Consider the following 68986-nt stretch of genomic DNA (forward strand, 5'->3'; position numbering starts at 1 on the left):
CCTTAACATCCCTGGAGCTGCCCCGCTTTGCAACACGCAGGACCCTGCTTCTCCTCCCCTCCCGTGGGACGTGCTGCTGGGCAGGGGGTTTGAGCATCCCAGGCAGACGGGAAACCATCTGCGTGTCCCCCCCGCCCTGAGCAGCCGCCGGGTGTTTTGCAGCCTCTAAAGCCCCGCTCTAGAGGGGGACGGCCAGGGTGGAACAAACTTAACCAGAGCTTTTTAAAGCTCTCCCACCTTCGCCTCCTCTCTTCCTCCGGGTAGGTGTCCCGGCGGCGGCAGAACAAGACGGCTACAGAGGGCTGCTGGAAGCCGTCAGCGCGAAATACACTGGGAGGCCTTTTTTTGCTTGGAAAATATTTCCTCGCCGCAGGCTGCGGTGACAGCAAACATTCCTGCCGGGCTGGCGTGGGGAGGCATCACCCAGCGGCGTGGCTGGGGCGCCCGGGGCTGGCTCCGGGGCTGCCACCACCCACCGGCCCTTCGCCGGGCTGCAGCAGCACCCGCCTGCTCATGGTCGCTGGCTGCCTCTCCCAAGGGAGCAGGGACCTCTGCAGACAAAGGTCTTTTATGCTTATAGGATTTGGGTTCGGTTTTTTGAAAGGGGAGATGAGAGCAGCTCGCGTGTACCCCAGCACGCAGGGCGAACCCTCGCCTCCCCACACGCCCTTGGTGCGAGGAGCTAATGGCTCACACGCAGGGAAAAAGAGAGGCTTGTTAAAAAAAAAAAAGACCGAATCCGTAGCTGTCGGGGAGCAAAAACAGCCCATTAAAGTCAGGGCTGTGGTTGTAAATCAACAGAGCTGCTGCTATTTCCATCTGCTGCTAGCAGCACCCGTTTGGGAGCGGGGACAGAGGCAGCGGTCCCCCCCGCCCCAGGTGTGCACCGGGAGGGGGGGTCAGCAGCTGCCAGGCGGCAGCACATGGCACACACGTGGGCCGGTGAGCAGGCAGCTCCTCGCAGGGTCTGGTAGCTTCTGCGAGCCTCCGCAGGCAAGACCAGTCCTACAGAGGTGAAGCCATGGGTCAGGACCTCAGGGCTGGTCCTAAAGGCACCTGAGCATCCCCACCTTCTTCTTAGTTTTTCTTTTTTTTGGGAGTAACCAAATGATTATAGCTTGGAAAAGAGATATCAAAAGAAAAAAAAAAAAAAAGACATCTGAGGCATTTGTGGCTATTTTCCTCCAAATATTTGCAGATGCAAAGCTGCAGGAATGAGTGCAAACTGCCTTGTCCATTTGGGAGTGAGCCAGCCCCGTCGAGCCATGTTGGTGACGGTCCGAGGGGCTGGATGTGCTCGCACGCAGCAGGAGGGAGCGAGCAGCAGGACTGCTGGTTTCCCTTCTCTTCCCAAGCTAGGAAGACCCACTCATTCTCTGGGGACACACAATGATCCAGTCCCACCCAGTCCTCAGCCCGGCTGGGAGGCGAGGGCACTGCTTATCTCTGGCAGCAGCCTCCCAGTCTCCATACCTCAGCCTTTTCCTGGGGCTGCAGCAGCCAGCCCCATCGCCCAGCTAATTCAATCTCCGCACAGGAGACAGAACTCCCCGAGGTCTCTGGCCGGGAGTTAAATCCACTCTTGGGTGGACACAGGACCACTACATACCTCATCAGCAGTGGCTCCATATGCAAACGGCAAGGCTTGCCCTTATCTCTGCAGATACCTATCTGTAGAAGTGCTGCGTGTACATCCTTATCCATCAGCATTTGCTGAATCAAGTACATGGATTATGGTTAACATGTCGAGCTTTATACTTCGTGTATGTTTTTATACACTAAAGCGGTAGGAAGGGGTGTCTGGACATGTCAAATGTTTATTTGAATACCAAAAGATGCCCCAGAGAACATGTTTGTTCCTTAATCAGAAAACAAAAGTCAGAGCGCGTAGTGATGAGCGAGCAACAAAAGAAAAGACCAGACCGCAAAAGCCTGAAAAAGATAAAAAAGAAAGAAAGAGCCATGATTTCTCCTTAGCTCTTCTAATTGGGATCTCTTTTGCTCTTGTGCCTGCGTGGGGAAGGGAAAGGAGAGAGCCCACAGACCCTCCTGGGCCAGACCTCTGGCCACCAGTACGTGGGACTGCCGAGGGCTGGCTGTGCTGGTCCCAGCGGGCCCTCGTAGGCGCCTGCGCTCCGGTCCCCGTCCTCACCGACGGGCTCTGCGCGCCCCGTCGGAGGGGACCTGGCTTTCGGCCTTCAGAGCTGTCCCCTTCCCAGGCTCCCTCAGCAAAGCCGTGCGGAAGGCGGCGGGCGGGTACCCCAGCATCCCAACTTTCATCCCAACTTTCACCGCAGCGCACAACTTTCACTAACACCCCCCCCACCACCACCACCACCACTTCCCTTCCATTACAAAAAGACCCACTTAGGGGACAGCTTTCCCAATCCACGGAGACCACTCCCGGTCCGTCCCCCTCGCCCCCCCCCCCCCCCGCCCCGGCCGTTCGTAGGCTGAAAAGCCGCTGGCAATGCTCCCATTAGCACCTCATCAACTCCCCGGGGACCCCGGCAAACACAGCCCGCCCGGCCGAGGAAATACCCCGGGCCTTGTGATGCAGAGCCCCCGGGGCGGGAGGAGGAGGAGGAAGAGGAGGAAGATGCTTCCTGGCCCCGGGGACACAGCTGCCTCCAGCCCCGGCCTCTCGGGTGGGCAAACAGCACCTGGGAGGGCAGGGATGCCAGGATGTGGATTCAGGAAGGACCCCTGCACCCCGCTGCTCCCCGAGCCCCCGCACATAGAGATGCTAATGGGCTCCCCATTCTCCCCGTCCCCCCGCCGCAGAAGGGGACGCTTCTTCCCCTCCTCTCCCTCTGCCACGGGATTAGGCCCAGCGCGGGGGGCTTCGCCGCTGGCCCCCACCCGACGGCCTTGGGAGGAAGGTTCCCCGCTGCTGGCGAAGCGGGGGGACAGGATTTATTCGCCGGTGGCAGCTCGCAGCCATGAACGCCGCGGTGAAAAACGGCAGCCGCTGGCGCGTCCTTTGTTCGGGATGCTGCAAAAAGCAGCCCCGTGGTTGCGGAGGAGATAAAGCAGCGTGTCAGTGCTGCAGAGGTCAGGGCTGGAAATTCAGCATGCTGATACCTCCCCTGCCCGCTTCGCCGGGGCCAGCAAAGGTAAACAGACGCTCTCGGAGGGAGCAGGGGAAGGTTCAGGAATTGCACGCTTTCTGCGCGGGCAGAAAGATCAGCCAGGGCCCAGATCACAGCACCCGCAGCCCTCCCCGCTGCTGCTTGTTCGGCTCCTTCAATCCCCGCGAGCATTAAAGCCCTCTGGTCCTTTCAAGCCCCTCCGACTCGCCTACGCGTGGTCCTGAGCCACCTGCAATCGCCTTCAGACTCTCCAGGTGTTACAGGGGTGACGTGACACGGTTTGCCTACGGCAGACCTTTCTCCCAGCTTTTGGTGACCCTGTGTGCAAAGGAGGGTGTAAGAGTGTGCCCAAGTCGCACGCCAACACGCTCACCAGGCACCCTTGGTTCTCGGCCATAAAACTTCCCTGTGTGTTTGCTCGCTTCCCATAGCGGGGAGCCCGGTGTGCTGGTGCCTGTCCTGTTTGGAAAAGCAGTCCTTTGGGTGGGCAGGAGAGCGGGGGAAGCGCCTTCCACAGCAAACTGCAGGCCAGCTGGAGCGGGATGCTCGGGAAGCCCTCTGGTACGGACGGGTCCCTGCACGAAGCTCCTCGTTAGGGCGGGTGAGAGCCGGTGCTCATCCTCCCACAGGGATGCGATTATTATTACTATTGCTCCCTTGTAAAGGTAAAAGGAGAGCTTTCTTTACAAATAAATAGAGGCTGGCTGGCAATCTGAACTTATCAAGAAGGAGAGATGGTAGACTCAGAAAGGGGAAAATAAACAAATTTGGAAGCAAACTAACTGAGCAATCCTCCACTTATCTCCGAGTCACAAGTCCTGCTTTGCCTGGTGCCAGCCGATAACATCGCTAAGGCAATACAAGGCATACAGCTCTCCGCAGCGCTTTAGCTGAGTGATGCAATCAGAAACAATCCTGAACTCGGCTCCGGGCAGATAAAACCTTTTCTCGTCCCTCAGACAGCTGAAATCAGCTCCTGCTGCCGCATCTGTCCGATACTCCACACTGGCATTTCGACAGAGACGGGGGGGGCCGTTTCCAAAGCCGGGTGCCTCATATCGAGAGCAGGCACCCCTTTGGAGAAGAGCTGATTTGGGGAGCTCATGGGCTGCCCATGGAACAGCATGGATGGGAGTCCCGCAGGGATCGGTGCTTGCTCCAAGCTCACGGCCGCCCCGCGCTATCTCCTCCCTCCTCCGAGCAAAGGTGTTGCTTAAATCAAGGCGCTGACCTCGTCAGAGGGCCTCTGCCCTGCCGGCTTGCCAAATCCAGGGCAAGGCATGCCCCGAGGGCAAACCCCTCTGCCCGGCACAGGCTGTGTCTGGGGTGGTCCATCGGTGGCCAGTCCAGTTGCCGCTCCATGAGGCACCTTGGCTACCTGCAGCATATCGGGGCGATGTGCCGGGCATGGCAGGCGTGCTCCTGTCTGATCCCCCGCCACTTCTGGAGCACTTCCACTTTTGCAAGAGCTGCGCCCAGCGCTGCTCTGCCTGCAGGCAGGAGCCTCCAGGTTTGTAAAATACATGTTACATCCACACCAAAATCCTTTTTGACTTCCAAGGTGATGAGCAGACCCCAAATACCATCTCAAGTTGGGCACCCAGGACTCCCAGCTGCTTCGAAAAGCACACAGCAAAGAATCATTTTCAAGAAGCCGTTCAGGTTTCAGCATGATGCATAAAACACCTGAAAATACACCGCAGCTTAGGTGCAGTCACATAACCCGATGTTTCTGGGAACAGACCCCTGTTAAGCATCGCATTTTCCCCAGGCTGCAAGGAGAAGGCTAACGAGGCTGTGCCACATCCCTCACACAGATGTGGCCACATGTTCACAGTCACACCCCTGTTCCCAGCATCACCACCCAGGGATTTGTCCCAGAGAGACCCTCGCCGATGTCACCGTGGTCCCAAATCGTGGCAGACACCTTACGTCGTATGACGGGGGATCCCTGCACGCAGCTCCCGGCACAGGCACTCACTGAGACACCCGAGGCATCAGCAGGTGAGAGCTCCTCGCAGCCTTGTTTGACTGAAATAATTTTATTTGAATACAGTATGCTATTTCAACAATTTTAAGTTGCATGGGGTTATTTAAGATGGATTCAGTTTTAATCAGTTTAATGGGATTTTATGTTTTTAGATATAGCCCCTCCAAATTGTCTGATTAACTTTTCAGAATCAATACACTTAACAGCAAAGCATACAATTACACAGGCAAATGATCTCCTCCGTGGCTTCTGCATGAGCAATCGCCCGGCTTCAGCTTGGGCCGGGGGGGTGCAGCTCTGCCCCTGCCCCCCTTACTCTGGTTCTGTGTGGCAGCCCGGTCCCCCTCCCCAGCTGACATTCCCCGAGGAAGAGGGTCTCCGGGGCAGCACAGCTGATGGGATGCCAGTGGAAGGCCACCGGCCGGTCGGTTTTGCTTTCACACACCAATTTTTAATTGCAATGTGTTAAAGACCCAAAGCATCCCTCGAAAAGCTGGGCTGGGACGGCATCCACTGCACTGCCACCAGCAAACGGCCCTGGTTTGCCTGGCACTGGCGCACAGGGATAGCCCCAAGCCGTCCCATCCCCTCACCTCACCCCTTTATACCTCCCTGTCCCCCCAGATGTGGGTGCAGGAGCCGGCCCCATCCAGCCTAGCTCGCACCAGCATCACTCCCCACACGGGCCATGGGTCACGTACTGCCTCCAGCTCCCAATTTATTCCACCAGCCTCAAATATCCCCCTTGCTTTTGTCAAGTTGCATAATTTTTGAACTTACATACTTGAAAAATTCTTTTAGAAATGTCAAGGTGACTGGCGTATTAAAAATGAGCCAGAGCAAACAGGAATGACATTATTTTAATTCTTTCAGTGCCAGGTCATTTTCTCTGTAATAACATAGCTTAGATACCAGCCTCCTGCCCCTTGCATCATCCTTCCCGTTACTTTCTCTTGTTGTTTTTATTTGTTCATCTGCTAGATAAAAGTGAGGGGGAGAAAGCAAAGCCACTGCTGTTGTGGAAACCCCTTTCACTGGGATTTAAGAGATTTGGTTCCCAAATCCCACTGAAATTTCACAGGATTTGGGCAAATTCAAACTCCCTTGAAATCTCTGACCTAACACAGTAAAATCCCCTGTTTTCTTTTAGTATCTGGGTGATTTTCTTCAGAGAAGCGTACCGAATTTACACACCGGACCACACATTATTATAATAATCTGTATTAGTAATACCTGGTGCACTCCCAGCCGCAGGGTACAAGGCGCATGGTGTTCGTTTGTGGACGAAGGAGGAGAAGTCAGGTCTGTTAGTGGAGCCAGGACCAGCCGATGCTCAAAATTCTGCCCTTTCCACTGGGCTATGCTGCTCCTGGAGGTGGCCAGCAAAAATACACACCTGTGTCACTCCAATTGTAGATGGTGCCCTTCCCCTGGGGCTAAAAACACCTTGCAATTTGCAGAACATTTATAATTAATGCACCACAGAGCAAAGGAAATCCTGTGATGGCTCAAGGCACAGCAGCACTGTGATTCAGCTGAAGCCATTTGGTTAAAAAAAAAAATAAAAGTCACATATCTGTTACTTTGGCTCACAGGCATCAAGCCCTGCAGCAGCTTGCAGCAGGGCATAGGGGGATGCTCCTGGCTCTGCTTTCGGCCACAGGGTTTTACCCCTCTCCTCACACACCTCTCTCCAACTGCGAGCGCAGCTGCTCCAACTATTAAACCAGCAGAAGATCCACCTTTTGCTGGCAGAGTTTTTCTGCTGGATCAGAGAGTTGAACCGGCTCCTGGAGGAGCACGGGAGCAGGAGCAGCAGTAGGAGCGTGCCGCAGGGACCGGAGGGGGACCTTCCCCTGCCAAGCAGAGCTGCATTGCATGCATTCACCTTCTGCAGCACAGGTGGCTGGGCTGCTGGGCTCAGAAGGGCTTGTGGCTTGGAGGTACCACATTGCAGGGCTCAACGAGGTGGAAAAAAAAAAAAAAAAAAAGCGCTATTTTGGGAGTCGCCCGCCCTCCCAAACCCCTGGCAAAGGATGCTGTGCAGGGACAGCAGGAGGGCAGGTGTCCCTGGACCACAGCATCCCCACTTCGGAGATGCTGAATGCCATGTAAAACGCTGAATATCAACTAGGGAGGAGAGGGCACCTTCCCTGCCTTCCTGACCGGCACAGGGATGCTGAAAAGAGACTGGGAGAGCTGGTAACATCCGACACTGCCACAGCTGTTTGCTTGAGCAAACAGCAGCCGAGCCTTAAGGCCTCTTTCTGCTCTCCCAGCTGCCAGACCTCGCTCCGACTTCAGGCAGGAAAAAACATTTCCTCAGGTAGGGCATTAACTATGCGATTGAACTAGGGAGTTATTTTTTTCTCCAGCTGTGCATACAGTAAGTAAAGCCCGTGAGTCAATGGGCGCTAAGCTCGCACTTCAACACTAAGCCTGTGCTGCGGTGGATTTAAACGTGTTCCCGGGCTCTCCCTGGAGCACGCAACCGGACCGGGCAGCGGGGCTTGCAGATGCACTGACATCCCACCCGCTGCCCCCGGGAAGGCGAGGGGCATGGATGCCCTCTCCAGCCCAGTTTGCATCGTCTTAATACGGATGGCTCTTCTCCAACCCGCTCTCCCCACTGCTGCGGGTGGGTAGGAGGCAGAGTCGAACGCAGAAAAGCCAGGTTTAAGGACAGCGTTTACACTGCTCGGAGAAAATCGCTCATGAAAAACTGCTGAAACTGTGGCCAGCTTGAAAGCAGACAATTAGAAACAGTGCTCAGCAGCGCTCGGGGCTAAGCCTGTGCTTTAGCGCAGAGGGCAATAAACACGCTGCTGCGAGAAAAAAAAAATTATATATTTTTTCCAGTGTTTGTCTGAGCAAACAGAAGCTATTTGCAAATGGTTTTGAGGTGGTAGCGGCCTTCCTCTGCGAGTGCCAGAGACTCGAGAAAGCACAGGGGGTGTTTCCTCACCCAGTGCAAACAGGGAGATGCGCAGCCGGCCCGTGCTCTGGGCACGCCGGCAAGAGCGCGGCAGCTTCTCTGCCCCTCGGCAGGCGATCCGGGCCGCACCGCCTGCGGGGAAGGATGGAAGAGGGGACAGTCCTTCAGTCCAACCATGCAAAAAAAAAAAAAAAAGAAAAAAAAAAAAAGGAGAAGCAGCAGTAGGTGGGTGCACAGCCCCTCAGGACCCCGCAGCCCCAGCTTTCCAGCCAGGGCGCATCTCAGCAGCCAGGAGACCCGCAGGCCAGCCGGGGACATTTCTGGGCGTCAAAGCCCATCCCCGTGGCCAGCAGCCACCTTCCCCGCAGAGCTGGCCCGCCCCGATGGGGGGACCACGGGCAGGGCGAGATGCTTTCCGGCTCTCTGGTTTCCTCCAGCCGGAGCGTGCCTGGGCAGAGTCGCTCTGCAAGGGGAGCTGCTCCAGGTTTTCTATTTATGGGGCTCTATTCATCCCCAGCTGGGTTTCAGCGGTGCCCTGCCATAAAAGTTGCCTGCTTCTCTGTCTTGGCAGCCAGGAAACCTCAGCTGGCTTGAGGAGACCATAGGAAATGGCAAAGCCTCAAGCTCCAGCTCTCCAAAATAAGGTGCAGCTAAATTAATATGGTGTGAGTGACTGGCGAAGTGATGTCACCTCAGCCTTACAGCGAGCGGCGGGGGGAGATAAATGCATCCCTCTGTCCTGGCTTCATCCCACTCTTCCCAGAAATGCCCCGGTTGGGCTGGAGGAAAGGCACCGCAAAAAGCTGTGGCCAGAGGTGGAGAACACACATGCCCAGGGAAAAATTGGGGACTATTAAGGGATTTAACATGAAGCCGTCATTGCCTGCCTTTCACACCAGGAAGGGAAATCCTCCTTCTCTTTCTTTTTTTGTACTAACAAAAGAAACCTTCACACTATGACCAGGGGCTCTAAGAAACACCCCCATCATTTCCAATGAGGCCCTTAAGAGAATTGTGAGATTTGGGGACCACAAGCACCTTTTGAGTTTCACTTATTTTAGTGCTTTCCCCTTTCTATTGGTTTTGTCCATAGCTAAAGGGATAAACTACAAACATAACTTCCGTCAGGAAGAAAAGCACCATATCCCTTGTACATCAGCATTTGGACCAAATAGTGAAGGCGCTGTAGCTTCTGAGCGCCCATTTGGCTGCTGTATTTCTGTATGGCATGGAATTCTGTATGGCTGCAATTCCCATCAGAAATTCAAGCTCATCCATTACCATGCCTGCATTTAATCTAGCAGGATTTAGACAAATTCCACCACGCTATTTAAATATTAATTAAAATTTCTCACCCAGCGCATCCTGCACATCCTTTCAAACAGCTTTCATTCCTCCAAATCCGGGAGACGTTTCACGTAGGTTTATGGCAAACAGGCAAGGGCTGGCTGGCACCGGGGGATGAATGGGAGCCTGGCTGCCTTGCCACCCCCCAGACCCCTGGAGAGCTGAGGAGCCTGGCAAAGCCCTCGCCATGAGGATTGGACCAGACCAGAGCCATGGGTAATTAGCTGAACTACTCCCTTCTCCGTCCTCAGCTCCCTAGGTTAAAAGGTTGGTCTGGTCTTGGGCGATCTGGGATTAAGGGGTTCCTTCCTATTGCTGGAGCTGAGCTAAATCCAGCTCTTCGCTTTTGCTGCTCTGCTGTCTTGCGTAGCCAAGCAGGCATACTCACTTAGCCACACGCTTGCTGGGCTACTCCTCTTGCTTTAAGGTTGTAAAATACACCTGTAGGCGTAAGCCCTGCAAATCCACAGGGTTCAAGCGACAGAAGGGTCCCCTTCTGCTCAATGCCATGCCTCTGCCCCTTCCCCGCTTTGTCAGGGTAGTTTTTCTGTAAGCTTTATTCAGCATCAGCAGTTCAGACCAACCTGAATATTTATGCCAATAAAGCCAAGGTTTGGGCACACAGAGGGAACTTGTGCACAAAAACCTGCACTTTGACGCATGCAAATGAAAACATAACTTATTAATGGGTAAGAGCAAGGGCTGAACTCGACAGCCTTGAGCGACCAGAGCTCGGGGAAGGGAAAGAGGAGACGCAGACAGGGTATCCCACTGCCCAGCCAGCAGCTGTGCCCCGGAGCCAGGCTGTGTCTCCTGTAGCCGGTGCCACGTCTCTCAGGCCTTGGGGAGGACGTGAGAGGCATTCGGATGGAGCAGCGGGCTGAAAAGCTGGGTCAGACAGGGCGCAGCGAGCCGACCCTGGCCGGTGCTCGCTCCGAGACGTGTCCTGTGTACCTTGGCCACGGCCCCAGCCCAAACCGGCGGCCGGACCCGTGCTGTGTCCCCCCGCTGCGACAGCTTGCAAGGGGGTTGTCCAGGATCATCGAGGTTTGGGGACACCCCTGCAGTTGTCCCCCATCCCGTGCACCCCACACCAGCAGCTCCCCCATCCGCAGGCTCCCGTGGAGGTGTGAATATTTGGAGGAGCAGACACAGGGGCATTGAGCGGGGCTGTGAAACGCAGCAGTGTCTGCCGTGCTCCCGGCCGGCACCGCCGAGCTTCCAGCGTCCAGGAGCTGCCGGGACACCAGCCAGGGCAGGAATAAGTAACACCACTGTGGTTCCCCAGACCGTGTAAACAAATACCTGCTCAACCCAGCTCCCTGCCTGAGCTCTGCTGGCTGGCATCGGGGCGGACACGCAGAGCCCCCACCTCCGTCTCTCCCTACGAGCAGAGGTAATGCCACCTCCTCACCCACTGGGGAGGAGAAAGGTATTCATATATAATCCAGGTATTCTGGGGATAAAACAGCAGCAAAACACCCTGGAAGGTGTCAGCAACCTGCCTGTGAGTGGGGCTAAGGAGCGGGCAGCTCTATCCATCCCTCCCGTGGTCCAAGCAGGACCCACATAGGTACTGCACTGCACACCGGTGGCAGGAGCAGGGGTCTCGGCATGCACACATGACCAGAAACACTACCAACCTTCCAAGCTTCACCCAGTCTTCTCCCCTGACTTTTTTTTTTTTTAAGATACTCGCTTTATTAATGCACAAACTGCAATAAAGGCCTTTTTCCCTTATCATTTGTATGGGGATGCACACATTGAGGATCCTCCTGAAACACGTGTTCAGTAGCAAGGTGGCTTTTAAACTACATGGAGTTTCTTTTTATTAATGCCTTTATTCACCAAAAATGGTCATTTACCCAAAAACTGTTTTTCCCACCATGAGGTAGCAGAAACCCCAAAGTTAGAGAGGCAAAAGTTCAGAGAGTTTAAAGGTAGTATTTTCTGGAAAGCAAAAAGGCAGCAGCTGTGCTGAAGATGTACTGGCCATTACCTGAGCCAGTCAAAAACCTCCAGCCAGTCACGTTTTGGCCAGAAAACTGTTCTAATCAAAGATGCAGTTTTACCACATCTCCCAATAACATAGTATTTTAGGAAGGGAAGAGAAGTTTTAAAATTGGTCAGTACCTGCTTGTTTGGCATTTTGGAAGGATCCTACCCTGACACTTCTTAAATAAGCTTTCTTTACTAGAAATGACTTTCTGCTTTGAGATTGCAAGTGATGTCAAAACCCCCTAGAGCATAAAAATAAAGCAACTGGAAAGCACCAAACCCAACCCTTGCCGGGCTGCCTTTCTTCTTGCAGGTGCTGCTGGGTTTCAGCCCCACAGCAGCCATAATAATTCTCCTTATGGCATATGGGAAATTCCCTTTACAAGTCTCGATAACGCCTCCACCTAGCTTCCCTTGCTTTGGTTTGCCAGGCAGGGCTACAAACACCGCTATACCCAGCCCAAATCCCGGAGTAGCAGCCGGGGAGGCTGGGGGTGGGGGCTGGCTCCCAGGCAGAGCTAACAGGAGAGGGCAGCAGAGATTCACATTTCGGGCTCCTTGCAGGCAGCGGGCCGGGGCTGCGAAGCCGGGGCAGCACAGGCAGGAGAGGCTGGCAGGCAGGGAAATGGGGGGGGCAGCTTTGCAAAAATACCAGAAAGGCACGGATAAACGGGGTTCCGTCACCCCCAGCCCCTCCCGGTTGCGCGCCGGCTGCTCTGCAAGCGTGGGGACACGGACAGACAGACGGCCTCGCAGGTCGGTCCTGGGGTGCGGACCCCCACAGCCAGGTTGCAGGGCAGGCAGCTGCCCCTCAAAACCTGGCACTGCTACCGAAGGGGGGCTTGAATGCACGGGGCTGCTCCTTGCAGGGCCAGCCGCTTAGTCACTGGGAGACCACAAAGCTTTCCCTGATTCAGGCTGTCCCCAGGAGGTGACACGAGGTCCAGGGAAGTCCCAGGCTCTGGAAAAGCCCCATTTGAAGCGATTGCAGCCGCCTGGCACAGGGGGTTTACTGGAAGAGGGGAGCAGCACCACGCTTATTTTGCAAACATGCTCATTTTGCAAACAGTTGGTGCTAACTAAAGTGTCACCTCCTCCGGCTGTTTGTCACCAGCCCTTGAGACCATGCAAAGGTCAGTTAGCTGCATTAGCAAAATCTGGCTTTGCAAAGCCAGCTGGCAGAATCTGGGCAGGATTTTGCAGCAGCAGTCCATGCCTGGCAGGCAGTGGCAGCAGCTCCCCTGCCAGCATTTCAATGTGATAAGATGCAGGAGCAGCAGTTGCTGCGTGTCTCCCCTCACTTCATCAGCCATGTGGCTCCACTCAGCACCCTCTTCATTTGGCATGGCCACAGGGAACACAGCAGGTTTTGGGGAGAAAACACAGAATCCTAGCATGGCAGCTAATAAAAGTAGGCAGTAGTTGTCTGTAGGAGACCTACATTTTCATAACGATCCCGAAAGCACATTTTGCTTTTCTCTGCCCATGAAATACCACGTCAGCAACAAAAGAAGTACCACAGTAAGGTGAAGCCAGCCTCGCTTGTGCCCTGCGCTCCCCAGCTGCCACAGAGGAAGGGAGGGCACAGTCACAGCCTCAGTGTTTATCAGGGTGGAAAAGCAGCTTTGGGAGACTCTCAACTCTGCCAAGGAGAGGTATGAAACGAAAGCAAGAGCTGCAGCTGGCAGAAAGCAAAGGGGCTTCTCTGCAGTGGCAGCACTGCACCAGTCTGCAACAGCTTTCGCAGCAGTATACCTAGAGATGCAAAACAAAGGCCAAATCATCCTGTTGGGAAACAAGTCCTTAGCCTGAAGGCAAAAGGAGAAGGGATTTCTCCAAGGTCACATAGGATTTCTCTCCAGCAAAGCAGAGCCCCCAAGGCCCAGGCCAGCACTTCATAGCACAGGCAACACAGCTCTCCAGAGCTCTTTAGCAGAAAACACCAGGGCAACAAACACAGAACAAAGCCAGCCAGCACCGCAAATGCACTTCAGCAAGCAGAGGACAGAAGCACCCAGCAGCTTTTCCCCACAGCACCCACCATGCTCCCAGCGCGCCATACCCACACAACCCACCAGGTCCCTGCTCTCACCATTTAAACCAGCCTGAGTTTCAAGCCACGGAGCAATGCGCTAACCCTTATTTGTTGGAGCGGCTCCCTGGGGGCACTTAAGAGTCCAGTCAGCTGAGATTTATAACAGCAAAAGAGGACAGCCAGCTTCCTGCTCCCCTCAGCCCAGCCAAGCAATCACTCCCAGGGCACCGCAAGCCTCTCCCAACACTTCCCCCACCAAGAGCACCCTCATCCCACAGAGGAGAGAGGGGCCCTTCGCACCCTTTAAATGAGTTCCCCCTGACAAAAACCACCTGAGGAGTCCTCGTTTAGTCATCAATTAATCCCCCAGCTGTGCCCTCTGCTATGCCCTCAGCATCTCCAGGCTCTCCTGCTCTTTTCCCACCTGGGGTTGACCCCTTGGCTGTGAATTTGGGGTCCAGCCGTGGTGGCAGAGCAGGGCAGGTCTGCTGCCAGCAAGCACCGGGGGGGGGTCCACTGCACACAGGGCAAACGCAGGCTAAGGAGAGCTAAACCAGCCTCTTTCCTAATGCTGGGGCAGAGGGAAAACCATATACCAGTTAAACCCAGGACTGTTTCCTTGCAATTTGTTGACTTAAAGGTTTCCTACAACCACCAGATGCTGCAGCTCTTAAAAACCCCAAATGGGTGATCCGAAGGTCCGTGGCTCCCCCGGGACAGACAGCATCCCCGAGCTCACAGGGATGCACGCAACCCCTGCAAGCAAATCCAGCTTTTCCCTTTGCACCAAAGAGGGTTCTAAGAGCTGCTCGGGGCGGTCTGTGTGCAGCAGGGCAGCTCCCCAATCATGGTGTTTGGGGGGAATTTAAAGATTAAGCTCAAGGATGTTTCTATGAAGCACGTAGAAAGGAAAAGTTTTCAGAGCACTCCAAAATGGGGACAGATTTTCTTCTCCCTGCCAAATCCTGATTCTAATAATATCATTATTATGCTGTAATATCTCAGATAAAAAACCTCAACCCTTAATTCTTGTGAATTAGGGACAACTGGGGCAATTCCTCAGTCTTGCTAGAGGCAGCAGCACAGTATAGAGGGAGACCCTATACAAGGTTATTCCACTCATTGATGGACTAAAAAAAATGAGGGGGGGGCCGGGAAGGGTGTCGGTGACAGTGAGCCACCCCTGCAAGGGGCTCAGCATCCCTGTCCCACAGCAGCATGTTCCCCAGAGGGGACAGAAAGGAGGAGGGGACACGACGGGGGGGGTTGTGTCTCGGTCCCATGAACTGCGCTGGCAGCAGAGCCGATGCGACGTGTTTGCATCGGGATGTTTTACTTATGAGAAACATCTTACTGACTGCCAGGAACTGTTCTGATTCAGCTGAAATTTTTCAGGCTTTTTGATAACTCCAAGTATTTGGGAGGGAGGGCTGCCCTGGGTCCCATCCAGTTTCCCCCCCGTCCCTCCAGCAAGAGGAAGGTACTGTACCCTGTTTAGCAAATCAAGCATTTTTTCAGTCATTGAACCCTGGGTTTGTTTTCTTTCCAGTTTGGCTGGAAAGGTTAAATGCTGTCAGAAATCTGAAATACAAGCAGGGTTTTTTTTTCTTCTTCTTCTTTTTTTTGACACAAAATAACTCCTGCTGCTTTTCCACTACCATTAGGTTCAAATCCTCCTCCCACAAACATGGCTATGGGGCTGATCTGGGGTTTGTTCTGGGAGGGAGAGAATGGTTTGCAGCCCCCGCAGAGTCCCCTCAGAGAGCCCTGTGTGGTGTGGCAGGCTGGGGGTTTGCTGCGATCCCCCCCCGAAAGGAGGGATGTGATTTTCTGTGGTCCCTCCAGCTCTGATGGACGGGTTCACTTCCTTCTCCCAAGCTGGAGGGGTGTTAAAATGAACTCAAACCGTCTGTCCGCATTAGCGTTTCAGGATTAGGTCATACAAATCACTAGGGCTTATTTATTTCTTTGTAATTCTGAGCAAGCTCAGCATGAAAAGACAGGAATTGGATCCACCGCTGAGGAAAATACAGGAGGGGCCAGGACACGGCCATGACAGGGACAGCTCTAGGAAATGCTTTTGCAAACAGTTTATTCACTTAAAACCGTGTGAGTTGGCCAACAGTAAATGATTAGTGAACTTTGGATCCTGGTGGTACTTAGGTACCAAGGAAGACATTATGACCTGGACTTTGAGGCTCTTATCAGGGCACATTGTTAGCCAGGGCACTGCCAGGTCTGGCAGACCCTCCCTGGGTTCTCTTTGCAGCCATGAAAGCAAGAGCCTCATGTTTTATTACCACGCTATCACAGCAAAGCTGGGGTGCTGGTGTGTGGCTGGAAGGAGAGGAGCAGCTCCTGTCTCCTGTCCTCAGGCACAAGTCCCACAGGTTGAGACATGCTGCTCCGTGGGGAGGAGGAGAGGCTGCCCAGGCTTGGGAACCTGCTGAAAGATGCCCGTAGCAGAGACTGGTACCAAAGCAGTTATTCTGGGGTCATTTCCCTGGCTACTAATTTCAGGGAATTTTCCCTATGTCAGAAAACATCTTCCGGGCTGCCCAGACAAACTCATTCCCAACCGACTCAGGGAAAAGACAAATGTTCCCTCAGCTCTATCAGAAAGGGATGAATGAACCCACAGCTCCAGTTCCCCACAGGCAGCAGTGCTCCAGATGGGGATGGAGGCCACAGCTCCGGCTGTGCCCTGTTTGATTCTCCAACGCTGCTTCACAGCACAAAACTCATGGTGAGCATCCTTCCCCCTTAATATACCACCCAGATGCGGAGCATCGCTTCAGAGAGGTCTCAAGGTGGTACCAAGATGCTCTGAACCAGCTGCAGCATCTGACGGTGCCTGCGGGGAAGATCAGACTCCGTTTGGGACAGCAAGGGAAGCAGAGCTCGGGGGGAGGGAATTCCCAGCTCTCTCAGCAAAAGTGGGTCGTTATCTTTGTCGGCTGCTGTCATTTGTAAAATGACAGGGAGGAAACATGGCTCCGCCGAGTCAGGATGATGGGGATTTTTGGTCCGGGGCTGGTGGAGGAGACGCCCAGATTATGCTAGAAGTAGTCTTCAGTGGAAAGGATAACAAAAAGCAATCCGGAGTTTGTATGGAAAAAGCGAGGGCTCAATCTAGCTCTGCAGGTCACAGAAGGGACCAAACCCGCGATGTCATTGCTTGGGAGAAATCTTCATCGCTGGGCCAGGATGAGGGCTGGGGAGATGCTCTAGCACTGGAGGCGTGCATCCCGGCCTGCCAAAGCTTACCTGGCCCTGAGAAAGAGAAAAAGGAGGGACCACGTGGCGTATTTCTGACCCCAAACACCCCATCTCTCTGGTGAAGCGCGACGGCACTGCTGCTGTCAGCTGGACAAAGTGATGGTGCTCGTGCTGCTATCGCAATATTCCGGCGGTTCAGATAAGAGCTGGGGCCACATCGGCTGGAAGTGCAGGACTCGGCCAGCCGCCTGCGCAGCCCCTGGGACACACGAGCGCGGCGATGCAGGGGGGATGCGCACCAGGCTGCGGCTCTGGGGAGCAAATTGGCCTGGTCCTCTGTAAACATGAAAGAAAAAAGTAATGGAATTATTTTAAAATATATTTAGCCCACTTTTCCACATTTTTTACGTTCATTTTTCCTACCAGCAAGTCCTCGGTGTTTCCTAAAGCACGCTGCTTTGCAGCACAAAGCAGGGAATAAAACAGCTACTGTTGGATGGACCCAGCATCAATGGAGAATGGGGCACCCGGAATCCCAGTGCCTCCCTGCACCCTCCGTCTTGCTGCCCTTTCCTTCATGCAGAAAGATGCCAGAGGGGAAGAAGGAAGCCAGCGGGCTGGGGTTTAGCTGGCTCCAGCGCTCGGTGCAAATTAATAGCAGACCAACTGCAGGGAGGCACAATTTTGTAGTGATTTATTTTGTTTTAAGGGCCTAATAACTTCCAGCTGGTGATTTGTAAATGAACTGGCTCCTCAAAAAAACCTGAAATGAAGCATTTGACACTGAACCCTGTTTTGCTAAGCCGGGAATTTAACACTCTCATCACAGCAGAGGGAAGGCAAACGCAGCGGGGAGACCAGAGGAAGGGAGAAACGTCTTTCCAACACGTATTAACAAACCTCTTAAGGATGATGAGTAGGTGGTCACGTCTGCATCCAGCCCATGGACCTCAGTGCCGCAGGACCCAATGTCATTAACCAATGCGTCACCTGTGGCCACCAAGGTGAAGACCTCTGCATACCAGCAGACACCTCCACGGTGCTAAATTACCGCGGCTGCTGCAACCAAAGCACTTAAATCCCCTGCAAAACGCAGCAGCCCCCCATTTGTGTGGTGGGATGCCATCAACATGTCATGGGAGAGGGGAGCTGCAGGATCTGATGGGAACTCCATCTTGCTCAGGTCACTAGGGCTCAGCACGCTGTTGCTTTTCTCCAGCGATACCATCAGTTGTCTGGGCTGAAGCATCACTAAGGAAGCACGGCCCCATCTGCAGGGATGCAGGCTGCGGCTGATGCTAAGAGAGGGGAGAGCTGTGCTCCCCAGGAAACTTATAGCACTGAAAATAAAAGCCACCTTTGTTATTTCAGGGAAGGAGCAGAGAGAAATAATAATTTTCTCCTAAAACTAGTGTCTCAGTAAGAAGTGCAGTGATATGGATGTGCTCAGTTAACCCTTGCAGCAGAAACACTTGCAGTGAGGCTGAAATATTGGCGCCTCTGAAAAAAAGAGACTTCTCTGCATGAAACGCCGGGGAGCATCCCAACATGTCATACTTGCTGTGGAATTTGGGTGTTCTTCTGAAAAAGCAAGGTTGCAGGAAATTGCGAAGCAAAAAACAAACCCTGCATCCAGTGTGGGTTGCAGGCAGCGGGATGCCAGCAGCGGGGTGCCGGCAGCGGGGCTCTTGTGCAGCCACTCCTTCTCCACCCGCAGTAGGGTGGGGGCCCTGGCAGAGGCCCTGACCATGTCCAAAAGGGCTGGGGTGGGGGTGTGGGGACCTGCCCCGGCTGCAGAAGGACCACGCCAACCTGGGGCAGCCCACCTTCGGCCCCAGCCCCGCTCATTGTTTCCCTGAAGGTTCCCAGTCCTGGAATTTCCTTTAGAGGTGCAAAACAATATCAGGAAAATCAGGTTTTCTTTTTCTTTTTTTTTTTTTTCCTAAAAAGCTGATGGAGGGCCCCCTCCCCTATGTGGAATAACATCCTCTGCGATCCAAGCTCCCTGTCCCTCTCCACTTGCCCTCGTCAGACCGTCAGATCCCTTATGGCCAGAGTGACACTGGTTTCCTCCCCACTCCCCATGCCAAACTCAGGGGCATCAATAGGCAAAGATACTTTGGGCGCTTTTCTTTCCAGAGGCCCCACCTCATATAAAAGTGAAGGCTTTTTCAGAGCAAAAGGCTGTCTTTTTTCTGCAGAAGAGACTTCTCCACATTTTCGCTCAGAGTGGTTAACAGTCGTCATTAGAAAGTTCTGGATTTCCTTTTGGTACCTCACTCAAGCAGTTATTTAAATCAGAAGTGGCATTGAAACAAGATTCGGGGTTCCCCACCGCCACAACCACGATTAAGATCCTATCTTGCCAACGTTTTCAGTGCAGGCGCCGAAGCAGGCAAGCAGGGGCACACAGACCGTGCGGCCCTGGGGCAGGGACCCCCCCCCAGCACCCACCTCCCAGCCTGCGCTGCCTGCACGGACAAGGCAAAACCTCCCTTTCACGCTTGTGTGCTTGGGATAAACCTCCGACCTGTGTCCCCAGCCCGATTTCCTGAGATAACCCAGAGAAAAAAAAAGTAAAGATGCTTTCCTCGTTGCAGAGGCCAGCTCTTCCAGGGCGGGGGGAGCTGGGGCGATGCTATCGGCCCCTCCCGGCCCCTCCGCCCACCGCCAACAAAGGCAGGATGCGGCATCTGTCATCTCGCAGCTTTCGGGATGAGGGGAACCCTGCCCGGGCGCTCCCCCAGTGTTTACGCACCAGCAGCCACCCACCACGCATCTCCCTGTCCGGCCGCTCCCATAGCATCGCCCGCTCGGCCGTCAGCCCAGCTGCAAGTGGCTGCAAGGGAGGGGAAGGAAGGCTGCCTTTGGTGCTGCCCAAACAATTAGGCAGGACCTGGTCTGCCTTTCCCAGCCCTCCCCACCCCAAAAACTTGTCCCCACCTCAAAGAGATGCCCCAGGCTCAGCGTCACTCCAGTTGCCTCCTTCTCCCATCTTTCCCCTCTCAGTTATTCTGGCAGACAATTTGGAGCCAGCCGGCTTTCTGGGAAGGCCACAGCTAAAGCTCTGCCTGCTGCCCGCCTCTGTCCCTTTTTGCGACTCCCTGGTTGGGCTGCAGACCCTGGGGGATAAGACCCGGCTCCATCCATAAAAGCCAAAGCCTTATTTAAGAGCCTAAGTTTTTCCCGCGGTGCTGCGGGATGCTGCGGCACGTCAAGGGCGGGAAGGGGCTGGGAGGAGCATCCCATCCGGCGGCTCAGCCCGGCACCCAAAGGGAAGGGTGGGGGTGACATCGTCCCGGGAGGGGGACAGCCGTAACTCGCCCGCTGCCCATCTATCAGACTTCTGTGAACAAACACTTCCAAAAAGCTCTTGCAGCACCACCTACCCTCCCCGGGGTTTGACCTTTCCCCGCTCGACAGACCTAAGCACTGCAGCCACCTTGGGACGCGATGGAAAGCATGGCAGGGAAATCATCCCGTCCCTGGGGGTACCAAAATGTGGTGTCAAGAATCCGTTTTATCTGCTGTACCTGGGAAATTAAGCAGGTTTTTGGGGACCCCAATAACGCTTCCTCCCCTGGTTTTGCCTAAGACATATTATTCCACACAGCATCTTTTTGGGGCACTCAGATCCGCCTTTGCAACCAAGCGGGTCCCTGCCTGGGGATGTAACACAGCCCCAAGGCCAGAAAGAAAACCAGCGGAGTATGGTCAGCAAATAACCCAGCAAGGGCTGGGGGGATCTCACAGAGCGGGCGGTTTTCATGCACAGGGGAGGTTTTTGCTTACTTTGAAAACGCTGCTTTTGCAATGCGATCGCTGGAAACAAAGGATTTTTTTATGAAAATGCAAGAGCTGTCACTGGACGCGCAAGACGTTTGCTTTTGTGCGCCTTACGAAGGAGAAGGCAGGCGAGAGGCAGTACCCTGTCGGCCCCAGCCACCCCTTGCTCAGCTCTACCCGGGGCACGGATGGGGGTCCCAAAGGGCACGGGCTGTTCCCGGTGTCGGTACAGCTCGCCGAGCCCCCTCAAAGGTGTGGCATTCCTGCTGATGTCTGCTTTCCGTAACAAAGGATATGTGTGCTCTGCCAGGAAATCCCGAGCCCTGCAGAAACTGGCCGCATCTCCACAAACTCTATTGTCATTTGTGCGGAACGGGATTGGTTTTTTTTTTTAACAAAGACAATTCGTAGGAACGGCCCGTGTGCTTCAGGAGAGCAAAATACTCCTACCAGGTTGTGTAACGCCCTGTCCTCTGGCAGCGGAGCTGGGCTGAATTTTTTCAGCAAACATTTTTTGAGTGTGAGAAAGAGAGCCACAAAGGCCTTCAGGGCAGAGCCCGGTGCAAATTCCTGGTTTATTTTCATTGGTTTTACTTTGTTAGAGGAAAGCGGGCGCAAAAAAATTCACAGACAGCAGCCACAGTTCACCTCTTCCCATTACGACTGCTCACCAGGCACAGATGTGTTGGCAGACATCCGAATCCAGCCCGATGCCGGGCGCATCCTCCCCTCCTTGCTCTCTGGTACCCAGAGGCTCGCTCTCTGCCGCGCAGCAGACGGAGCCGGGCATTGCGGCTGCCGGGGTGTCCCCAGCCGCGGTCAGCAGTGGCGAGGGGCTGCCCAGCTGTCAGGTCGTTTTTTTGGCGTGCCTCCCTCCACAGTGGGCACTTGCTTTTTCATTTAGCTGATTGCAAGAGAGAGCTTTCTGGGAAACATGGAACAATAATACCACTTAAAATGCCAATTTTCAAATGCCTGGGTGGGGATGAAGCCTCTCCCCTGGCTTCAAAGGGCAGTGGGGGATGCTCCTACTACAGACTTTGAAGTTGGGGAAAAGCTTGGTTCTTTCTGACGCTGTTCTTTGCCTTCAGCTGCTGGTTCTCACAACACGGCCGTGAAGCATCTCACGTCTTTTCTGTAAGAGCCAGAGATTTTCAGGAGGAGCCCTGTGTTCCTCCGTACCATTGCGCAACCAGAAGCCCAGAACCTGTATTTGAATTTCATTGGTTTCAACTCATTTTCTGTCAACTCATTTCGAAAGCAGTAATTGAAGAAGGCACCCATTTTCCTGGGGGAAGGGTGGGATATGCAGTGCAACGGCTGCTCCCACATGAAACTAGAAGCAGCAAAACCCAACCGCCCTGTAACATGATTTAACGCATTTTAAATCTCTTTTCCTCCTGTGCTTGACTATTCTGCTCCAGTGGTAATGATATTAACTCATTTTGTGATTTATTTTTTTTAATTGAAGTTGTGAAATTAACCAAAAATTTTCTAATTGAAACTTCATTGAAATCCCTTAAACAGTAGGGTATTTTAGACCTATTTTTCCTTCTGATCAGAAAGGTGCACGAACCAAAGTTGGACAACCGCTGCTTGCCAGACCCCGCGGCGGTCACTGCCACCTGCCAGGATGCTGCTATGGCATTCGGGTGCCACCGGCCCTCGGAGGACCACGTGCTGAGAGGCAACTGCCACCCGCGAAGGTGACGTGGGGTCTTCTGCTGAGCAGTCTTCTTCTTTAGCGTTAATTTCGTAACGCTAAAATTAAAGGTGGGCGAGCAGGGTCAGGCATTTGAGTCTGATTTCCTTCTCCTCCTTCGCAACTGCACAATATTCCAGCAGAGGATTTGGTATGCAAAGGGTTTCGGCTTCCGCATAACTAAAACCAGAGGGGAATGTATATACAGGCTGCAAAGCGAAGATGTTCAGGTTTTATATCCAAGCTTGAAAGGCTAAGAATGGAGAAAAATGCGCATTTGGCAGTGTCATTTTTACATTAATTCAGCTCTCACTGCAGGGATTAGCCTATTTTTAGCCCAGAAAGCAGCTCCTGGATGCTGACAAAGTGGTTGCGCTTTGGAACAGCAAAGCGACCCCCAGATCTCAAGCACACGCCTTCAGCCCCGGCAGCCTCCAGGGTCCAGCCCGGCAGAGAGGAGCCTTCCTGGGGCGGGTTTAGCCCCGCCAAAGCCCTCGGCGTGTCTTTGCTTCTAATCAGATTAGAAACCAGATGCAAGTTGGTAATAATGAGATAATCAGCCGTGGGGACCGTTAGCTGAAGGAAATTATATGTTCCTCATCATGAGGAGTGTTTACATCAACACTGAGGTATGGAAATGGGGCTAATTCGACACAGTCTCATGTTATCGCCCGTGTATATGTTCCCGCTGGGAGCATCTATATGCAGCTCCTCCAGACCAGCATCCCTGGTGCGAGCTTTACCAGCCATGCCATGGAGCCCCGCATGGGCTGGAAACCCCCTTTATACTGTGAGGTGATAGCTGGGTGCCATTTTAAAGTATATCTTTCAGACATTTTCAGATTGGAATATTTCATGTGTTCCATTTCAAAACTATGTTTCTTTTTTTTAGGAAAAGATTTTTAAAAAAACCCAGCCTAAAAGGGAAAAAAAACTCCACAGTCTGTTCTGCCCAACACTATTTTTAATTGGATTTTCATTTTGATCAGAGAAGAACAAGACATTTTCATTGGCCATTTTTAACTCTTTTGGCTGTATTTCAAGGTGGATTTTTTTGTTGCAGCCAGAAAAAAAAAAAAAAAAGAAAAAAAAAAATCCAGCACTGGCTGCCTTTTGCTGGAAGACCCAGCAGGGCAGGGTGAGGCTCGGGTTTACAAATATTGAGCTGGTGGCGATTGCAGGTCGCTGTTAGAGGGAAAGCTGCCCGCGCAAGCACGTGCATGCACGCAGCCCCCGTTACACACCGTTCACATCAGGTGGGCCTGGAAAAGGGCACACTTGCACACCTGGGTTTACATGGCTGCAAGGCAATAGGGTGCAGGCTCTGGTGGGTGGACGCTTGGCATCCAAAAAGCATATCCATGTGCCAGCTTGTCGTGTGTTTCCAATAAACTGATGAGGGAAGGCTTCCGATTGCACCTGGCAAAGCCAATTTTTATTATTGCAGGCTGTGAGTGTTGAGGTTAGGGTTTTTTTAACCTATTTAAATACCACTTGATGCTATCTTGGTGGGGGAATGACTTGTGTTTTATTTTAAAATTAACCATCTGGAGAGCTTCACTCAAGGGAAGAGGGAAGATTTTGCTTCTTAGGCGATTCAATTAAAATAACTTGGCGAAGAGTCTCTCATCTCAAATCTCTGAGCTCCATGAGGTTTGGAAGGAAGGAGGCAGGGAGGGTAAAGGCTGGTTAGCTTGGCATGGAGGGCAGCACCAGGACAGGGCTTAAAGCCATCACTGCCGGTCATCCTTCCAGACATGAGGAGCACTTTGGCTTAGAAAAACGCATCTTTTGCAAGCACTAGTAATCACTTGAAATCACCCCAAGCAGGTGAGCTGCTGCAGTGGTACTTCCCAGGGTACTAAAAAACCGCCCCGTGTCAGGGCACCCTCAGCCACCTACAAGGAGGCTCTCGTGGCACCAGCCACCACAAAATGTTTCCCTGCAGCCAACGCAGCTGCTATTCACCCCTGGTTCTCCCCCCTGCCCAAAGCTTTTCCAGGGCAGGACTAGTACCCGCAGTACAATGTGGGCAAAAGTCCTGCTCACTGCGAAGGAGTTTCCTCCTTTACAGTAAAAGAGCATTTAAAAGTTTCCTGTTCCTCCTGGGAGGTGGAGGGGGTCGATGTAATCTGCAGGCAGTTTCATTGTTTTATTACACATTTTCCGGTCGCCGGCTGCAACAGGAACCCCTGGAGCAGGGTGCCCCTCCTGGGCCTCCGTGCCCAGCCCAGCAGCCACTGACGCTGGGAACTTTTGTGTCATCGTGGCCGCCCAGAGCGTCATTTTCCCCCTGGTAGAACACCCCATGGAGATAAGGAGGGGAGCGGCATGCGGAGACGGGGTGCTCCACTCCTGGTGCCGTGGTCCCTGCAGCTCCAGATACCAGCACTTTCTGTGCTTCTCCACATCCACAATTTTTAAGCTGGGATGTCATAGCCAAAACATCTTTGCCAGCTGCACAATTAACTATGGTCATATATTTAAGCACCAAGAGGAAAAATGCACCTGCTTTCCCATGCACATCGAGCCTGTTCTCAGTAATATAATATATGTGTTTATCTATATTCCCGTCCCTGCGGTCAGAACCTCCTCCTCACACGAATTAGCTCATTCAGCCAGCTCGCTGCCAGCTCACGGCTCTACCCTGACTTCCCCAAACCTCTGTGACCCACAGGCACCCACACAATGCCATGACCTAGGAACATGAGAAGCGGACAACTGCGAAAAAGGACCTCTGCTCCATCACTTGATGGCCCAGATGGGGAGGGTGGGGTTAGGGCTGCCCCATCAGGAAGTCCCCAGCCCCACAGACGATGACAAGCGGTCCTCCCTGCCCCAGACCTGGGCTGTCACTGAGCTGAGCCGCTGCCGGTGATTTTTTGGCACAAAGATGTCCTCGGTCCCACTCATAAAAAAACCAACAAACCCCAAACACAACAGTTGCTTAAAAAAAAACCCAAAAACCAAAACCAACCAAACAAAAGAAAAGATGCAATCTCTGCCCCTTTTCACTCATTGCACCAAAAATCCAGGGCAGGCTTCGATTTGGGGTGGGATTTTTGGTGCATAAGCGGTTTCGGGGCTGGTGCTCCCCCCCGCCACCTCGCCGTCCCCAGGCTTTGGAGGCCCGGTGCTGCGGGATGCTCCCCTCCTACCAACGAAGGGGGAGAGGCGGGGGGGGGGCAACCAGCCGGGGGGCCCTGCCTGCGTCCCCCCGCCTTGCACCGGTTTTGGGGGGGTGGGGGATTGGCGGGGAAGGGCTGGGCAGGGGGAAAGCGGGGATGCGCGGGAGGGATGCAGGAGCGAGCGCGGGGGGGGGGGGAGCCGGGGGGGCGGGCTGCCGGCAGTCGCCAGGGCAACCTGCCTCCATCTCCTGCCTCGCCCGGGCGGGGACACCCCGCCGGCCCCCGGAGGGAGCCGCCGGTGCGAGGGGGGATGCGAAGGCGGGGTGCGCAGGGGGTGGGGGGCCCGTCCCTCCCGCCCCTCCGCGGCGCCCGGACTGCAGCAGCCCGCCCGCCCGCCCGCCCGCCGCAGTGCCCGCAGCACCGGGAACGGGCCGGGCCGGCCGGAGGGCTCCGGAGGACGGTGCGTCCCCTCGCCGTGGTGCCAGCCAGCGGAACGCCGCGCAGCTAAGGGAGGAGGGGGAAGGGTACGTCTGCTGCTTGATTTTCAATCGGAAAGCGGAGAGCGTAAACCAGAAACTTGGATTTATTTTTAACGGGGAAGCTGGTTTTGGTGGCATAGGTGATGGGGGCGAGGGCGAACGGCCCGGATTCCCGTCCGGCGAGCGCGGTCTGTCTTTCGCTTTAAAAGGTCCGGATCCTTCTGGTCATCCGATTCGGGTCAAGCAGGACTTTGCATTGCCCACAGCCTGCGGATCCCACCGGAGCGGCTCCCGCGCCTGCCGCCGCCCCCCGGGAGGGAGGTGGGATGCTCTTTCAGTCCCTGGAGGATTGAGAGGTAAAATAGCTCCAGCTCGGTTTCTCCTTCCGTTTGCTTTCCCGGCAGGGGTTAATGAAACCACTGAGATTCGTGGAGGTTCGTTAAGGCGCATGGCGACATTGATTCCCAGGCCGCCCCGTGGGTTCGCCGCCGTGGCCCCGCGCACGGTTAATGCGCGCCCCGCGCCTACGGCCCCCGCCACCCCGAAAGGCCGGGGTGCTCCCGCCTGGAGAGCGATGCTGCTGCCCTGAGGAGTGACGTGAAGGTGCCCGGGCAGGGAGGGGGGTGGGTGCAGGGAGCAGGGGGCCCACGGCCCGAGCTGCCCGACACATGGCCGTGATCCAAGGGGAAAGGCAGGGGAGCGTGCTTTGCGTCTGCTGCGCGCCGCAGCTCTCACCCCCTTCTCTCTCTGCCCGCGCCCTGCCCGCAGGCTGGCCCCTGTCCCCGGCGGCGTCCCGTCCATGGACCACCTCCCAGCATGAGCGCCGACGCTGAGCAGGTCCCGGCAGGGGCCCAGGTGGCCAGCGTGCCCCTCTGGACAGTATCCAGCTGGGCCGCCTCCGAGGTGCCCCCCAACACCAGCGCGGCTGCGGGGGAGGCCGGCCGGCAGCAGGGGCAGGCGGAGTGGGGCGGCAAGGCGGGCGAGATCGCGGGCATGGTGGTGATCCAGTGCATCTACGCCCTGGTGTGCCTGCTGGGGCTGCTGGGCAACTCCCTGGTGATCTTCGTCATCCTGCGCTACGCCAAGATGAAGACGGCCACCAACATCTACCTGCTCAACCTGGCCATCGCCGACGAACTCTTCATGCTCAGCATCCCCTTCGTGGCCACGTCGGCCGCCCTGCACCACTGGCCCTTCGGCCGGGCCCTGTGCCGCACCGTGCTGGGCGTCGACGGGCTCAACATGTTCACCAGCGTCTTCTGCTTGACCGTCCTCAGCCTGGACCGCTACATCGCGGTGGTGCACCCGCTGCGGGCAGCCACCTACCGCCGTCCTCGGGTGGCCAAGATGGTCAACGGGGGGGTGTGGCTCCTCTCCTTGCTGGTGGCTTCGCCCATCCCCATCTTCGCCGGCACGGCAACCACCCGCGATGGCCAAGCGGTGGCCTGCAACCTCCTGTGGCCGAGCCCGGCCTGGTCGGCCGCTTTTGTGGTCTACACCACCTTGCTGGGCTTCTTGCTGCCGGTGTTGGCCATGGGGCTGTGCTACCTGCTGATCGTGGGCAAGATGCGGGCGGTGGCACAGCGGGTGGGCTGGCAGCAGCGCCGGCGCTCCGAGGGCAAGTTGACGCGCCTGGTGCTGATGGTGGTCGCCATGTTCGTGGTCTGCTGGATGCCCTTCTACGTGGTGCAGCTGGTCAACCTCCTGCTGCCCGGCCGCCTGGATGCCACCGTCAACAACGCCTCCCTCATCCTCAGCTACTCCAACAGCTGCGCCAACCCCATCCTCTACGGCTTCCTCTCCGAAAATTTCCGGCACTCCTTCCACGGCGTGCTGCGCCGCTGCCTCGACGCCAGCCTGTGCTGCTGCCACGCCGGGGAGGGGGCTGCCGAGGAGGAGGAGGAGGAGGAAGAGCCCCTCGACTACTGCACCGCTCCCCGGGGGGACGACAAGGGCAAGGGCTGCATGTGTCCACCCCTGCCCTGCCAGCAGGAGCCTGTGCACCCTGAGCCCTGCTGCAAGTCCGGACCCCTCCTCACAAAGACCACTGCCTTCTAGGGTGCCCCCGGACGGGCGTCTCTACCAGGCACGGGCAAAGGGGACAAACCACCATGCCCCGGGCTGCCGGTCCTCGCTTGTGCTGTGCAGTTCAACAAAATAAAAAGCCATAAGACTGGCCTGTGATACAGTTAATTACATCAACTGAGTAATTATTGCCGTTACCTTCGGCAGCGAGGAGCCTCCGCTGGGATCAGGGACGGTGAGGATTTCAAAATGCATTAGTGAACAGCGACTAGCCGCAGGGCAGGTGCCCCTCCGGAATAATAAAACACAACCTTTCCCATTCCCTCCCAAGATGTGCTCTGAAAGACGGAGAAAAGTCCTAAAACCCATCAGCCCCGCTACGCCTATAGCGGAGTGAGGGGTTAGGACCAGACTGGACTTCTGCATCAGCTCTACGAGGCGTTGAGAGCATAGAATCAACGTGACCCCCTTTGGGTTCCTCTTACGTAAAAACCAAAGGGGGTTCTGAACGACTGAGATCAGAGCTCGAGACTACGCAAACTGAACCTCGGCAGGTGCCAGGGAGTCCCAGACCTCCCTTCAGCTAATGGGAAAAGGAAAAAAAACATAGGTCCCGCCAATAAACTCCCCCCCCCCCCCCCCGAAATTCCCAGGCAGAGGGATTTTAGCACACACAGGACCAAAATCGTATTTTCCACAAGAAAACCCAGGAGAACCGAATCCCACTCTCCTTGCCACAGGAAAACATCACCTCTAAATGGTACTTGAAACACATACCCACAGCAACTTCAGCTGAGGAACAGCACTGGGGCTACACCGCCTTGGCCGCACTGAGGTAGCATTAAACTAGCCATTTCCAGCTTATTTGGTTTTAACTTTGTCCTTTTAATGTTATTCTTGTTCTCCATTATTTATGGCTCATTCCTTCTATTTTAATCACACTGGTGAAATAACCGGCAGGGCAATGTTTTCAGCCTGATGCTCCGCTAAGAGCCCACAGCTCCTTGGGGTTTTTTTTGCTCCAGTGGGGTTTGTGACTTCTGGAGCTCTGGCTGCGAGACGGGCCGGTGCTCAGTGAGGAAAAACTGTCCTTTTAGGGAAGGGGAGAAAGAATATTTCATTAGCAGCTTTCTATAAACCAGACTGTAAAAGCTTTATTGGTCTACACACAAAATCACCATGTGATTGTGCATTGCGTAGGGTATATTTCCAATAAATAAATAAGTATTTACAAATGTGCCGGGTGTATAAAACAGCGGGTTGAACCATTTACATTAGGAAAGCTACGGTTCATACAACGCATATCTTTTTATTTTCCTTGGAGGCTGCAACGTAGCTCTATCGTATCGGGGCGGGGAGGGGGGAAATGCCGCGTGACAGCAAGCTCACTTAGCACGTAAGGGGGGGGATGTGGGGGGACACAAGCCCCCGAGTTCTGCAGCCCCTCTGCAGCATCCAGCCCTCCCAACTTCTGACCCCAGGCTTGCAAAACTTCCCACGGGAAAGCCAAGCGCTGCTGCAGGCTGATATTTCACGGGCATAAAGCTGTCAGCACCCGCTCCGCCGCTCACCCCGTGCCCGCACCAACAGCCGCCGGCTTCATCCCACCACGGCTGCCGGAGCAGGACCCCCTGGCCCCGCCAGCTCTGCCCGGCAGCGTGCTGTTTTTGCAGAGCTGCCCCTTGTCTCCCCGCCGAGGGATTGAGCTGGAAAAACACATAAAATACTTTTCCAGATCTCTCCCCCCAATCCATGGCTGGAAAGTAAGCTGCGGGCTGGATCGTGCCCCCCCCCCGGGAAAGTTTTGCCGCAAGCTTCAACATGGATTAGACTCAGCCCTGGACAAGATTAAAGGAAAAACAGGAAAAAACCCTATGGACAGGAGGGGTCGGTTAGGCGGGTTTGAGAAAAAAAAAAAGACCCAAAGATTTTAACCCAACAATGGCAGAAAATCGCGGAAGAAATTGTGTGAGGAACACAAGGCTCCCCGGCGCTGCAAACGACCTTTCCTACCATGGACAAAATTACCCTGGCCTTCTCGGTATCCCCATTTAACCTCTCCGCCCCCGAAAAAGCCCTGAAATGGTACAAGGGAATAGAAATTGGGCATTTTAGCCCACACATGGTGATGCTTCAGCGGGGTCCCCACTGTTGCTAGTGATTTTAGGTGAAAAGTGCTCAGCTGTCAGAGGTGAGAGGCAAAAGATGGGGTGGGAGGGGGGAACAAAAACTGAGATTTCTGCTGCTGAGGCAGAGGGGGGTAGAGGAGTGAGGCAAAGTGCTGACTGTGAGATCTTTGCTCCTTCTTCCATCACCCATCAGTTTAAAAAAACCCTAAACTGAACCCAGACAAAGGCAGGAGCATCCCAGCTTGTCGCCACCCCGGGAAAACCATCATCTCCAGCCCAGCGACACACTTCCCAGACGACAGGAGGGGTACTTTTTGGGGCCAGGCGACCTTCCACAGTCTGCGACAACTCAGCCAGCTGCGGCAGGTGTGCTCCTGTCCTGTGGTCGATGAGGATTTAAACAGTCAGTGCCAGACAGAGACATCCCTCCTGTAACACACACACACGTTTTTCCTTGAAGCCCCCCCCCCCCCCGATCGCTGGCTCGGGAAAAGGAAAGCCGAACGCCTGCCGCTGCCTGTGAAGGGAGCTGAAAGGGAGCAGCACTCCATGTCTTCCACTTTCCTCGCTCTCTGGCGTGAGTATTGCAAGAGCCGGTTGGAAAGCAGTGAGTATTTTTGGAAGGGGGGTGATCACAGCTTTTCCCGAATTTTCTTCATCATTAAAAAATTGTGGGGGCAAGGCAGGGGAGGGGGGGAGTAAATGTTACCCAGCTCCGTCCACCTCCGTCTCTCCATCCTGCCCGGTCTCCCTACAGTTTCTGGCCGGAGGCAGCACACCCCGAGGCGACCGGCTGAAGTCCCATCTCCTTTTCGTGGGGGCCGCCGCACTTGTAATCCATGGTGGCGGGGGTCCTGCAGCGCTTCTTCGTCAGGTGGTACCCCAGGGCCAGCAGGCTGAGGGCCGCGGAGAGGGCACCCACGGCGATGCCCACCAGCACGCCGGGGTGGAGGTGCTCTGCCTTCGGTGGGGTCTGGCTGGGGATGGGCACCTGGGTAGAGGGCCCAAAATCCCCCGAGTAGGCTCCCTCCCCGTCCTCCTCCAGGATTTTCACGCAGTGGTTCTTGTCGAGGAGCCGGTAGCCGGCGTGGCAGCGGCACTCGTAGCCGCCGGGGTGGTTGGTGCAGTTGTGTGGGCAGTAGTTCATGTCGCACTCATCCACGTCCACGCAGACCCGCCTGCCGTCGGTATCGTCGTCCAGCAAGAAGCCGTCGGGGCACTCGCAGGACAGGGTGTGCGGGTCGCACTCGGCCGGGCACTGGCTGCGGTTGCAGTAGAGCTGGCAGCGGGTGGGCGCCTGCGGGTCGACGGTGTAGCCGGGGTAGCAGCTGCAGCGGTACCCGCCGGCCGTGTCCTCGCATCGCTGCTCGCAGGGCGCCTCGTAGCAGCGGGAGACGGGCCGGCAGCGCCCTTGCAGCATCTCGTAGCCCTGGTGGCAGTGGCACTCGAAGCCGCCCTCGGTGTTGACGCAGACCTGTTCGCACAGCCTCGGCACCACGGCGCAGTCGTCGTCGTCCTCGCAGCTGCTGCCGTCGGCGGCCAGCCGGTAGCCCGAATCGCACATGCAGACGAAGGTGGTACCGGTGACGACGCAGTGATGCTGGCAGGGCGCGCGGGCGCAGGGCGAGCCGCAGGCGCGGCCGTCGGGGGCCAGCGCCTTGCCGTCGGGGCAGGAGCAGGCCGGCCGGCCGCCCTCCTCGCCGCAAGCCCCCTCGCAGCCCCCGTTAGCCAGGCGGCAGGGCCAGGCTCCCGGCGCGGCGCGGCCCCAGCGCGGCCCCCCGCCTTCCCCGTCCTCGTCGCAGCGCAGCTCCAGCCCCGCGGCCGGGACGACGGCGGAGCTGCGGGGCGGCAGAGCCAGAAAGTCCCCGCCGCGGGCTCCGAAGGGGGTGGCGTAGGTGACGGGCAGCCCCTCGGCGGCCGGCAGGCGCGGGCAGCTGCCCGCGTAGTTGTACTCGCAGAGGAAGCCGTCGGCCGGCGCGTCGCAGCGCCGCTCCTCCCAGCGCAGCTCCCGCGACACGGTCACGCAGAGCTCCCCGCACCGCCGCCTCGACGGCGCCCAGTTGGCGTAGTCGGTGCGGCGGTCGCCCGTCACCCACTGGAAGCCGCGGAGGCGCTGGGCCGGGTCGGTGCAGGAGAGGGGCAGGCGCAGCCCCAGCCACAGCCGCCCGGCGCGGTTCTGGAGCAGCAGGGCGATGGCGTCCTCCGCCACCGTGGAGCGGACGGTCATCAGGTGCCCGCCGCCCCGCTCGCACGCCGCGCTGGCCTCCGCGAAGGACCGCGGCGCCCAGAAGATGCCGAAGCAGTCGTGCTCCAGGCACTGCGCTCCCGAGGGGGCGGCCGGCTCCGGGTCCCGCTCCGGCTCCCCCCCGAGCCCCAGCCCCAGCCCGGCCAGCAGCAGCGGCAGCGGCAGCGGGAGCCGCCGCATGGCGGGCGGCGGAGGGGCCGGCCGGCGCCGCAAATCTCTGGCATACCGTCTGCCCGCCCGCCCGCCGGATTTATAGGCTCTCCGGCCCTCCCCGCCGCCCGCTGCAGGAAGGAAGCGTCTCCGGGGACGGGCCGCCGCCGCCGCCGTACGGAGTGATTGCGGCAGGGGCGGCCCCGGCGGCGGGTAAATCCCGGCCGCGGGGCGGGGGCTTCTCTCGGGGGGGCAGCCGTCCAGCCGGTGTTCCCCCGCCTCCGCCGCCCGGCCGTCGTGTCCCGTGTCCCGTCCCCCCCCCCCCCGCTTCGCCCCGGCTTCTGCCGGCTCCTCCCCGCCGAGCCGGGAACCGGGCCCGCCCGGGCCCGGGGAGGGGGGGCGCGGAGAGCGGTACCGGGGTGGGGGGGGGGCACCCGCGGCAGCGTGGGGACGGGGGCTTAGGGGCTGAGCGGGGCCGGGAAAAAGAAGTTTTCTCCTGGCGCCGAGGGCTGGAGGGCCAGCCGCTCGCTGAAGGGCACCTCAGGAGGGAACACTGCCCCTCCGAGCTTCAGTGTCCCGATTTCACATCAATCCTTCCTGCCTCCTCCGAGGGAGGCCGCCGCTCTGCAGCGGACCCCGCAGGACCACCAGATACCTTTGCCCCCTCAAGGCAGCCAGCATCAGGGGGGATCAGGATCGGAGGCTACAGGGCGGGTGGCCGTGCCTGCCCGCCCCTTGGCCTCTTCCCAACCCTTGCCCTTCTCCAGGGGGGAGGCAGGGTCCCCAAGAGATGGGGGCACAGCGCAGGGGTGATGTCTACTGCTGGCAGTAGGTGGCATGTGGCTGGGAGGCCGCAGTGGGCACGCACGCTGCCGGGAAGAGGACCTCCGCCACTCTGGACCGCAGACCTGTAGCGACGGCACCTCCCCGTTGTTAGAAGTTACGACGAAAATTTGTACGCCAGCCCCGGGATAATCCAATCAAGGTTTACTGTAGCAAGCAACAAGCAGGCAAAACAGCGCTGGGTGGCCGGGGAGTCTCCGCTGCACCAACGGCACACACCCGATGTGGTAACGCGTGTCACAGTTAAACAGTTAAGTGTTACACATGCATGGGAATTCCAGGTACGCCTATACATATTCATGACCTGTTCCCGCTTTGCATTAAAATTAATTCCAGGAGGTATTATAATTAATTAATTCCAAAAGGTATTACAATTAGTTCCAAGAGGTCACTCCCTCAAGTTTATCTATCCAAGCGATGGAATCGGCCTTAGCCGGTTTCTGGGACCAGTTCCTTATTTTCTCAGAAAACTGCTCTTGAGGAGCTATATGGTAAGGTAAGAAAAACTGCTCTTGAGGAGCTATATGATAAGGTAACCAAGACAGGCACATCCTGCTTACTTAGCTCAATATCTAGTTTCTACACTTCTTACTGTGGTTATTATGGTTAAAAGCAGCTTAGTTACTAAGTTGTAGAAATCAATATATTTTAACAATCAACAGGTTTGATTAACAGATTGGTTATGCAAAGTTTATTACACCGTGATTAGTTGTGCATTAAAGATGTGCTAGAGCGAAGGCAGGGGTGAGGCTGCCAGTCCTTCCAGGACAAAGTCAGACTTCAAAGAAAAAAACTGGGTTTTTCAAAGAGGAAAGAAATTCTGAGACGTCCCCAGGGATTTACTGATTTTTGCTGTAGCAGTGAGGGACTTGGGAGAGTCCTTCCCTGTGCTTGAAGGACGTGGTATTAACAGCAACGAACGCCCATCTCTGTGTGCCTCGCAATTTGCAGCCCAGCAAAGCAGTTCCAGAGGATTTGAGGTAAGATGGGACACCAGAAAAAACGTGGGATTTCCCCCGGGCTTTGCAAATCAGCCCCCAGTTGTGCGTATAAACAGGGCTGGCATGGCCTTGCTCTCGAAATTAGAGAAAATCGGTGTGGAGAGGCCGGCAGCGCGCTGCGCCCTGCTTAGGGACAGCATCCTGGCTCCTACGCTGCCCGAGAGCTGGGGCTGAGCCTCGGGAGAGGGGTCCCATCCCTGATGCCCCTTCCCGGCCGGGGCGGACTCACCCTGGGGGTGCCGGCTCCCCTTCCTCGCGGGTGCCTCTGCTGCTGTTTTCTGAACAGCTGTACCCTTTCCGTGGTTTTATCTTTGCAGGAGCCGCCTCTGCTGTCAGAACATAGCCAAGAGCAAAATAAGAATGAAAAGCAAACATCCAAAGCCTCGCCACTCAAAGGAAAGGGTATTTGACCCTTTTTTTTTTTCAATTTTGAGAGCAGTGGTTTTACCGTAAGATTCAGTCACTGCAATTAGCCCTTGGGATCCCCTGCGGAGAAGCAAATCCATACTTCCTTGCTTCACTCATTGCAAGGAGGTTACTTTATTAAACTCTTATGGTTTGTCTTGTCCTCTTCCAGCCCCGTGTGGTTTGTGTAGCTCACGCGAGGCTGTGGGCTGTGGAGAAAAGGAAAGATGGAGAAAAGAGGAATGATAATCCTTAATAACAGTTTAAAAAAAAAAAATCACTAAAAAAGCTGTGCTGTTTGGTAGCTGCAAAGCTAGCCTGATGGAAATGGGAGCAGAGGAGCTCATGCTCTTTACCAGACCCCTTTCCCCCTGCCTGTCTTCAGCCTCTTCCACGCCTTCCATTGCCTCTCTGGTAAGGGGAATATCAAGGAAATGCCATTTTCTGCTCGGACTGCAGGAGGAGCAATGGGCAGCTCAGATCTTGGCCTACAGAGCATTCAAAGCTATCATTTCTCCCCCGTGAAAATTTCAGCTCGATCACCTACACGGGAAATCAATGTCTGGGTTTTAATTTCATTGGCCAGGATGTTCCCCGAGCAGAAAGGCCGGCTGGGGTACAGCGCAGGGCAGGTTCGTTTTCTGCGCTAATGAAGCCCATGGCAAGGGCTGGGCTCAGGCCGGGGTTCCCTAATCTCAACCCAAAGCCATCATCTCCTCCTCGTGACACATGTCCTGTAAGTCTGATCTGCCATTCCTCTGACCTCTGGGAAGGGGGGAGAAATTAGTGTATATGGGTGAGCTTGCAATGTGCCAGTCACTTCCTGGATAAAATAATTCACCCAAGAAGAGCTCAGTTGCTCTTCATCACCACAAGTTGTGTAAATGGGATAATTGCCAGAAGTTTCCCGGAGGGCTTGGTAACGCCAGCCTTTCCTTGCTTTAGTAAAACCTGTTGTTTCCCCAGTTTTCATTTCATTTTTTTAACTTCTGGTGGTCTTTTTTTCTTTTTCTGTTTTCAGTAGCAAAACAGCAAAATAAGGGGGGAAAGGTCAGGACAAACAACGGAAAAAGAAAGAAGACAGAATGTAATGGGTGGAAAAGAAAAAAAAAGCCAATAGATTTCTGTTCTTGGTTTTTTTTTTTAAGTAAGTATAAAAACAGATTAAAATTTCCTTTTCAAGGCTGCATAATGAGAAATATTTTTACAATTTCCAGGAAAAAATATAGTACTCCCCAAACAATGATTTCTCAGATTATTGTGCTGATGTCCTTGCCCTGCCGACAACAGTTTGCAGGGTTGATCTTGCCAGTGGAAGGGAAAGATAATCAGGGCAGGAGAAACGAGATTAATCATGTTTTAATAACTCTTTTTTATTCCAATGATCTTCTCCCTCGGTTGCCTCAAGGCATGACGGGCGTTGGCCGATGTGGCCCTGACGGGCTGACTCACAGATACAGAAATGCCCTTCCTGCTGACATACTGCTTTTCCTTTATAAAAGCTGATTAATCATGCTCCTCTGCAATGCAAAGTTATTGCAAGACATTACCGGCTGGCCGCTGCGATAACAGGAGGGAGACCTTTCACTTTACTTGAGTCTGACTCATCTGAAATGTCATTGTCATCCTTCAGCCAGAGGAATGCTGATAGAGGGTATTTTGAATATTTCTTTTGACCTGTGGTTATGGGGCGGGGGGTGTGTCACGGATTTTCTTTGCTTGTTTGTTGGATTTTGGAAATGAGGTTCCTAATGTCAGAATGCTGACAATTATACACAATTTAATATAAGGTAATATAATGTAATATAATATATTATAATATAACATAGTTGATATAGTTAATATAATAAATATAACAAATATAATATAATATAAATAACAATATAATCTTAAATTGTTATGTCAAGATTTAAAAAAAATTAAAAGCAGACCATTAAGTAGCATATAGGTGCTTTCCCATCTACACACGATCTGCGTGTGATCCCACTTGGGATCATTAAAACTGCACGGGGCTCCCTTCTCCCTGATTTGGGCAATCTGCTTGGGGTTTCGTGGTGTCTACCGGCTGCGTACGACAGCAAGTAATGACAGCGCCAGACAAATAAATACATCAAAAAATAAGACTTAATGCCCGGCCAAGCACCCAGGCAAGGTAGGGACCTGCAAGTGGGGGGTTGCTGCACAGCCGCAGGGAGGATGCTTAATTGGCTGTATATTAATTAAGAGCACTACTTAGGGCAGTTTTGCCTGGAGGGAGCTTTGTTAGCAATGGCCTTGGAGAAGGCAGGGCTGGGGAGGTCACGCCAGGTGGTGAGTGAGTCTTCTTTCTTGTTAAAACTGGGAAAATAAGTTTTCTCCACAGGTGCCCTCCTATCTCCATGGTCTGTTACAGCCACAAGTTTCAGTCCGGATACAGAAAATACACTTGAGGGTAGTGGTAGGGCTGAGCTAGGTCCTGCAAGCATGCCTGGTACTTTTTTTCCTCTGGCTCATAGTTTTATGTGAATTCTTGGACTACAACCAGGGAAACCAGCTGGTGCCGTTTCCCACAGGGCTTAAGCCTCCCGAGGCTGGGTGTTTTGGATATCTGGCATGGCAAGTGTGTGACTTCTCCTCCTACCATCACCTTCACCTGGCGCCCTGCCTTTACACCCTGTCCCACCCCTCTGCCCCTGCCCCAAGCCAGCGCAGCTGAATTAATTGGCATTTTCTGTACATGATGGCTCACACGTAGCTCAATTCACAGGGGATGGACCTTGTCAGGACCCCAGCAGGGAAAATATTGGAAATTTTGCTTATTTAGGGGCATTAGACTCTTATGCTTCTCCATGAGCTTCCTGTTGAGCCTTGCAACATCTCCGAGACATGCACTTGCCCAGCAGCTTGAGGGACCTGGGTTTTCCCTTAGGAAAGCCAAAGGATCTTCCCTCTGCCGCAGGCTGGCTTTTCCACGTTGTCACCGCCACTGCTCCGATCTGCTCGGCGAGGCGTGAACTTCGCTTAGCGGCCTTGAAAGGGCTCAGGAGAACCAAATGCCAAGAAATATTTAAAAGATAAAAATAATAAAAAGAGGAAATGAGCAGACATTTAAAGCATTTGTTTTTCCAGTGGCTGAGTCTTTGTGGGATTTGAAGGAAGGAGTGTGGTATTTTGTAGATTATATTTTAACATTAGTCAGTACCTTTTCTCTGAATTCTTCTGGTGGACGCCGTTTACTTGCTGCACCTTTCCCAGAAATGGGGAAAAATTATATCCCGGGGGATGGCTGAATTACTATGTTGCGCTCCTTCGCTTTGGTTTATCAGGTTAGCCGTGAGGCTCTTGCAGGGGGAACTCCGTCCAACGTGCCCCAACCTCAGCAGGGCAAAATAAATAGGATTAGGGGTAACAGCAGGCTGGCTGTCTCTCACCACGCTCTGGCTAAGAGCAGTGTTCCTGCTAAAATAGAACCGTCGTCCCACCCTTGGCAGCTCCTTGCGCTCGACGGGGACCCCCCTGCTCCCTGCACGGACGCTGCCGGCAAATGTTGCATGGCTGGTGCCTTATCCCCATGGGTGCTTTCCAGGGCAGGCAGAACAACTCTGGGAATGCTCTTTGTAGTTTGATGTGTGGAGGCACCAAACATCCATCATGAGGTGTAGTGTCCTTTTTTTTTTGTTTTCTTGTATTGAATCACTATTTAAGGCAAATGTTAATGACTGATAAAACACCACATGAATGCCATTGCAGACATGGGTGATATGAGTGGGGTTTTGTGTCCTTGAGGTTTTTTCCCCCATCTTTGTGACCTCTTAAGGATGGCCTTTCTTTGGTGGTGCATGTCGTGGAGGCAGCTCTAGCCACCAGCAATCCCACAGTTTGAATTCATCGAGTGACTTCTGTGCCTGGTTGCTGCCCAGAGCCAGAAAAGCAGATCTCTGCCCTCACACAGAGCAACGCTGAAATCAGCGGGATTGCTTGCAGGCTTAGGGCCTTGCTCGTGGGCTTAGGACTTTGCTCATGGGCTTAGGATCCAACCGAGATCATCCCAGTGCCCCTACCCCATGGCCTTGGTAGATATGGAGTGAATGGCCCTCGCTCAGGCAGCAGTGCCTACGAAAGGCTGAGACCCCACTGACTTCACTACACGCAGGATGAGCACCGATAGAGCATTTGTTAGCACCGTCCACCACTGCAGGTAATGCAAGGATTACATGTACCAAATCAATAGGTTTTGATATTGTATATGTTTATTAAAAACCACTGAAGATGCATTCTGTTTAGATTTTATCGGTGTTTCGTCAGGAAAGCAACATACAGTGTTATTCAACGTGTGGGATAACCTTATTCTTTTAGTCGAAGGTAACTGCAAGGCTGTGGTGCTGTGCCATTGCCGTGCATATGACAAAGTAAAATCCAGTCCTGACGTGCCATTTCCGCAAAGGATGAGGCGTGTCTTAATTCTGGACCATAAAAATATAACACTTACTTCATTACAAACCAGTTGATATGTACAAAGCATTTCAGACATGTCAGCTAGCCCGTCCTGCCATGGTGACAGCAGGACAGTTATAGGTCTTGCTTATAATGGCACTTCATTGATACGGCGGGAACGGGGAGCAGAGGTAGCTGCCCTGGGCACCACAGTAAAACCCCCTTGGGCCAGGATGAACATCCCGTCTCCTCTGACTGTAAGACGGGGTACCGAACTATCTGGTCCCATCCCTGTTTGCTTTAGGCCATGGGATTCACCGGGCCCTAAATAACTCCCTAACAAGGATGCAGATCAAAATGTTCCTGTGGGGTTCGGGGCAGGAAGAAAGGGAGACATGAGATTATCCAGGTGTAATTGCACCAGTGTGAAGGATGCTACATCAGGAAATATTCCACCAGAGAGAACCCAAACTAAACCTAGACACAAATTAGTGTCTTCCCCAGGCTGGACCCACTACCACACTCCATTGGTAATATAGTACGCATACTGGAATACACAAAGGTCGTAACAGAGATCAGGATTATAGGTTTTACTGAGGAATTTCTGAAATAAATAACACCTCTCAGATTTGTACCAGCTCTGAGCCCACACTTATGCTTCCTTTTCCCTTTTTCATAGTGGAATAAGCATTATATACGATGATTAATTGATACCTTAACAGAAGAATAAGGCAGAACCACTCCTGAGACATCAATGTGTGGAAAATGCCTCTGCTTTTGATAAAGCAAACCAAGTAGTCCCTGCAATGCAAGGCACGTCGCTGTGACTGGCTTTTCCCCATACAGACCCCGAGTCGGCATAGCCCAACAGCGCAGGCATAATTTTATGTATGTAGGTTGTCCCACTGATTTCAGTAGGATTATTCGTTTGCTTAATTTATTCATATATTCAGAGTGCTTTGCTGGCTTGTCATAACACAGACAGGGTATGAATTTTCTGCGGGACTTCCAAGAATGCCGCTGCTGCATTCACTGCTTCTCCCAGCCACTGTGAGGAGAAAAGGAAGCAGGGACAGAACAGTAAAAACACTTCTATCAGCTACATCGGCCTGTGTTGTTTTGTTTGGTTTTGTTGTTTGGTTTTTTTAATTTTACAATGGAGAAATGAAGACAAAAAAAACAGCAGGAAAGGGTTTTCCTCCACACATGGAAGAACAGGATGCAGGTCGCTGCCTACAGCAAACTCCTTTGTGTTCAGTTCCCATTTCTGTAGCAATTAAGCCTCAAGTATACAATAAAACCAGCAGAAACTTCAGGAAACTTATGTGCTGTTCAAATCACATGCCTGTTCTTTTCTAGCACCTTTTTACCTTGGAGAGCATGGATAAATAATGAAGCTGGCACTGCTTGATGGGAAGCAGGAATGGCCCCTGTGCCCCTCAGTTTTTGGGGGAGGATTCCCGCTGAAACAGCTCAGAGAGGCTTCATGGTCAGGAGTGGCCGAGTATAAGCAGCTCTCTGAAGTTAGGTACCTGGGGAAGACTGGGTAACAATTTGCCCTGAGAAGGCATTTGCTTTGAAGCGGGGTTAAAAGTTTTATACATAATAATTAGCAAATATATAACATCCAGTGTATTCTTTACAGGGGGAGGAATGGAAAATGCACTCAGCCTGGACCCCCAGCAGTTGGGAAGGGGTCCTGCCCCAAAAGTATGATCCAACAGGAAAAGTCTGGTCTCTCATGCAGCTGCATTTGAAGGAGAGCATTGTTTTCTGTATTTTGCAAGTGGTTTTAAACTGAATACACCAGAAATGGGTAGGTGGCTTTTCTAAACATAGTTTTTCATACCTTTTTACCGTATATTCTCTGCCTTGGCCCCTTGCCTACAAGGCTGGATCGCACAGATTTCCCCATGCTGTGCACGTCCTGGGTCAAGGTCTCGCCCTTCCGGGGCTCGATGCCTTGGGGGAAGCATCGCTGTCTCACTGCTCCAAACCCAGGGCAATCGTGCAGGCTCCTGCAACAGGTCTGGGGAGCTGCAGGGATGATATAGCTCCACTAACCTTACGGTGCCTGCTCCCCTGAAAAAGCTCTCTGCTGCTGTAGTTTTAAAAAGGCTTATTCAGTTACCTCTGATGTGACTTTTTTCTTAAAAAAAACCCCAAAACCAAACCAAACCAACATTGAAAAAAAAGCCCTGCTTGTGGCTGCAGAGACCAATTCTTGCCCTGGTGAAACACACAAGTATTTCAAACCCATTTCAATGAGAACAAGGCAAAACCAAGGGTTGAATGCAGGCTGGCTGCTGCCAGGCAGGCGAGGGGGTGGACTAGCATTGCTTTGGGGATGGCAGAGAATTGGGGGGGGTGCGGGGACAGGGCAGGGAAGCTGCTGCTTTTGCAGGTTGGCATTTCAAATACAGGTAGGGGAGGCCAAATGAGAATGGAAATTAATTGTTTTCCTGTAGGAAGACGAATCAATACTTCTAATTTGCTATTTTTAAGCACAGTGAGGTTCTGCAGAGCTGAGGAGCAGCCCCGGCAGGTGACTTCAACCCCATCCCTTCCCAACCTTGCAGCACTGTCCCTGTTAACCCTTTCCTCCGAGGACCGGTGGCTGGTTTATAAACCGCAGGACGGATTTGGGCTGCCGTCCCACCCAGCACCGAGACCTGCTTTGCGGGGGTGAGGGGGGTGAGCTCCCGCTTTGCAAGGAACTCCAGGACAGGCTCTTGGACACGCAAAACCATGTCGAACAGACAGCATCACACCCCCCCTCCCTTTTATTTTTCTTTTTAATTTGCAAAAACGTTCTCTGCTGCTCAAGGCTCTGCCTCCCCCCTCGCTGCCCCGGGTGCCGTTACCTGCGCTCGCCGCCTGCCCCGCGGCTCTCCGGCTGCTCAGGCACCCAGCAGTAGTTGTCCGCCGCGTTTTTGGCCGGCTGCTTCTCCCGCTTGGCCGCCCTCCTCCTGCAGGCCAGCAGGGCCAGGGCAAAGGCCAGCAGCAGCAGAATGGCTACCAGGCTGCCCAGGATGTAGTAGAGGAGCAGCCTGGGGCCGTCGGTGCTGTGCTCGGGGCCGGGTGCTGACCCTACTGCTGTGGGGGCCGGCGGCGTCACCCTGACGGGGATGCCCAGGGTCTGGGGGATGCCCGTGGTCCATGGGGCACCCGTGGTCCGGAGGACGCCCGTGGTCCGCAGGGCGCCCGTGGTCCGCGAGATGCCCGTGGTCCGCAGGGTGCTGTTGGGGGCCCCCGCGGGCTGCTCTCCAGCCGTGGGTGCGGCGCGGCAGCCGTGTCCATCCTCCTCCGTGAGGAAGCCGGGCGGGCAGAGGCACTCGAAGCTGCCGGGCAGGTTGCGGCAGGGCCCGGGGCAGGGGTCCCGCAGGCACTCGTCCACGTCCAGGCAGGCATTGCCACTGCCGGGCTGGCGCTGGTAGCCGGGCCGGCAGGCGCAGTGGAAGGAGCCGGGGACGTTGAGGCAGAGCTGGGGGCAGACGCCGGGCGAGGCACACTCATCCTCGTCGAGGCAGCGGCGGCCGCCCGGCCCCGTCAGCTGGTAGCCGGGCCGGCAGAGGCAGAAGAAGCTGCCGGCCGTGTTGTGGCACTCGTGCTGGCAGGGCCTGTCCCGGCACTCATCCACGTCCAGGCAGCGGCGGCCGTCGGGCGCCAGGGCGTAGCCGGCCTCGCAGCCGCACTCGAAGCCGCTGGGCAGGGTCCGGCAGGTGCCCTGGCAGGGGTTGGGGTGGCAGGCGTCCTCGGGCAGGCAGGAGGCCATGTCAGGCGCTAGGACGTAGCCGGGATGGCAGGCGCAGCGCGGGGTCTCCCCCGGTGCCTCCAGGCAGCGATGCTGGCAGCCCCCGTTGCGGTGGGCGCAGGCGGTAGGGCAGAGGGGCCCGGGGGGGTGCCAGGCGAAGCCGCCCCCCTCCAGCGGCCCCTTGCAGACGGCGAAGGCCTGGCTCCCGCCCCCCTCGCAGTCGGCCTCCGCCAGCGTGCCGAAGGGGGCAGCCGCCAGCCGGGAGCTGCGCACCCCGAAGGGGGTGGTGTAGCTGACCCGGCCGGGCCCGGCCAGCGGCGGGGGTCCGCACATCCCCCGAAAGCTGAACTTGCAGAGGAAGGCGGTCAGCAGGGCCCGGCAGGGACGGTCGGCCCAGCCGGCGGTGCCGGAGGGCCCAGCCGGCCGCAAGCTGACGCAGCGGGAGGTGACGCAGGTGACGGCGGGCTCGGACAGCCAGGCCGAGTAGTTACCGGGCTCCCCGCCGGCCGCCCAGGTGAAGCCCCTCAGAGGTTCCTGCGGCTGGATGCACTGGCCCCGTGACAGAGACAGCCCGATCCAGGCCGGGCCCGGCCAGCCGGCGGCCGCCATCAGCTCCCGCAGCCGCTGGGCCTCGTCGGGGCTGCGTACCGGAGCCAGGTTGCCGCCGTTGTGCCGGCAGCGTTCCTGGGCGGCGCTCCAGCCCAGCTCGGCCCGGTGCAGGGTGTAGCAGGCGGTGCCGGCGCAGACCACCTCGGCGTCCTCCCCACCGGACCCCCGAGCCAGCAAGAGCAGCAGCAGCAGCAGCAGCCGGGCGATGGCCATCCCGCCGGCTGGACGGACGGAGGGGAGGATGGAAGGACTCGTCAGCCTCCGGCTCACATCCCCTCGTCCCGCCGAGCTCGCCCTACGTGCATCCTGTGTTCCCGGGTCTCCTATTTATCACCGGAGGCTACGGCTTCCTGTAGCGTGGTCTGGCTTGTTAGAAGTTACGACGAAAATTTGTACGCCAGCCCGGGGATAATCCAATCAAGGTTTACTGTAGCAAGCAACAAGCAGGCAAAACAGCGCTGGGTGGCTGGGGAGTCTCCGCTGCACCAACGGCACACACCTGATGTGGTAACGTGTTTCACAGTTAAACAGTTAAGTGTCACATATGTATGGGAATTCCAGGTACAACTATACATATTCATGACCTATTCCTACTTTGTATTAAAATTAATTCCAAGAGGTATTATAATTAATTCCAAGAGGACACTCCCTCAAGTTTATCTATCCAAGCCACGGAATCGGCCTTGGCCAGTTTCTGGGACCAGTTCCTTATTATCTCAGAAAACTGCTCTTGAGGAGCTATATGATAAGGTAATCAAGACAGGCACATCCTGCTTACTTAGCTCAATATCTAGTTTCTGCACTTCTTACTGTGGTTATTACAGTTAAAAGCAGCTTAGTTACTAAGTTGTAGAGATCAATCTATTTTAACAATCAACAGGTTTGATGAACAAATTTGTTATGCAAAGTTTATTACATGGCTCACCGATTGTTGGTGGCAGCCCTGGCGGTCGCCTCGTTGGCCTCCCCTTCCCCCCCGTCGCAGCGGGCTCTTCGCTCCCATCCTAAAGCTGTGGCTGCGAAGGGGCTCACTGCGCTTCAGCTGGTGATGCTTTTCTGCGGGAGAAACTAGCCGGGTTCCTGCTTTTTGTTGTTGTTGTTTTCAAGGGCTTGATCTGCTCACTCACCCAGCCGAAGATTTTTCTAATCCCTAATAGGGCCTGATAGTTTTCAAGCACGTATTGCTAAAAAGGAGGGGGGGGGGGGAACCCAACAAAAATAAAAAGCCGTGGGATCCCTTGCTATCGGCCTCTAGAAGAAACTGAGTATTTGGCATGGTGTCTCATGCGCATGCTACATTTCCAGTGCATTTTTCCCCTTCTTCGTGCGCTTTAAATAGATGGACAAGCCCTGAAATAGGAGCTAGGTCGTGGGAAGGTCCAGGCTGCCAGGAGAGAGCCAAGCTTGGCCGGTCCCTGATGCTGTCCAGAGCAAACCCTCCATGTCAGGGGAAGCGCTGGCCAGACGCTGCCCCAGCATCATGCGGGTGAGGGTTGATGCTGTGATGCTCCGCGTTAATAACTTGCTAATCACTTGACCCCGATCCAGTGTAGTGCAGAGAATCACTTGGCCTTGGCTGATGCTGGTGGTTCTGCAGAAAGCCATTAGAGAAAGGGCAAAGGCATTAATATAGCACACTGTAATGTTTAAACAAACACTAACATTGCAAAAGCCCCTAAAAGGGCTTGAAGCAACTTCTCTGCAACAGTGTTTTAGGATCCAAGAGCATTTTAGCAGCGTGATTGAAATTTAATTATTTTTCAATATTGAAAATAAATATTTACTGGTGCAGGATTTGCTTTGGTTATCCTTTTTCAGACCAGGCGATGCCAAGCAACACAGTGACTTCTTTTCTGCCCCAGCGCTGCAGCGGGTGTGCTCGCTGTTGGGTGCCGCAGCCACACACATAACGTGGCTGTGCACGTATGCAAACCAGCATTTTGCACACCTGAGCGCCTCTGGGCACGTCCTGGTTTGGACCCATCTTTTTTTATTTTACTGTAAAGCTGTCCTTTTCAAGCAGATTCCTGCCTGCAGAGCAGAGTCTGCAGAGAGGTCAGGATGGTGACAGTGTTATAGAGGGTGAAGATTAATGGACTGTCCCGAAGATGGGAGGACTGCGGCAGAGGGTCTCTAGACAGGGTCCTCCTTGCGCTTTCTGCTTGCTCTTTGGAGACCCTTGGATGAAGACAAGCGGGTAGAGCGGTTTGGTGACACATGTTGTACACATGTCAAGTAACATGGGGCAGTTTATTTGCACAGTCATCAGAATACATGGTAGTGGGAGGGGAGGGGATAGCAAATGAGCAAAAAGCTAATGAGTTTAAAAAAAACTAATCCCGGTGCCCTTGCTGACAGTCCACTCACCCTTCTGCATCCCCAGGAGCTACCCTCTTGCAGCAGCTAATTCAGACTTTAACCCCTTGACCCGCAAGTCTGTCTTATCTTTTCCTGCTTAGCAGGCATCTGTCATAACCATGAATTCACTGTTCATTCCAGTAATCTTCCTATTTGTTGATTTATCTGGGTTTTGTGTGCTGAGTTAGCTCAGTAACGTGGTAGTGAGTGACAGCAATCCAACCGGGGAACCGAAACAAGAAGCCCCCCTGTTCGCATACCCTAAATAGAAGTTTCCAAAAATCCCAGTCCTGAAGACTACAGATTTCTGTTGTCCTTCCCCAGACCTGTTTATGTACACCGTTCCTGGAAGAGCCCTGGTCGCTGGGATGTCCTCTGGCCAGCAGCAGGGACTGGGGCTGGGGTTTGGGTCTTGGCACATACAAAGGCTGCAAAGACCTTTGATGCAAAGGAGAAGGGAGTAGGAGCTGGAGACCCTTCACCAACCTCTCCTGTACCCTACAATTTGGCAAGCTACTGGATGGTACTGGCTTCACTAAAAAAAAAAAAAAGAGAAGCATCATTTGGGTGATGCAAGGTTGTCACTCCTCTCTGGGCTAAGACTAAGATGTAGGGTGTCACATCTAATACTCTGAAACCAGAGCCTTTTGGGTCAGCTGCCACACCAAAAAAACTGTGTTGGGAGGAAAAAAATACTTTGATGCCATCTCAAATTGGTTTTACTCAGAATTTCCTACTGGAAGAAATGGGGGGAATTTTCTTTTGACTTGTACAAAATAAAAGAGCTCAACACAAAAGCATTTCCTTTCTGCTAAACCAGTACATGTCTTTGCTTTTATACAAACACTGCTAGTGTCTTCTCTTTCCAGCTGAAATGGTCAAACAAGCTGAGTGCTCAACTGGCAATTTATTTCAGCAACCCAAATGAGCATTTTTTGTCCAACCAAGGTCCATGGACAAAAAATGGCCATTTCTAACTATAGCTCCTCTGGACATTTCCAAGCTGGGGTTATGGACAAAACCAAAAATACTTAAAAATAATTTCTAGGTGCATATCTAAGAGGTCATTCCAGCAGAGTAATTAATGAATTGCTGGTGATACCCTTCATTAGGATGTGTATGAGGTCTAATGAGGTAGAAGTGAGGGGTCCTGTCCCAGGGAAGAGAACTTCTTTTTCAAGACCGCGGTGTCAGATCCTTTCTTTTGATTTGCAAGAATATAGCTAATAACTTTTTCCAGTGGCCTTTTTTTTTTCTCCAATAAAAGTTTGTATGTTCCTGCCAGAGCTGTTTACGGGCTGGTTACAATTTCACGGACAGGAACACCCCCCCCCACACACACACACCACTTTTTAGTGAGATCTTCATCTGCAAAGCTTATACTGAAATTTTTACCCACAGTTTTGGCAAGGGAGTAGTTTTTGGTAACTTAAAACCACATCGTGCTTCTATTGTTTTTATTAAATATGCCATGCTTTTTAAATTTTCTTCTCAGTTGGGCTGATGTTCCCATTTGAAAATCAATCAAAGTGCCGGTTCCCAAGTTAAAAGGGGTTTCGTTTCTCAACCCCCACAGCTGAACATATCTATAAGCCCCTGTTTCAGATAATAATCAGAACCAAATTATCTTCTGGAGACCAGAAATCCTGCTGAGTGGCATACCGCACTTAAAAAAAAAAAATTAAATTAAAAAAAAAAATCAGCTTGCTGAAGGAACTGGTTAAAAAATGTTTCTCCAAGGCCAAAGAAGGAAACATGTACTGTCTGCTTGACATCAGCCACGGCTGTTTGTGCAAACCCCAAGGCTAGGACGAGGGACAATGGGACCAGGGGAGGGACACCTGTGCCAGCAGCAGCTGGAGAAGAATAGGAGGAACTAGACTTCCTCTGGGGACATCCTCAAGGACATCGCGTCAGGTCGGTGGTGTGCAGTAAACCGCCCGCTCCCCCAGGCAAGGAGCAGGGCCTGGCAGCCCCAGCACAGTGAGCAGGCTCTTGGGACGGGGTAGACACTTTTTGCATATGAAATTTTGGGGAATTTGGGCAATGTGGAACTGGGTTGACTCTTGCTAATGCCAAATGCAGGCACTGGAGAGGCTGCGGTGTGTTTGCATGAGTGCACTTCAGTTTTGATGACTTACAGCAACACGTTATTGGGTATGAGGATTTTTGTCATCTGCTTTTAAAGTAAGAAAATCTTAATACTATCAGAGCTGATTTTCCATAGCTAAATATTTCTGAAGGATGAAGCTCAGTGGCCAGTGTTGGAGTCCCTTGCTAACAATCAGGAATTAGCAGGGCTGTAACGGAAACAAAATCCAAAGTGCCAGGAACAGGACGTTGCTTTATTTAGTTTCAGCTACCGTTGTGATTGTATTTATGGCAACAGTAGGTGTGTTTGCTTTCATGCCTTGGAGTCAGGTAAAGAAGAATACTGATTTTTGCTAAGGGTCTCATCATTATGGAGCCAAGGCATGTCACTAGCTTGCTCGTTCAGCAACTGAAAGCAACTATTTCTGATGTACTTTTCGGATGCAGCTGGGTATGGGGACGTGTTCCACCTTCCCTGCTCCCGCTCTGCCAGGCTTGCCCTCCTGGCAGGGTCAGCAGAGCCCCGGGTATTGAGACGAGCACCAGGAGTCATGAAGCTGGTCGCTTAACGCTTTACCCAAGCTGCTGGAGACCCTGAGAGTTATTTAAAAACGCCTGGAAGGAAGTAGAAAAGCAAACAACATTGAATACAAGGGGAGAGGGGGGGAGAAAAACCAGTTCCAAAACCCGGAGCGTAACAGCATGGATGGAGAAAAGCTTTGCAAACAGCCACAAGCGCCGAAGCCGGCTACTGGGAAACTTCCCTGCGACAGGGAGGGGAGCAAGCAGGGTCTTGCCCTCGGAGGGGATCCATCTGCACCAGGTCCTCGTCTCATCCTTGTATTCTTCTCCTCAAACTGCAGATTTAAAAGTTACAAGCCTGGTTCGCTGTCACCCAGGAGTGGGCCGAGCCTGCATTTCAAGGGAGCACAGCACAGTCAACAACAGGACTTGGTGCCACAGTTTATTCATTAATGCAATACTTGTCTTTGCAGGAAATATATATCCTCTTCAGTTATTAATTTTTTAATATATATTACAATATTATACACACATATGCATACTTCATATACAGATTTAGAAACCTTATTCTACATATTTTTATCAACAGGTATATTAGAATTCCTTTTGGGCTACAGTAGGTTCTCCTAAAACTGACTGAGAAATATCACACTCCACAAATCCTCCCAGGATTTTTGCAGGGGCCTTTACGCAGAGAAGGAAAAATACTCCCTGTGAACAAATGCAACAAAGTCAACTTTATAAGAAAAGCAAATGAAAATAATTCACATTCTTTAGTGGTAATCACTTGGAATTATTTTTGTAAGACCTTCTTTTAGTGCTGTTAGTTTTTCTAAGTGGCTGTAACAAAGAGAGAGCCTCAGCGTGGAGGGGAAGGATGTGCTTCCACCTTGCTTTCAGTTGCTAAAACAGCTGGGAAGGCTCGTGAAGCACTAGTACGGTGTACGTTCCCCACCAGGATAGCAGAGGTGCTGCAAAAAGTCACTGCCAATGGCAGGAGGAGGAGGCTGAGTAGCCAGCCAGCACCGGGCCATGGATGGGACCATGGCCAGTGTTATTCTGGTTTATTCTGGAGCCGACGGACTGCAGAGCCCCAGAGATGCAGTTACCCCCAGTGCCGAAGAGCATCGGCTTCGGGCATCGGGTCCACAAAGCCATTTCTGCATCAGGCTACACAAATCCCACAGTCACCAGGACCTGGATGCTTTTGAACAGCAAGGGGTTTTTAAAATATGACATTAACAGCAGCCCACATGAAAGGCAGCCCCATGAAGAGAGCACTTCCCTCTCCCGCGAGTCTCTCCGGCTTCAACCGCCCGCCCGGCGGAGAAGAAACGGTGCCTTTTATCCCCAAAGGCTGGGGCCGGGCATCGTGCTGCGCGCCTCTGTTTATTTGTCCTGCCTTTCCCTCTGTGCTGCAGACGATGCCGCCCCTTCGAGGTGCAATGCTGGAACAGGGGGGGTCTAGATAAAAGGGGGGTGCTGGGGTGGGGATGCTCGAAACCTAAACAGGCTTTTCAGCAGGAAAGCGGTGTGGCAGGCTGAGGGTGAGGACATGGGGCCGGATCCCGTGTCCTACAAAGCTAGCGGGTTTTTTACAGGCTCTGCTAGTTGCAGAGTGGAGCCCTTCACAAGCAAATGCAGGTGATAACTGTGGAGTGGCAAAGCGTTATTTGATGGTTGTGGGCCAGTAGCTGTGGCCAGGGAAAATGCAGCTCGTGTGCCAGCCTCTGCCACTCTTCTGGGAAAAACTGTGTTGCCCTGGGATGGTTTTTCACCTTCAGGAACAACTTTTCCCCCTCCTCCTGAGGAAGGGATTACTGAGGGCCAGCAGCAATCTGCTCTGGTTTTAATCCCCTTCTGCAAAGATCCCTGCAGGAAGTGGCCACCATTTCCAGAGCAAATGAACTCCTGTTTAAAATGGCATTTACTTTGAAAAGTTACCGTAATTTGGCAAGCTGGCCCTATTTCATGATAATGAAGGTAATCATTTGCTTATGTGTATGAAGGTGGCACCAGGGAGCCTCATTCACGGCTGAGCACTGCCATGCAGTCACAAGAGAAGAAGGCATCCCCATCTGCACAGCACCCAGGTCTCCATCCTCATATTGCCATGTGTCCTGCCTTCTGGAAAACTGCACAGAAACATCAATCCCATGCCCAAAAACCACTTGGACCACCTGAGACTAATAAATAGTCTTCTTTTATTGAGTGGTGGTCCCAGCAAAACTTTGGAGATTCAGTAAAAAAAAAAAAAGCAAAACCAACCAACCAAACAAAAACCCCACCAAAGTATTATTGATTTAAAAAAACACCAAAGTATTATTGATTTATTAAGTGAAGAGGGTGTTTGGGTTCCAGCTAGGAGTGTGTTGGTGGGCTGGGTGGGAGGACTTCAAGACCTTACATCTCCGCTGCTGTAATGCAATTGCCTGGGTGCTGCCATGTTCTCCATGGTTTTCTTTCCCCTGGGCTCTCCTGGGTTTTAGGAGAAGTATGACTGATTGCTTAGTCAAGGTGTGCATTGCGCAAGCTACAGCTAAAGCAACTAATTTTATTTTTTCCTTTCCAAAGTGATGGGTTTTGTGGGTTTTCCCTTTGTGGCTGACTCTTAGCTTATTTCATATAGGTGATACCTGCAAAGAGCAGCTGGGTCCTTCAGCAAGCAGCCCTAGCCCGGGTAGCACGTCTGCCCAGGACAAGGACCATGGCAGGATGCTCCGGATTGCAGACAGGAGGGCACAGGGATCGTCCCGGGGACGGGACTGAAGGCAAAGCGGGGTTAAGTTGAATATATTAGCCCTCCTCCTGCAGTCTTAGTGAGGAGAGCACCATGTTTTGTCTCCCTGGGAAGAGGAGTACAATAAGGACAGGAGTGGGAGGAAAATTAAAACACATGTGGCGAGGACAAGATGGGAGGGAGAGGCAGCATGCATCCAAACTCATAAACTGTCCTCTTTTCACTTGTTTTTACTGCCTTCATTTATTTCCCTGGGTATGAGTTTCTCATGTAAATTGTGTGTCTGTCTTTATTGGCAACTGGGGAATGGCTCCAAAATGTTATTTTTATGAAGTTTGTTTCCCTATCAAATGGGTGGTTTAAAGGGCAGATGGTTACCAGGGCTGGGTTTCTCATCGCTCTGTCCTCTCTTCTGCGATCTCAATGGTCATGGTGGATCTATACATTTTTTCTGGGGAGCTGCTTATACTACTTCATTCCTAAAACTATCAAGTCTGGGATCTGTACTTATTTTTCCGTATATAAAAGGCTTTGCTGCTGTTATTTACATGTAGTGCAGCCAAACCAAGTGGTCCTGAGCTGGACTTGGGCTCTGCTGTGGCTGGTTTTGTACGTACCCAGAGCAATGAAAAAAATCCCTTGCTTGGAAATATTTGTAATCTACACAAATTCTATCTGAACAGAAAGGTTAAATCCAGTGGAAGGGTTTCCCTTTGCAGCCGGGGGCTGAAGCAACAGAAGGTGAAGGTCCCTGCCCCTGTGCCACTGCAGCAGCCCCCCTCTGCTCCTGTGCCCTCCTGCCCACACAGGAGCTATACTACCCTCCTTCAGCATGGTCATGGAAAGCATCTGCTCCATCACAATGAAGATATATCACCTATATATAAATATATGTATCAGCTAGAAAGATGCTGTTCCTACAACAGCACCTTCTCCATCCCTCTCTCACTGCTGGTGCTGTAAGGATGCTGTTCCTACAGGGTGGAAAGCTGAGCTTGGGGACGGCAGCCTGCACCCGCCACCCAGGGCCACCTGTGTATGCACATGCAAGGGGGTCAGCACATGGAAAGGGGTCAGCACGGCGGGTTTTGGAAAGCACAGCATGTAAAGCCAGCCTGCCTAAGTCACGCTGCAAAGCTTCCTTCCCCGCAGGAGACCTGGCCCCATGGTCCCCGTCCTTCTCGCGATGGCACTTATGCTTCCCTGGGTGGGTGATAATCTCCTCCCTCTGTCCTGGGTCAAGACTTAAATCACAGCAAGGGAGATTTAAGTTAAATATTTGGAGAATTATTTAACTAAAGATTCCTGGCTGGGAGGCAGATGAGGTGTCTTGCTGGGGCCCTCCTCAGGCATCCTTTCTATGTGCACTTCTGTGGACCTGCGGCACTGGGACTTGCGCTGCGTGCAAAGTTAAACCACGTGTCTGAGCATTGGCAGAACCAGAGCCTGGATGTGTCCCTCCAAAAGGCTCGGCGACAGCCTCGTCCCAAGCCTCAGCTGCAGCTCAGCGTGCTCACGGCTGGCAGGCAGAGGAGAAGGGGTGTTCGCAACCCCTGGCTCAAAGTCATGGCCACAAAGCCATGTCTTTTAAAAGAGAGCAAAAAGGTGCTTTTGGATGCAAAATGTCTTCTGGGGGCTGTTCTGAAAGTCTTTTCAAAAATAACGTGTTTTGCATTCCAGCAGCTCTGATGTGGCTCCCCAGGAGCCTGGAAAGCAAGATTAAAAATTTGATAGTTTGATTGACAAATGCTGGATCAAATCCAACAGGGCAGGGTCCAAAAGCCTTACTGATCTGACCTGGCGCTGAACCGCAGCACTGAAATCAGAAGATCCACAGCGTCAAGTTATATTTCCTACATGCACACTATTGATTTTGAGGTCTCTCTGTACTCTGTTACCTGCCGGGATTTTTATAAGTGTATATGTGTTCCTGTGTCATGCATACCATAAGCAATAATTCATAATAAAATTGCGCGCTTTTCTGTTTTTATTGTAAAGGAGTTTCTATCTTGCCCCCGCAGCCTCGCAGGCTTTCGTTTCTTTTCTAGGGGACTCCCTGAGTGCTAGCTGAAGGGCTTATTACTCAATATTTAAAGAAAGAACTGAGATGTCAGGGATGTGGTCACAGTCACACCTTCAGACGCCTGTGAAACCTGGGGCTGTATCATCCCCTGGAAGGAGTGGACATCATTAGGGCAGATCGATGTAATTAATCTTTCTGGGAGGACATCCTCTGCTTCTGATTCTCCTTCTAAAGGCTGCTGCTTGTTTATTTTCCAATTAAATTTAGCAGGAAGGGGGCAATTAAAAGAAAAGCATGAAAGCCCAGCGGCTTAGTTGGTATCAGATGCTGCAGCGCAATGGAGCTGCGTTATCTCCATCTCCCCTGGCTCTGCACTCCACAGATAAAGATTTTCTTTTACTTCCCATTTAGTGAATGGAACTATCATGGCCCACAATCTCCATCTTCCTCTTCTCCTCGCCCCGACGTATTGCTGTTCGCTTTCTACAGCACCACTCTCCCAGGGGACCGAGAGCGATCACTGTTATCAAGCATTCTCCTCCTCCTCCTCTCACCCGCAGCACCTTTCCCCTAGTCATTAGTCTGTGGCTAAGCCTTTGGGATGGCCCCTGCTTTAACGAGCCGGGGAAGCAGGGATGCAAACCATGTGGGATGGAGGCCAGCAAGCAGAGCACAGCAGCACCAGAATGAACACAGAGCTTCAAACCCCATCCCGGTGCTATACAGGGAGGCTTTGGGGGGCCGCTACTTCCTTTTTGGGATGCCTGTAACAGTTAAATAAGGCTTGCTTTGCTGCTTGCCTGTTGCACTCTGTCCCGTTGGATGAACTCACTGTCTGCATGCCAACGGAGTGCATTTTCCAGCCAGCATGGCTGGGTGACACCTAGCTGCATCTGCTAGCCCAGATAAAATAATTCCGTAACTTGGGATATACTCTGCAGGGCTTGATTTCATAGGGTTCAGCTGAGGAGCCAACCCAGCTACTCCTTGCTTATTAATGACCGGGCTAAGTGCCTCCCCCTAACACCTGCACAGGCTGTTTGCAGGGAGCCCATTGCCCCTAGCATCCCTGAAAGGCTGGCACCATCATCTCAGAGCAGGGCTCAGAGGAGGGCACCATCAGGGACAAGCTGGGTATCTGTGCTGCCCACACCACGCTGTCACGACACAGGCACAATGGGCAGCAGCTCCTTGGGTTTTCTTGGGTTGCTGCACCTGGGTGGAGCACTCTTCCCCAGGTGGGGGGGATCAGGCAGCCCCCGGGCTGTGCTCCTTGGGGCTTGATGGGAATCAGGCTTGTCCAGTTGCAGCTATTTCACCTGGCTGCTCCCCCAGTATACTTCTTCTGAGAGCTTGGGCTATGAGGACCTTCTCTGTGCTGTGTATCAAATATTGCTCCAAATGCAATGTATGTTGGTCCTATGGACTCCAGGTGAGCATCCATGGGCTTTGCTACAGGAGGTAGGGAATGAAATAGGTGAACCGCATGTTGCTAAATGGGCTGGTGAAGCTTCTCAGAGGTTTTTGTCTTGGCTCTGGTGGTGCTGTAGCTGCTGGCTGGTAATTCCCAAGTAGCTGTTTTGGTGGAGATTGCTGTGGGACTGAGTTTTGGTGCATTCTGGACTGCTGTGCCCAAGCTGCTGCTGTCGCGTTGGAGGGTTTGAGATGCCAGGCTCAGGGTTATGAGACCAATTGCTGCCTTAAGGTAATGGGCAAGGCTTCAGCTGGCTTACGGTGACTTACCGAGGGCTGCAACAGGATTGTCTTGGAAGAGCCTGAACCTACAGCCGCCCTCTCCAGCTAACAACACCAGCCTCTTCTAAGGAGAAGGGAGGTGAAGTAGTCCAGCTCCTCAGGGGAGGCTTCCCTGGTGGGTTTGCCTCTGGCGAGGGTGATGGGTAGCGCTGGTTCTTTGTTGGGGGCCACAGAAAAATGAGTTGCCTGTTGCTGGTTAAATGCTTACTGTTGGTATTTTGGACTGTTCTCTTGGAGAATGTCCTGTTTGGGAAAGTGCAGGGGAAATGGGGCCCCAACCATGTATTTTTATGGGCTCCTAGCTGTACAGCAAGATCAATGTCATGTTCGCATGGTGCTTCAGTGTATTTATGCAACGTGTTGGCAAAAGGCAGGTCAAAATGTTCCCGTGTTCGCCTTTTATTTAACCGCAAAAAGATGTGACAGTTCCTCTTCCCAGAAACAGTGTTAATGGTCTGCAGAAAGGACAGCATAGTAAATAAAAGCATGGAACCTCGAGGGTGGATCCTGGCTGTATGATTTGGTTTCTGGATAGCACAAGGAACTTAAATGGTTTTCTACTGTACCAAAAAACAAAGTGATCTTGCTAAAGGACAAAAAAAAAAATTAAAAAAAAAAGAAAGCTTGGCATAAATCTCCTCTAACTAAATGCATTAGCAGAAGTAAAATAAGCTGGGCAAAACTGGAACAAACCAGCAGGATTCACATGTGATACAAAGGCTTCTAGTATCTACGTGGCAATATGGTGTTTAACTTGCATAATTTTTTTCATCAATACACTGTTTCTGTTTAATTGTGGTGAAACAAGCACAGATGTGAACTCCCCGCTTTGAGCACCCAAAGCTTGTGGTGTCCTTTAATGGGCTGAAAACCTTGTTATTCATTAAGTAAGTACAACTAGCCCAACAGATGCTGTGTGATTTAATGACTGGAAGGGCTGTTACATGGTGAATCAGAACACTGAGGAGGGGGACTTGGAGACAGAGGTGGGCTCCTGGAGCTGGCCTCTTTCTGGTTCCTGCATCTTTTGCTCCCTGGTTGCTACACTGTTCAAAACCAGCTCTTATGGAGAGGTTTATCCTTTGGCCCTTTTACCCTGTGGTAGGAAAATCCTTGTTCTATCACAGTGCAATTGCCAAGCAGAGGTGACTTTTTTTGACGGAGTAAGTGAATGCCTGCCTGGATGGAAGGAAACGGCGAGCAAGGAAAGGAAGGAGCAGTTCCCACCCAAATATCCCGTCCCTTCTGAGCACCAGCACAGTGTGTGTCTCTCTTCATTCCTCCCCTTTTTCTTTTTACAGGAGGAGGGCAGATTTGCTGTTTGCGTGGCAGTGCAGATTTATGGGCTGATGTTTTTAATCCTGGCAGCGTGCAGTCTAATGACCCTCCCTGCAGCTTTATCAGCTTTTGCCGTTTCTTGCTGTTGTCGACGTTTCTCCAATGTTGAAGCAACTTCCAGGCTAAAGCTGGGGGGTGAGATTTGGGCGGATTTTTTAACCTTCCTGACAGCAGATGCGATCAGGAGGCTGAGCTCGAGGCGGTGCCCAGCCCTGCTCACTGGTTGTGCCCACGCAGGGGGTTATTCCCCACATGATGCTCTGTCCCCTGGGTGGCTGAGCAGTTTGCAGCTCTCCTGGGGTCGGTGGAGGCGATTGGCACGGGGTCCCACCCACGTGGGCTTTGAATGCCTCCTGCTTTTCAGCATCAAAAGCAGTTTTCCCACCCATTTCTGAGCAGTTTCCAGCAAAGCAGCTTAGCTGTGTAGGTACTTGATGTTCAAAACAACCTCATTATCAAATCAAGTGGTTTCACATTTCTTGCAGATAAAACCCAGGCTGCTCTTGCCCTTATCTTCTATGTGGGCCTTTGCTTGCTTGGGCAGTGTGGGTCGGTGCTCCTCCCGGCCGTGCCCTGGTCCAGCTCCTCTGCACCCAAAATCCTTTGAGCATCCTCCAGTGGGCAGGTGCGGGGGGGCTCCCAGGTCTGGTTGGAGCATGAGGTGCTGAGCTGGCAGCGTGCAAGGGGAAGACCAGGAGTTGGTGGCAGCTAAAAGGATGTGCAGCGTCTCTGTTAGCAGGACATCTCTGGGCAAAATAGCAACAGCTGTTGGGGATGAGATAGTGCTGCGAGCTGCTGGTGGCACCGGCTGAAGTTCCTTGTCGTCTGTGTACTTCTCTAGTGGGATCCCTGTGTGTTGGCTGTACCTCCCTGTGCTGGCTTGCTTGGGTGAGACATTTGCAGGTGCTATGTGGGGTCTCTGCCAGGTGGGAGGGAGCTGATGCAGTGTGTTATTAGCAGCTCTAGTGATAATGGGGAATGTATGCTGCTGGAGGTCAAATAAGGACACACGTCGCTGCCTTTGGGCTGAAATCCTCCCCAGCTGGGGAGCTCAGAGGCAGGATACACCCCGCAGAGGAAGGCTGACCTATGGTGCTGGGCTCCCTGGACTTGCTGAGCAGTTTTTGTGCTGTGCCTTGATGAGCGGCCGTCTAACCCCGCACGCAGGGCTGTGCTCGGCAGTGGGACTAACTGTGCTGCAAAATGCATCTGCTTGCGTGCTGATGTATGCTCACCTGTTGTCGTGGTTTAACCCCAGCCAGCAACTAAGCACCACGCAGCCGCTCACTCACTTCCCCCCCATCCAGTGGGATGGGGGAGAAAATCAGGAAAAGAAGTAAAACTCCTGGGTTGAGATAAGAACGGTTTAATAGAACAGAAAAGAAGAAACTAATAATGATAATGATAACACTAATAAAATGACAACAGTAAGTAATAAAAGGATTGAAATGTACAAATGATGCACAGGGCAATTGCCCACCACCCGCCGACCGACACCCAGCCAGTCCCCGAGCGGCCAAAAAAAAAAACTGCCTCCCCCCCCTTCCCAGTTCCTAAACTAGATGGGACGTCCCATGGTATGGAATACACTGTTGGCCAGTTTGGGTCAGGTGCCCTGGCTGGGCATGAGAAGCTGAAAATCCTTGACTATAGTCTAAACACTACTGAGCAACAACTGAAAACATCAGTGTTATCAACATTCTTCACATACTGAACTCAAAACATAGCACTGTACCAGCTACTAGGAAGACAGTTAACTCCATCCCGGCTGAAACCAGGACACCTGTGTTGCCCACCCTCTCCCAGGGGACAGCTCCAGCTGCAGTGGTCCCACATCGGTCTAGTTTTTGTTCTCTCTGTGCTTTCTCCATACGGAGGAAGCGGTGGTGGTCAGACCTCAGCGGTGCCAGCCCACCTCGCCCCTTGGGCTTGGACCCTGTGCGTTTAAACCCAGACTTTTCAAACATTGTTTCTCTTTCTTCTTCTCCATTTTAATATGGGCACTGATAATCTCTTGCTGGGTAATAAATCACGTAGTGCAACAATGATAACAATAGCTTAAAAAAAAAAAAAAAGTAATGTTAAGAGTTCCCAGTCTCCAAAAGCAACTTGTGCTGCAGCCTCAGGAAGGAGCTGAGTAAACGGAGGGCTCTGGCTGCTGTCCCCAAGGGGCTGCCAGCCACCCTGCTGCCACAACTAGGGAAGCCAGTGGCATCCCATGGGGAGCAGGCTGAGCCCTGGGGCGGGTGGCAGGGGTGCACACAGGGCTGCTGGACCTTGGGGTCTGAGCTCTGCTCTCTGCAGGCTTTGGCTGTGTCTGGCTGTCTGCTGGAGGTGTTCAAGGGCTGCAGGCTGAGCATCCAGGGAGGTGAAAACATGCTGAATGCCAAGAGATAAATTCTGAGTGTGCAGGGGTTTTAAGTTGTTTTCGGTTACATATGGGGCACTCTTCCGAAGCTCTTTTTTCCTGTAAGTGGAAGGACTGGACCGTAGCTGGAATATGAGGTGCTCATAGAAATGATCTGGTAGCAGCAGCAGTGCCACTAAGAAAACTGGAAAGCATTACCCCAAAAGCCATAATAAAGCTGCCCGAGCTGGCAGAGCTCTGTATTGCCACAGATTTGTTTACATGCAAGCCTGTGCAAAAGGAAAGGCTCCCCAGATGCTTACGGGAATAGGATGTGAGCGGGCATTCGTCCTGGGAACCCTGCCGGGGCTGGGGACTTGCCTCCTGGGAGCACCAGGCTCCTTGCAGGACAAAGGGCAGAGTCCAGATTAACTCACACCAAGGGATGTTTTGCCTCTTAACTGGTTGCTGTAACTTGCTGTTACAGTGATTTTTTTTTTTTTAATTTTTTTTCTCATGTCCAAAAGCTCTGTGTAGTGCCTTGCAAGTGCTGAAACTGCTGACTAGTTTGTATTGGGTGGTCTGGGGCAGCATATCGATGGGGTGTATAAAATGCAGTGTAGTAATAACCTCTTGCCATGTCTTCCTCACAGATGGAGCATATTTAAGAAAATGAGAATTAAATTAGATGCTGTCCCTTAGTGCTTGCATGCAGAGGGATCTCTCCTCCCACTGATGTACTGGTAGGGTGAGCAATATTATACAACAAATACTTCTGGGGGAGTTACTCTGTAGTGGGGGGAAGGTGAAGAAGAGGACAGATGTAAAAAAAGCCCAACAACCCCTCCTTTTAATTTCAGAGGGAGATTTAGGGATATTAATGTTGGAATCCCACCAGGACACCTGGCTAGTGCACACACCCTCTGGCTGCAAAAATAAACCGTGGGATTTCTACAACCAAACAATCCAACCCATTCTGTTAAGTTTGGTCTGGGATTTTGAGCTTGGAGAAGTTGGAGTGAGTGGTAATTTGCCTGCTGATGGCTTGCTATCTGGATATCTGCTTTCTCCACTTGGATGGTGGGGTGTGACCTTCTGACACTCGGGGTGCGGGAGACCTGGGTTTCACCGCCAGCACCCTGGCGTGGGCTTTTACTCTGCCATCACTGCAAAAAAATGCTTCAACTCTGCTGAATACCCTGTTATTTCTGAATTTCGTAATATATCCTGGTCATCTGCTTTGTTGGGCAAGCCATTAGATAATTTGGCAATGTGGGGAGGGTTGTGCTGCTCAGCATCTGCGAGGCTGTTCCTGAAGCAGCGGTTGGAGCAAAGTAGCCAGGGGGAATTGCAATACGCTTTCCCAACCAGGGGTTGCCTATGTAAAGGAAAATTGGGCCATTTCATCTGCTCCTGCAATTACTGGCCCTGAAAGACAAACTGGTGAAAGATAATTGCTAATTGTAAAAGCTTGGGGAAGTTTTGCATGTTTCTCCCCCTAAGTTGTGTGCCTGTTCTTTGTGGGGAGCTGGCTGCAAGGGCAAAACATGGTGAGAATATTTTTAGCATACTCTAATGGCGGGGGGGGAGGGGGGGTGGCATAGCTTGGGATTCTCCCCTTTCAATAAATGCTGGAAGGGATTTCCATTTTAGTTCATTCTGTTTGGCGGCTGCAGTTTTTTTTTCCCCAGTGTGAATGAATAAAGGTTATGAAATACTCATAGCAAGGACTGTGAAGTACTGATATGGATACTGGAAATTCAGACACGTGCCTGCTTTTCAGAGCCTGCAACAGCCCTTGTGCAAAACTTGGCCTGATTTTTAAAAAATAAAAAAAAAGTAAAAATAATTTAAAAACCCACCCTAAACCCACAAAACACCCTAAGCAGAAGTGAGATAAGCGTGCCCAGGCGAGGACATGGCCATGGTTCCTGGCTTAGGCAGGGGCCAAGGGCAGGATCATGGGCTGAGCATCCCTGCTCCCTCTGCAGAGGTGCCTTTGCTAGTCCCAGTTTTGGGCAACATTTTCCCCTCTCTGCAGCTGCTTTAGCCTGTCCAGCTCCTCTTGTGTGGAGCAGGAGCATGGTGTGAAGGCCTGTAACCCCACTGCTCCTGCTCCCCACACTGCACAGCAGCATGAGGTTGTAGTATTTGATAGCGATGATGCTTCAACAGTGTTATGTTGCATTTCAAAATAAGAGGCAAAGCATTGCTTTGCTTAGAAAATGTTGGGGGCTCCTACGTTTGCTTTGGTCTCCATGTGCCTCAGAGCCAGGCGTGGGGAGAAATGGCTTCAGTAATGGTTTTTTTTCTGAAGTTTTTCCTTTTCCTCCCCACCCGACCCCCCTTCAAATTGTAAAACTTCAGCAGAACTTAAGACTGCAGGCTCAGAGCTTGAGGTTTTCCTCAGTAAACAGATACTACTTTCAAAGCTGTTATTCTCCAGTATATTGAGGAAAATATTGCACAAGGGAAATATTGTACAAGTATGGGAGAAGAGAAAAGCAGGGGTGTACCCAAGCTGCTCACTGTACTGAGGTGTAATAAGGAGCTTACTGTGCACCCACAGCTTCTCCACACCTCCTGTTCCTGCCTGCAAATGCGGCACAGGTACCTTAATTCATTGCAGCCTCCAAAGTGCTATAAAGGTGAATAATACACATTGACCGGGAGCCACAGTGGTGATGCTGGCTGTGTTCCCGCAGAGAGTGTGGCATATGGACATGGGGCAGCATCCTCTCTAATAACCCTGCCTAAAACCCAAGTGGATCAAGCACTATCCTAATCAGCTCTCGTTACTGCTGGACTATAATGACATATTTCATTGCAAATGGCTTTTTCCAGCACAGATTTGACACCTCTCCTGTGCTGGTAGATGTCCAGCACTCATCATCCAGAGCCGGGCTTGCTGAGGGCTGCCGGGAGCCCTCCGAGGCTGGCTGAGCCGGAGAGTGGAGGTGGGTGGGTGGGTGAGCGAGTTGCTGCCTGTCTAAATATTGAATTAAAGTGGAAAGAAAGTATTGCACCATTTCTCTCTCAGGTGATCTGCGAGGACTTGTTTCCCTCTATAAGGTTTCTTTCCCATGGAAAAAATGTCCTTATTACATGGGAATGACAAGCTGTGGGAAACATCTTTGACCTGGAGCTGAGCTCGGGTGGGGTGGCAGGCAATGCAGACAAGCCTTGGAGGTGACATCAGCTTCAGCTTTTGGTTTTCTTCTTGGAGTAGGAATGGAAATAAATGGGTCTCCGTTAAGGCTGCAAACAAGACTGAAGTTGAACGAAGTGGAGCGTGTTGTAGGGCTGGCTGTCCTTGCCCTCCCGGGGACACAGAGAGCCACAGCCCAGTGAGGCTGGTTGCACACCACTGGCACAGTACCCTGTTTTCACTTAAAACTGGGAGCGGGGCAGGGTCTGAGGTGTCGCCCGTACTCTGTGTCCTCCCACTTTGGTGCCGGGGGGGAATCCCGAAGGAAGCGCTATCATCCCTTGCACTCACAGATGATCCCACCAGTGGGGACGGTTGGGTCCAGAAAGGGCAGTGGGGTCCAGGGTGGAGGTTTTGGGGGTTCTTGTTGACTTTTGGGGACTCTTGTTGACATTTAGGACAGTCACGCACATGCATAAATGAAGGTGTCTCTACATGTCTGTGGCTTCCTCTTTGGAGCAGAGCCATGGGAGTGGTGGGCTTTTTTTATTAAATATTAATTTCCTCTCTTTATAGACTGTTTACTTATAATGCACAATTTCCTGCCTGCTTTCCCTCGCCCTCCTGTCAGACTTTCTGTGTTTGTGGCTTTGCCCCCAAATATCCAGACTGAGCTTTTCTGCCTGGTAACCCAAAGTGTGAAACATCCAGATGGGAAAGAATTCAGGTGGCACAAACTGGCTGAAATAGGGTATCGGCTGGCTCCAGCTTTGCAACCCAAACACCAACATCTTGCTGCTGAGCAAAGCGTGATTTATTTGTCATTCCCACACCCTGTGGGTCCCAGAGGGATGGCTGTGACTCAGTGGAGTGGGCGCTGGTGGCACTGTCCCTCCGCCTCCATCTCCAACACACCCAGCTGGGTTGTTTCTTATTTTTCTTTTTTTTTTTTTTTTTTTTTTTTTTGCTGTCCCAGCCCAGCTGCATTGAATTGCTTTTCCTCTCCCCATTACCTCCTGCTGATGCACTTGTTCATGTGAAGGAGATGGGTTTGGAGGCAGCAGAAACCTGCCTGAGGGAAATGTGAAGGAAAAGGCAGGGTTGTAAACAAACTGGGGGCTTGGGGAGGGACGGGTGTTGCCCTGCTTGGGCAGCAATAGCTGGAAGGAAAGGGAAGGTGGAAATCATCCGACAGGATGAGCAGCTCCCCTGGACTCTCCCTGACTCACAGGAGCATCGCTTGGTGCTCGGTCTGGTGGCGTGGGATGTACTTGCTTCTTCCTCCCTCCTCTACCACCTGGAGAACCGGTTAAAAAATTAATACAGCCCAAATGACCAGGGATTGATCAAGAGATGTGGTGCGACAAGGTCATGAAATTCAACCTTCAGTGGGAAAAGAAAAATAATTAATTTCTTGCTTCAAAAGTGGTGATATTCTACTAATAATACTTCTGCAAGCAAATTGGTCTTCTATGCCCAGAAAGATAACATTTGCTGCCCCTTTGGGGGACTCTTGGTGGTCACTGGCGGGGGGAACAGAGATCCTATAGAAAAAAGGGGTGTTACAAAATGCTGTCATTAACTGGGGAGTATGGAGCTGCTGATCCGCTACCAGCAGTGCAGGGAGGTTGACAGCCCCCCACTATCGGATGCGGTCGTCCCAGCCCCTCTCCCCATCTGCTGCCAAGGAGAGGTCCCGTTGGGGGGTGCGTTAATAAGGAAGATGAGCCTAAAGCTCAAATACTTTTTTGAAAACTTTGGCAGAAAACTATCTCGTAGTGCATGAAAACATTGAGGTCATCCCCCTGGGGACCCCATGCAGAAGGAGCTGATCTGAGCAATGTGCGGACTGCTCTTGCCAAGAGCTTCATGATTCATGCCTTCCAGAACTGGGCTCTTTTCAAGGTTATTTCTTTAGTTATACCCAGCAAATGTTCGTCTTCGAAAGAGGAGGAGGATGGACAGACTGCCCAGGAGGGGCAGGTGCCTTGGGTTTGCCCTGGGAGTGAGAGTGCAGTGACAGCAGTGCTTGCCATTCCAGTGACATGAGAGCAACCCCAAGAAAAATCTGTTTTCCTTTCTGCTAATGAAGTTTGTTGCTCAGAGGTGAGAGAAATTGGATATTTATAGCTGACATGCAGCGTGAGGAGCTGAAAGAAAGATTAGCCCAACTGGCTTTCTGCTTCCCCACTGTGAGCATGGATGCTGACTCTGGGCATCTCTTCCATGGTACCTCTAACTGGGAATAGCATGGGCTTTTTACTCCTCTTTTTTTCCCCTCTTTCTCCCCCCCCCCCCGCCCCCCCCCCTTTCTTTGCAAATTCAGAATTAGGTTCTGGGAAAGAGCATTGCTTTTGGTAGCTCTAGCCTGTGCCCTTCTGCGGCCACGTGCTTTTGCAGAGCATGCCCCTGGGTTTCGGTCAAGCTTCATGTGTGCCCATCTCTCAGCAAGAAGCTGCTTTGGCTTTTTGCAGGGAGCTCAGCAGAAGTTACGGATGTGTCAGGAGCCAGCTGGTAAGCATTGCTGGAGCTTTATTTCTAGTGTCATCAAAGCTGGCTGAATCCAGTATAAACAAGTGAGTTATCTTTAGCTAACATTATTCAATATAAGCCTCATAATACAACCATATATAAACAGAAAGTCAAGGGGAAGCCAAAGATAAGCCCTGTCCATGTGAGCTGGTCCCCATTTTTTGATGGTTTTGTTTTTCTAAGGCACAGGGTTCAGCTGGAAGTCACGCTTAAGGTAGCAAGAAGTGGCTGGTGCTTCATTCCTGAGAGCCTGGATGCTGGGAGGGCTCTGGGTTTAAACTCCAAAGGTTTGGATCCCAAGTTCAGCAAATGCACTGGAATAACCGTTCCCTTCATTCCTCCCCCTGTTTCTAGTTCGCATCCCCTGGGATTCAGGCCTCAGAGGCTGCGAAAGCTGCTGCTGGGTCTGCTTTCTCACCCAGGACGTGTGATGCTGTAGCTCCCAGTGTGAGGAAGTCCTGGTCGTTCCCTGCCCTGCGGTATGTGGAGCGTGGTCCTGCTCTGACCCACTTCTCAAATGCATAGAAATCCCTAAACTAGTAATTTACCTGCTGACTGCATTCGCTCATGTAGGAGGTATTGCGCTTAACTGCAGGCAAGCAACAAACTGCAAAGATTTTGTGAAGTGGGAAATAAACGTCTGTTTCCACCCAGGCCAAAATAAGTAAATAAATCTGTAAATATTTCCTTCACATCTCAGTCCCTGGAATTGCATGATGATTCAGGTTTCGTTTCAAAAACCCCAAAGTTTTTTGTTGTGGAGAAATGCTCAGAAACCCACCCTGTCCTTCCACTTAAAACCTGAAAAGCAAATAAAATGGAGCTAAATAAAAAAAAGCTAAAAAAAGATTACAAAATGCTATCAGCATGATCTGAAGTCATAGCTCTGAGCAGAAGTTAGGCTGTGACTCATGCAGTGCCCAAAGAAGCGGGCGATGCTAACCCAGCCTTCCCTGGGCAGGGGCTGCCCCTTTCCTTCCAGACCCAGGGGAGTATCTCCCCACACCGCCACCTCTTTAGGAATAATAGCCAGGCTGGAAACTCTCCACTTCAGTGGTTTTAACTGAAACCCATGTGTGGCCGGACACCTTACAAAGTAAATCTCGAGCAGGTTGGGATCTCTGTTCTGCAGCCAGGGCAGACATGCCCTCTTCTGGCTGAGCTTCACAGAGGCCATCGAGTCTCGCTGAGCGTGGGATCGCTAACGAGAGAGAGACTCGCAGGGATTGCGTGGTCCTTCTTGCAGGATCCAAGCATTAAGTGTGTGTCCTGCATCATTTTGAGAGCTGATGTAATTACAGAAGTCCTGGAGAGTCTCCATTCTGGGGGGTGAAAAGATCTGCCTTTCACCCACTACTTTTTTTTTTTTTTTTTTTTTTAAAGCCAGCACGATGACCACATGCAGGCTCTCCTTGAGCTCCTGGGAGGTATATTTTGACAGCGGTTTTCATAGCTTGTGGTAGAGCAGATGGGTTAAAAAAAACCACAACCAAAACATGTAAAACAGGAGGGAAGCAAAAGTTTTGTGCTGTTACAAGCTGTTGTTTACCTTAGCAATGATGACATGGTTTGGGGGGGGAGGGGGGGAACACAAAAAAACCAACCCCTTTTTGCATGGAAAAGGAACACTGAGTTGCACTCCTGAGTACAGCTTGGGAGAACTGCTGTGACCTGGTGGAATATACAGAGCAATTCCAACATGGTTTTCATTTTCCATCTACTCAAGTTGGTCCAAGTTTTCTTTCCTTTGGTGGTTTTTTCATTTACCTCTTTTACCACTTACATCTCATATTTACCCACGGAAATGGGGCTGCTCGGCATTTCAATGGCAGGAAGGCAGGAGCTGCCGAGCCCCGCGCGGCATCGCTGTCTGCCGAAAGGTCAGACCTCTGCATCCGTCTTATTATTGTGCCGCTCGCGACGCTGGCGGTGGGATCCTGAGGTGCTTCCTTACATTTAAATAGGATGGAGGAGTAATCGCCTCTGAGCTGGGCTGCCTCCCCATCACCACCACACTTACCCTTGGCTGCAGAACTGATGTAGGGCTCAGAAAAACTCCTTAGAGCTGGAGTGCCTTTGCCAAGCTTCTGCTCTAAGGCACACTGACAGCTAGGGAGTTGGTGTCTTTTGGGGAGGAGGGAAAAAAAAAAAACCAAACTCCAAAACCACGGGGAAGAGGTCAAGCAAGGTTTTATTTTCTTGCTTTGACTCTGGGCAGAAGCAAATCCCACCCCATTTGAAGCACCACTGGGATCTCAGGTCTTCCAGAGCGGATGCTGGTACAAGATGCCCTTTGCTCAGCATCACTGTTGATTTGTGTGTGAATAAAGCCCAGGTCCTGCCCCCGGGGTGCTTTGAGCTGCTGAAACAGGCTGGGCTGGCACTAAGTGGTGAGCTGGAGAGCTAGCAAGAGGGTGTGCTTTAATCTGCTCCCAAGCCATCTCGCTGGGGATCGGGCTCGAAGGGACAGCATCGCGGCTCTGCAGGAGGAAGACCTCCAGGTGCAGGAGGTGGCACCGAAAAATGTCAGTAAATCTTCCTGCAATAGTTGACGAAACAGAACGGATCTCACCCGGAGGTAACCACCACTGGGGTAGAAACTTCTGCTCTTTGGATTGGGTCCATGATTAACTTGCTCTACGACTGCATTTCCATAGGAGACTAATAACCGGTGACCTGCGGCGCAGGGAGCCCCTTCCCTCGCCCCAGCTCCTTGCCCCACAGGAGGCGATGAGAGGCGAGACGTGCAGATAGGATGGATCTGTGCGATGACGGCTGTCTCCATCCGACAGCAGCTTGCAGGTGGGTAATGACCCCATCTGCAGTATTAGTTAGTCTGGTAAAGCAATTAGTTATTAGCAGTGGTCCTCACTGTCATAGTGCCTGAGGGTTAAATGAGTAAAAGGGCACTGGTTGCGCTGCTTACAGCAAGGCAGAGGTAAATGAATAAAAAGCCTCTGTGCCCCAAATTGAGGCACAGGTTGACAGGATTTGGGGATCAGGTCCCTGGTCTTGAGCCTGACTTAATTTACTGGAGCTGCCAAGCTCTGCTTTAAACCACCTCTGAGTTTTTCCTTAGTAGCACTGCTTTGGAAAACAAGGGTCGCGCTGCCTTTTTTTCCTCCTCTGTGGACAAGGTGAAATCTCTCTTTCCTCCGGCCCGGTGCCAGCGGTGGGGTGTTGGCAGCAGAGGGCAGAGGCGAGGGCTGGCTCCCCGCCGGGATTTTGCAGGAAAGCGAGGCTCTCTGCAGTACAATGCATTATTTCCTACAGGGAGGGACCCCGCAATACAGGAAAACATCAGCAGTTTTCTGCAATCATTGCTCGGGTGCTGGCTGGCCCTGAGCTGTCCTGCCTCCCCGGTAACTGTGTGCCCCCCGCACACGGTCGAGGCTGGGACCCCCGAGGCTGCACCCCATGGGTACCCAGGCAGCATTAGGGCAGGGAGGAAGGGTGTCAGAAGTTTTTTGCCATTGCTGTAACAATGCATATTGCAACTATTTTTTTCTTTTTTAATAGTTAAGCAAGGCGAGATTATTTTTTTGGCTTGAATTGACCTGTTGTTCATACTCGTAGCACAGTACCTTGCCTCCCTGCTGAGCTCAGACAGGGCTGCACCCAACGCGAGTGTGCAGGTATCTGGTGCATCCGAGGCTGGCCTCGCTGCATGTGGATGCTGGAGGCAGCCTTGTTTATCATTATTAACCTCCAGGATAAGAACTTCATAAATAAAAGATGGGGATGTGGCGATTGTTCGTAACACGGGCTATAAAGATAAGAGCTGGAAAGGTTGCGCAAAGCCTGCCCGGACCATTCTCCGGCCGGCTGGAGGACACGTACCCTTTGTCTGGTGTCTGCGTTCCTCCCTCCTTATCGTCGTGCGGCAGGAGCGGGGTGCTGGTGCCAGGGGATGTGCTGGCTGCCTGCGTTTAGGTGCTCAAGCTGAAACACTGCCACTTTAGCAAAAACCAAAAAAAGTAAATAAAGTAAATAGCCCCTTGTCTGGTGTTGCTCTGCACTGGGAGGGTGAAGGGCTGGGCTCTAGGGTGCATCTCAGCTGAAGGAAAACCTCCCCTTGACTCTGGACTGGGCTCCAGTTGGGGTTTTATTCTTGGGGGTTTTTTTGTTTGTTTGTTTTTTCACACCCTGTATTAAACTGCCAAAAGCAGTGAAGAAAATGCTTACTCAGGGGTTTAAAACAAAGGCACTTTATCTCTTTTACAGCACTATTTATTTGCGTCCCCATAGGCAGGCTCCTCCCCTGTGCTATGATAAACATGTGTCTTATAGGCATCCGCTGCTTGATTCGCTTACCACAGGGACGGCTGATTAACGGAGCCAGGGGCTGAGGTCACTGGTATTTTGGGGCTTTGATGCAGCTATATCCTGAGACGCTGGCACCAGGCAAAAAATGTAAACAGCGACAAGTAAGAGGTATTGGGCTCCAGCGTCCATCTCCAGAGATGCCACAATGTCATTATTGTTTCCAAATCACTTGCTAATCTTCTTGGGGATTCGGATATTCACGGGACAGAGAGATGTCCCATCTTGGCTTTGGGAAGGGTAAACCCACTGGCTGCTGCCAGCAGAGCTGCAGGGATCGGGGCCGTAACCAGACCTTCTGCGGGCCGCATCCTGCCAACAGCACCACGTGGAGGTGGGATGCTCCCCCTTTCTGAAGCTTAATGTTTTCCCATATTTCAGCGATTCATCAACAGGTCAAAGTTGCGTCTGTGTGCGCCTTACCATAGCTGCAGCTGGTATGGGATTTTGTTGCCATCTGGTTAAATAATGGCTAACCTCACCTAATTCTCAGGTTTATAATTTGGTTGAGATGAAGAAGAAAT

At 52.7% G+C, this 68986-nt stretch overlaps 3 protein-coding genes and 1 long non-coding RNA gene across 10 annotated transcripts; 2 read left to right on the plus strand and 2 right to left on the minus strand.

Annotated features, from left to right (window-relative positions):
- Positions 1–25515: 25515 nt before the first annotated feature.
- On the plus strand, positions 25516–28679 carry SSTR4 (somatostatin receptor 4). Of its 4 annotated transcripts, none has more exons than XM_075035288.1 (2): positions 25516–25756; positions 25921–28679. In XM_075035288.1, the coding sequence occupies exon 2, from the start codon at positions 26528–26530 to the stop codon at positions 27767–27769; it is 1242 nt and encodes a 413-aa protein (XP_074891389.1). In that variant the 5' UTR covers positions 25516–25756; positions 25921–26527; the 3' UTR covers positions 27770–28679. The 4 variants fall into 4 exon arrangements, with proteins under 4 accessions (XP_074891389.1, XP_074891392.1, XP_074891390.1 ...); XM_075035291.1 differs by having other exon boundaries at positions 26116–28679; XM_075035289.1 differs by lacking the exon at positions 25516–25756 and having other exon boundaries at positions 25786–26314; positions 26480–28679.
- A 138-nt stretch (positions 28680–28817) lies between these two features.
- On the minus strand, positions 28818–32521 carry THBD (thrombomodulin). The gene has a single exon (XM_075035287.1). It carries the CDS (start codon positions 32288–32290, stop codon positions 30617–30619), a length of 1674 nt encoding a protein of 557 aa, XP_074891388.1. The 5' UTR covers positions 32291–32521; the 3' UTR covers positions 28818–30616.
- A 909-nt stretch (positions 32522–33430) lies between these two features.
- Positions 33431–40748, plus strand: LOC142034298 (uncharacterized). Of its 2 annotated transcripts, XR_012651576.1 has the most exons (4): positions 33431–34083; positions 34422–34506; positions 35531–36163; positions 40568–40748. It is a non-coding gene; the product is annotated as an uncharacterized LOC142034298 (long non-coding RNA). The 2 variants fall into 2 exon arrangements; XR_012651575.1 differs by lacking the exon at positions 40568–40748 and having other exon boundaries at positions 35531–38631.
- On the minus strand, positions 34497–45907 carry CD93 (CD93 molecule). 3 transcript variants are annotated; one of them, XM_075035293.1, is made up of 4 exons: positions 45653–45907; positions 44211–44876; positions 41787–43784; positions 34497–34718 (listed from the first exon to the last, which is right to left on the minus strand). In XM_075035293.1, the coding sequence occupies exons 3-4, from the start codon at positions 43496–43498 to the stop codon at positions 34640–34642; spliced, it is 1791 nt and encodes a 596-aa protein (XP_074891394.1). In that variant the 5' UTR covers positions 43499–43784; positions 44211–44876; positions 45653–45907; the 3' UTR covers positions 34497–34639. The 3 variants fall into 3 exon arrangements, with proteins under 3 accessions (XP_074891394.1, XP_074891393.1, XP_074891395.1); XM_075035292.1 differs by lacking the exons at positions 44211–44876; positions 45653–45907 and having other exon boundaries at positions 41787–44199; XM_075035294.1 differs by lacking the exons at positions 34497–34718; positions 44211–44876; positions 45653–45907 and adding an exon at positions 38719–39970 and having other exon boundaries at positions 41787–44198.
- Positions 45908–68986: the final 23079 nt, after the last annotated feature.

The sequence above is a fragment of the Buteo buteo genome, chromosome 9, assembly GCF_964188355.1.
Source record: "Buteo buteo chromosome 9, bButBut1.hap1.1, whole genome shotgun sequence".
Taxonomy (NCBI): Eukaryota; Metazoa; Chordata; class Aves; order Accipitriformes; family Accipitridae; genus Buteo; species Buteo buteo.

Excerpts from the sequence above, each read along its gene's own strand:
- SSTR4 (XM_075035288.1), top strand. The coding sequence starts at position 26,528 with ATGAGCGCCGACGCTGAGCAGGTCCCGGCAGGGGCCCAGGTGGCCAGC.
- THBD (XM_075035287.1), bottom strand. The coding sequence starts at position 32,290 with ATGCGGCGGCTCCCGCTGCCGCTGCCGCTGCTGCTGGCCGGGCTGGGG.
- CD93 (XM_075035293.1), bottom strand. The coding sequence starts at position 43,498 with ATGGCCATCGCCCGGCTGCTGCTGCTGCTGCTGCTCTTGCTGGCTCGG. Across the intron at positions 34,719-41,786 it reads GGGGCAGGCGGCGAGCGCAG|CCCACAGCCTCGCGTGAGCT; the intron begins GTAACGGCACCC and ends TTTTCTCCACAG.